Raw genomic sequence first — 72089 nt, forward strand, 5'->3', positions numbered from 1 at the left:
AGACACTTGATAATCGGTATCTAACCTTAAATGAGACTAGAAAGCTTGTTTAATATGTGAATATTAATTTCTGTGAATTTTAACGTTTTCTGTATGACTTTGATTTGTATTATGCAAGGAGTTATAGACTTCAGGTGACTTTCAGTTTGGAAACGATGTATTTGATTCTCTTTTCATCAATTCCTTTAATCATTCTGTTTCCCCTTGCCCTCCTCCTTTCTGCTCTGCTAAAAGGAACATGGTGGAAGCAGAAAGAAATGACTGTAGTATTTCTAAGCCACAGGTGTTTAGTACTGCTGCAAGCCTGTGGGATCACAGCAGTTAATGCTCAAGTTAAACATAATCTTTAACATATTAAACTTTAACGTCTTCAAAGGAGAGAGGTGTAGATCAATTTGGTTGTTACACCAGTATGAATTTGTCTCTAATGAAGACACATGATCCCTGCAGAATTGTTAATATTGCAATATATGGCATTTCTTTGGGGAACTTGCATCCAAGTACTGATAATGATAATACGATTTTAACTCAGAGCATATGATGAGGTCATAGTAGGAGCTAGCATTATTTGCTTGTGTATTTGTGTAATAACGAACTCTGCTTCAGGTTTTTGCACTCGGTAACTAAACTAGCGTCAGTGATCTCCCCACATGAAGAGGAACTTGTTAAAGATGATGCTTACAAAATGACTGTTAATGTTTTTAGATTAAAAAAAAAAGTTAATGGTGATAGCTATTGCTAGCAGGCATAAGCACTGAAATAATCTTAAAACTCAAGTAATTTTATTCGGATAAACACTTTATTCCGGATTAAGAGTTTAATCCAGCGTTCAAAGATTTTACGGAAAAATACCAGTCAAAAACTGCTATATGTGTGTCCCCTGGCCCAGTGTCAGCCTCTCTAGTAATGAGAAAAGTGAATGTGGCCAGTAGGCAATGTAGTTTGCTTTGTAATCAGATGGAACAAAAGAAATCTAGTCCCACATCTATCCATCCTCATGAGCGCATGAGCAAAAGGATGATATTTAAGTCTTTTTGTTCTTTTGCCTTCCTTTCTTTCCCAGTCCAGACAATTTACTAACAGTCCATCAATAGAAGATTCTCCAGAGGGTTTGGGAGACGAGCGTGTATAAAATGAAACAATCATCCTGGCTGTGCTTCCAGATCCAGTATGATAGCGTAGAGCACACATGTTTCCATGCTCTTCTTGGCAAGCTGTGAAGCCTCGTACCTGCCACTATTCCATGCAGTACCATAAACCACTAGCCCACGTCTGGAGTTGTGCAGAGGAAACTCGCTTTATTTAGCCCTCTCTTGCTAACAAATCTGATAATTAGCATGTTCTGAAAGTTTGTGCCTGAGGATCCTGCTCTAAAATGGTTGCATGTTGGAAGGGAGGAGGAGGTGGCAGCAATAAATGACAGACACAGCTGTAGATCAATGTGGTGATTGTATCAATTTCAGATTCTCTAGTAACAATAGGTGTCTGATTGGACACCACTGACTTTATTGGGAAGTAGATGGGATATAATACACCTTCCAGTGCATTAGTTGTTTCTGCTGATTGGATGAAGGATAAATTTCACATGGAGGGCAGTTTGAGTCCCATCATTCTCACAATTACATTGAACACCAGCTAAAGATGTCCTGTTGCTGCTGCACTTTACCGCAGCAAATTAGCAGGATTTTCCTAATGCATTTCCTCACTGTAGCCTGTGCAGCATCATTCTTCAATAAACTGAGATCTAGGTCAAAACATCTCACTGTTCTTAATTTCAATAATTCCATTTAAATGGTAATCACTTTCTCTGGAAAAGGACAATAGAAAGTATAAACAAAACAGTGGGACTAGTGGAAATGGAAAAAATAAGTTGAATGTTAAGATGCTTTCATTACACTAAATCTTGTTTTATTCTAATAGGCAGCAAAGTGAAGCGGATAGTGGAAATAGCCATAAAACAAATCATCACCCTCTTAATCCCCCCCCCAACACACACACTCCCAATAAGAATTTCAACCCTGCCAGACTCAGACCACCTCTCTTTGTTTAATCTATCATCTTAACTCGATGGAGAAAGTAACGCATGAGACTTTCACTATGGTATTGAAGATTCAGTTCTGTAAAAGAAATGGGGGGGGGGGGTCAGCAGGGGGAACTCACAGCTTATTGAAGAACCTGTTATTTGTCTTCCATAGGCTTAAAGCTTTGCAAGTTGGCTGTGCTGGCTCAGGGCCAGACTGCACTGTACCTTTTAGAGTCACACCCAAAGACCCCAGTTCATCAAGGTACTTAAGCATTTGTCTGATGTTCGCTGTATGAGGAATACAAGCCAAATCTGAGTTTAATTATGTGATTAACTCAATTTATTTAACATTCTAAACAGAGCATATAGACAGACCATGTAAATAAAGGGTGGAAGAGTTACTTTCAAGAGTAATTCAATATTTGTTAAATATTTTCTATATGGTTCATGAATTGTGTGGCCTCACGTATTTACCTTTTAATTTTTCAAGACTATTGGGATTCCAAAAACAAACAACTGAGAACTAATCTGATCTAAGCAGCTTTCCAAGGAACATTTTTATCATTTATCAAGCCCCCTTTGCTCTGTTAGACTTCACGGAATGACAAGGCTATTTTCAAGCTGTAAACCCCCTTGCCCCATGCAGTTATGGCATGCAACCAAAGAAGTCTGGAGGAGAAAATGAAGTCATAATTAACAACAGCTGCTCACGCCTAGCATTTCCAAATAACATCCGAAGATCCATTTTATTTATATGCATACACACACATATATTTTTACATATATTATATATATAAATATAACATTTTCAAAATAAGGAATCAACTGAGACTCTAACGATTTATATGTAGGGTTAAAAAAAGAAGGGTCAGGCCAGTCTCTGGGGTTCTCTTTGTTGTCCATGTCATGAGGGAACCTCTAAACAGTCTGTTTGACATGGTCTTCACTGTTGTTTGCTTGTTACATTCAGTGACCAGAATCAAAGTAAAATGACAGTAATTTCCTTTACCCGCATATTGTTATTAGCTTGGTGCAAGGTTTTGTCATCAAAGCACACGGGAGTGTTCTGTCCTTTAGAGGCTAATATTAAAATATAGGATGGAATGATCATGTTTTATTGGCTTAGCCTTTCCCTGCACTGCTTATAAAAACAGACAGTGCTTTAAAATGTCTCACTAATGCTCATTTTCCTGAGGGTGGAGTTGACCTCAAGTAGTTTACAACTTGGCTGTTAGTTAAGACTAATTAACTTTGACTTTGTTGTTAGAATAGTCTAATCTGGAGTTTCATCTTAAATAAGTTGAAGAAATAGGGCATTCAAATAAAACAATGGAAATAGCGAGAGTTTATGTGTTGGCTATATGAGGAGGTCTTTTCCTCTACAGTCTTCATCTCCATCTTCCTAAAAATGCTTGTGGTTTCATGCACTTTTACAATTCTTTTTAAGCCGGTCCAGAACTCTTCACCAGTAAAAATATTTCTTTGTAGTTATTTGAATGCCTTATCTGTTTGTTTTCAGTTCTTCTGAGTAAGCAACACCATTTTAAAATGCCTGATATATATGAAATAACCATTTTTTTTGTAAAATGGTACAGCTTAATGCTTCTAACCAAAAAGCTCTGTGCTAAGGGCTAAATTTGCAATACTTAATTTTTAATTGTATCATTAATCCTTGAAGTACTCTCTCTATAGGGCCTTCCTTGTAACATTATCACTTAGTTTTATACATCTACACACAGAAAGAATAAGCCATACTTTATTTATGGAAAACATTATTTTAATTTAAAGTAGAGGAATGGAGAATTTCATGTTTTAATTATGCTAAAATTATAAAAGTGACCTCATCATGCCACTTTTACAAAGAAATAATTTGCATTAGACAATAACTTTTGAATAACCAAGTGTCTTTAATACAAACTCAACCTACATTATTTTTGCTATAATAGCCGTGAAAGTGGTCCTAATGTAATGTTCAGCTTTAATATATCAATTAGATCAATACATTAAGCATTACTTTAACTTGTGTAAAAGTTAAATAATTCAGTTTTAAAGAAATAATGGCAATAAATTCTAAATTGTTCTCTTTAAAAGTTTGTTTTATTTGTTTTTGCATCTTTACAGTTAACATAATGTGAAAAACAATTTAGGAACTTAGAACCATGACATTAGTATTCTGTTTTTTTCCAGTGGAAACAAACAAGCAAAAAAAGGAACTTCTAGTTTCATCTTCACATTCACATCCCACAAAGACATCTGGGTAAACTGACTACCATAATAAAATACAAACACTGCATTCAGCAATCTTGAGGCTTTCATTCACAGTGATATATTCTATTAAGATAGTACTAAATAGTACCAAAATATTATTAAAACAATTTTATCAAAGTGTTATTATGAAATCTTGGGCTAAATCCACACACTGCATGGACGAGAAGTGAACAGAGCTGTATCAGTGTGCCCTAGCAAACCTTCCTCATTCAATAAAAAAATGTTTGTAAGCTTTATTGTCTGGTAAACACTACCACAGCATCCACAAAGCAACAGAGTAGTCAGCTATAACTTCAGCCTCATAGAGACCTGATCAATGCCCTCAGACCTGTTGATTTCTGTGTGAGCTATATATTAGATATTTTTTATTTGAGGGTTCTTAAACAAAGGAGACAACGTCTTTCCTTGCAATCAAGAGTTTTGATAGCTAATGCAAGCCAATCAGAGATTTAAGAGTTTGATACTGATGGGTACTCCACCGCTTGGTTACACAGAGCAAAGACTCAAAAGCTAGAAGTCCTGCAGAAGTGTGGCACTTTCATACAACAAGCTCTCTCCCTAGATGAACAGTGATGCTCAAAAACCTTCTTTCCTGCCCATTTCCTGAAGTTAATCTCCCTGTGATCTCTGTACCTACTCAGCTGTATGTCTTCATGCATATTCATGAAATAGGGACATACCTCTTCTGACTCCAGAGAGAGATGAGCAAGGGTAGTACAAACAGTGGTGAGAGGGATGTAAAATCAGGCAAATATGCTCAAGTCACGCTGGCTGCTACTCAGCCGTTAACAGGGAGAGGCAGCCAAAGGAGCGCACCTGGAAAGGGAGGGCCTCGCTCTTTGCATCACCCTGGGTGGTTTTGATGCTGCAGTGCTCACTGGCATTACCACAATGAGGCCCACAGTGGCGGTGAGTCGCTGAGTTACCTTTAACTATGGCTACCCTGAGCCTAACTGTGATGGGTTATCTGTTTTCTGTGCCATCTCTTTGAAACAAGCAGACTTAAGTGAGTTTTGTTTTGTTGTGCAGACTCGGATAAGAAAGATCTGGCTTAGCCTCTCCTCTCAGGAGGAAATTCACTCTGATTCACCTGACAAATATCAAATAAATCCTCAGACTTTGATCTGTGGCTTAAATGGGATTTTAGTGTACATGACAAGATGCTTGCTGAAGCTGTTGCATATATCTGAATTATTATTTTTTTCCCACAGAAAGACATCTCATGCAACATTTTTAATCAATGCATGTTATGGCTTAATGTCTTTGCCTACTCGGTGGGTGACATGTAGATGTGTTTAAGTTGATCTAATTTAACACTCTTGTGGTTCAGTTTTTCACTTTGTCTTATTGTCTGCCATTGGTTTTTCTTGACAGAGTGCCTGCAGGAAATATTTTCCTGTTGCATGCATTTTGACATCCCTAGTGATATGTTATACTAACTGTCAGCAGCTGGTACCACTCATGATTTATTTTGGGTTTTTTTTCTTTCCTCTCATCTGTGTTCTTCAGGTAGTCTTTTCTGCTTGTAGCACACTTCTCAGCAAGTATGATCAGGCCTTTAGTAAGAGAAGGTGCACTGTCAGCTCTCCAAGGCCAAAGTCATTTCATTTAAACTACCAAAACCTCTGTAGATCTGTTGAATTCTAAAGAGTTTTTTTTTTTTTTTCCCCCTGAAGTGGAACAAAGCAGAACTTATTCTGTGGCAAATACAATAAGAAGGGTTATTCCACAGGAAGGTAGTTTCTCACTGTGCTCTGTCAGCCTCGTATTTAAATAGTTTGTTATAACTGTGCTTTATAGAAAGCCTCTAACCTACTTATTAGTGAGGACATGCAGGTTTGAACAAGAAGAAATACCGTGGTTGTTCCAGTTGCTTAGGAGTGTTTAGTAGTGGCGTGTATCCCATCCAGATGGATGGAGATAAGCATCCCTTCACAAAATTCAGAGAGAGTGTATGACATCTTGGGCATTTCTAGTTCAGGTATTGCAAGCCTTAAAATAAGTGTTGCAGTGTGATTCAAGGAAATAGATTCAGGAAATGTACCTCTGAGTGTCAGATAAGGGACTTAAGCGTTGCAAAAGGTCAATCCATAAAGCTCATGCAGTGAGAGACCTGACTACAGCTTGCTGACAGGAAATGCTATGGCATTGCACCAGATCACAAGCTTGTGACTCGTTGCACTTGAAATTCCTTCTTCTTCCTTTTGTTTAAAAGAAGAAAGTAGTGCTGTTAGGTAACTTAGGCTCTTAATGGATATTTAGGTGCTCTGACCTAGATTCCCACTGGAGAATGAGATGTGTGAATTGTTTTCTTGTACCTGGGCATTTCAGTCTCCCTCAGTTCAGTTACCAAAATAAGTAGTCTGAATGTCACCTCAGATTTAACCATTGAAGTTGCTTCATCTTTCCAAATACTGTATTTTAAACCATTTTGCTTTTCCAAAGCAGACTCCAAGCTGGAGCTGCATTGCAGAGAAGGAACTTGAACCATTTGTATATGGTTAATCATGTGGAAGGGATATAGAAGAAGAATTACAGAATTCTATTTACTAAATTTACCTTCAGGTTTGCTGAATGGACTTAAGCAATTTCTGCAACCATGCTCACTTTCTGCTGAATATATGAAAAGGGTACCTACTCCTTGGTCCTGAATCAAAGCCAGAGAAATGAAGCTTACTGTCTGCCAAGAGCACAGAATTCTGCTTTTTAGTTTACTACTTTAATGTGGCCAATTGCCAATCAACCACCAAATTTTGCTTGTTGCTTTAACACTAACGTTATTTTAACAAAACATTCAGAAATAAATGAGACACTTGACAAAAGTGAAGAAATCTTTTAATGACCATCTGCCAAAATATCCTTGTACATCAGAGGATAAATCTCTTGCAAAATCTTAACTTTGTACTGAACTCTCGATGCTACAGAGCAAAACTCCTACTGAGTCTTATCCTGGTAGTTTCATAGAATACAGTGACTGGGGAAAACAGTTATGTATTGCCTCTGATATTTGTGGGGAAAAAGAATCAAAGTACTAGTCACTTTTGTTGTTTTGAAAGACACTATGCTGACCGTGGAGTAAGTATTCCATTGTGGCTGTTTTTTTAATTTTTTTTTCTTTTTCTTTTCCAGCTTGGCTCTGGAAAATAACAATTTAAAAATTAAAATCTGCAAATATTTTTCCCTTCATGCATAAAACATATGAAGCAGCTCCCAGTTTGTACATTCTAAATAAAAAATTATTTACCACTGTACTGAAAAGAAAAATTAGAATGTAACCCTTCCCATGAACTTGTAAGTGAAGTTGCCATTAAACTTAAATATCCCCAAATTGCAGTTCGTGTCCTTCATGGAAATAATTGATTATTGTGATTAGAATAAAGAGGAAGTAATATCAACAAATGCCATATCTTAAAGGATACAACTACTTTGAAGATAAATTTTCAAAAGTAGTCTTGCATCTATCTTGTAAAACCTCAGAATGGCCACATAAAACACCTACCTGATAGACAGGAAGACTTGATAGTCTACCTGTTCTCCACTTTTGCAGTTAGTTCTTCTCATCCAAGAATATGACAGACATATGACAGACAGAACACAGGAACATTGGTATTGCTTAGCCATGAAAGAGCCATGACAGATCTTCCAGGGTTTATTGCAAAACCTAAGCCTGTAAGAGGATATATACAAAAATATTGCTAGCTAGTAGTGGGGCAAAGAGATAGGCTCCATCCTTCTCCTCTCAACCTTCCTACCCACTGGAAATCAAAGCTCACACCCATGCATGCAGGTTACAGTCTAGTCAACACCACAGCCAGAAAGACTGGCTGGCTTACACACTTTGAATATGAGTTTAATTCCTTGTTGGTGTAAATTTAACTGAAAGTAGAAAATGGTCCTCAGCCACAGTATGAACATCCTGCATTATATGATTTTTGTTACAGCCAAGTATGCTAGGGTACAACTGCATGGACTGCTGACTCCTGAGGCCTTCTTGTGAATGAGATGTACATTTGTTGAGCCTGCTTTACTGAGCAAACTTTTAAATAAATAAATACTGTATGTGCCAAGCATGCTTTGTGTAGACAAGTTTATTGATTCATTGTTTGGGAAAACACAGTAAGGGTGGGTAAGAGAAACAGCCATGAGATCACTGTGGCAGACCAGGAACAGAAAAGAAAACAGTCTGAGGCCTCTCATCCACTTAAGTGTATTTGATGTTGAACTTTATAATCTCTTTAGAGTTTAGTTAAACTGCTCAGTGAGAACAGGATCAGGCTTTTAACTTAGAAATAAACATTTGTGAGGGGAAATCAGTCTACTCCAGGGCTGTGGAGTTTTCTCTTCAGTGCATTTATAGATGGGCTATCTCTCGTTTTGTGAAAAATCGAAAAGGTAGAAACAGAACCCAAAATGAAGTCTCTAAGGTGGCAAAGGGGAAATCTGGCTGATTATAACACTGAAAGATTAAACGCTGATCACAGTGGAATCAGAGAGGTTTTAAAACTGATTTAATTAAGTTTTAGGATTTTTCCATATGTGCAGAACAGATTCAAGGTTACAGAGAGAGATTATAAGGGCTCTGAGCCAAGCCACTTGTTGCTGCTGTTCTGTGGTGATACATCACCAAGCACAACAGCATTGCAGGACAGCAGTGAAACTACTGAATGTCAAAGTTATTCAGAAAATATCTATAAAACATCTTTGCACAAACTTATTCATTTTTACTGTTTGAATTCTTAAGCAAACTACTGCAGACACTAATTTAATTCACTTCATGTAGAGGACTTGTTACATATCTTTAACATATTTAGATCTTACTGGTACTGACTTGAAGATTTCTGTGTCCAAATTTAGAGAGAACTTCAAATTTAAATGTGTTTCAATATATTTGTATAAAAATATATATTTCTTGTTTATTGTGAAGATTCAAGTAGCTCATGTAATCAAGTCTTTTTTATATATATATATGTATATATATAGTTAAGGAGAGGTATTACAAAACTAGTGCAATAAAAGTTGCTGTAGGATAGTGTGTCTCAAGTAAGCTGAAAGCTATTGTTTGACCTTCCTTTTACAGAAACCGTGAAAAGTAAAAACAGCTATAACTGCCACAGTAGTAGCCTTGCACCACTCTTCTCTGTAAATGAACACTCAGGCGCTCAGCCTCAGGCTCTCACCTATCAAAGGTAGAATTTCAGTTCTTCCAATTATTAGAAAAGGGCCTCTGTACAACAGCCCGCTTATGCTAAGTGTTTATTTCTGTACCTACTGGAGAAATGAATTCTTTTTTGCACTTGAAGAGCTGTGTCAGCGTTATGAATTGGCCAACAGCCTCCTCTAAAACAAATGAACGAAAAATTATCTGGAGTTATTATAAATTTAAAATGAATCTTGATACACAGAATCATGGACAAATGGACAAACATCTTCAGTATGATTAGGAAATGGAGCTGTGTGTGTTAAGATTTAGCTTACATATCCAAACTATATGCATCTAAGCAGTTTTAAAAAACAAACAAATAAAAACTGTGTCTAGAATGCTGCCAAAAGTTCTCTTATCACAGCAGTCTTTGGTAGAAATTAAATCCTGCTTTTTTAATGTATTTCATGTTTATCCCATATCATTTTTCTATTCTGGGTGAGGGAGTATTGGCTTTCTATTGTACAAAATTGTTTTTTCTTTGGAAATGGAGGATTAGGGCTTGAATTTTTTCCTTGCAAGGAGAAGGTACAACCTCCCTAACACTTGTACTTCCTAAATCAGATCGTTTTTCTCTGCTCCTCTACTGCGTATGGAATGTAAAAGCCTCCAGGGAGTCATCTAATCCACATTAGATATCTACCTAGCTCGGTATAAGGAATTAAAAGGTGCTGCTCAATGCCATCATGTGCTCAGAGTCCAGCACAAGATCCTTTCTTCTGGGCGTACATTGGTGATGCAAATAACACGGCTGAGCTCAGAGTGCCCAGTAAGGACGTAAGGAGTTCAGCGACAGGAATCTCCTCTGTGCTCAGAGTACTTCAGCAGGTCAGGAGGCATTCAAAGCAAACCAGTCTCGCTCCCCTCTCCGCTACCCCTCTGCTTTGAAGTAAGGTGCTGCAGTTGCATGTACAAGAGTTGTAGAGCTAGAAGTAAAATAGACAAGAGCATTTGTACTTCAGTGATGGTTCTCTGGGAGCACTAGTGTATTAGATGTAGCTTATATCTCTTCTTAGCCAGATACTTTCCGTGCTTTGTTGCTGCATCAGTATGATCAGATGAAGGCATAGTGTATCGGTGAAGTAGTGTGCTGTCATTGGTGGTACTAACATGGGGAAAGAGAGGCTACAGCTGTCCCTGTCCTGATGATTAATCCGCATTTAATTAAGGTTCTGTTTATATCACTGCTCAAAATCCACCTACCTGTATCAACCTACATTTCCATTTTGTGTAAGTTTTTTCTTTTTTCCCCCTCCCCCCACCCTCTTAACTTCGCTCTTTGGTGCACTGTCCTGTGTTTTTGTTATTGTCAAGCTTTTTAAAAAATAAAATAAAATAACCCGACTTCTGTCCAGCATTGCCTGTGACCCAAAATAACAGATATATGTTACATCCTGAACTAATTCCCATACTGTTTATAGATTTTTTTAACTATATTTTATATTTTGTTGTCCTCTTCACAGTAGTTCTGTAGATGGTAGTATTTGCAGTAGTATGCTATACGGCTTACAGATACAGCCATGACCCATTAAGATCATACTGATCTGTGCAGGAATTTCAAGACAGTGCCTCTCTAGGACTTTTACTATTAACAAATTAGTTAGTATTAGGTATTAGTTACTTTTCCTATTAAAAGAATTATTTAACGGGAGAGGGTTTGAAGTCACGCAGAGGTTAAAATCTTAATATGCTTAAAAGATATATGTCTGTCAGTAAAAAGATATTAATTGGCAGATTAATATAAACCTAGCATGATGACCAAACTACTTTCTTAATACACAAATATGCTAGTGCGCATACATGTAGAAGTTCAGTATAGGAAATTTCTGTTTATGGGTTTACACTTAGAAAATATGTACGTTCTGAAACAAGTAGGGCCCTAACATGTCTCAAAGCAGTCTCCGCAGCTGCTAGCTCTAAAAAGAAACCTTCCAAGGATGAAACTTTCCAAAAGGCTTTTTGCTCTTCTCTAACAGTGGTAAAATGGCAGTTTGAGGACCCTCTTTCAGAAGCAGAAACCTAGGATTATGGAAGCCATATGCTTTTATTTCTTCTCATGATATTATTTGGACTGCTACATTTACTTATCCTGGGGTTTTGTGACGGAAATGTGTTAAGATTACATGAATGCCCTTCATATAAAATAGTTATAAGTATCAAAGCAGTGGCTGTGCTACTTCTGGAATGTTTCCATTTTCTATAATAAGCTCATTTGGTGTAGAGACTTTGGTTTTGATTTTTCTGAATTCTGCTTCTGGATATGCAGTTCTTCAGGAGGGATGCAAGTGTTGTGTTAGGATTAAAAGGCTTTTTTGGTTTTTTTTTGGGTTTTTTTTTTTTTTCTCCAGAATGAAGAACTTGCAAGGTTTTCTCAAGACTACTAAACCTGGGATTTGTGGAAGATATAAGAGAATCCAGAGTATTCAAATTTAACCAATAATAAGCCAGAAAATTGTTAGATAAAATGTTATGGGTGAACAGCTACAGGGGTAAGTAATGGCTTAGGTGCAGAGGGTAGTAGTTAATGGGCTGTACTCTATTTGGAAATTGGTCACAGATGGAGCACTGCAGGGTTCTATCCAGGGACCTGTCCAGATGAACATCTTTACCAGTGACCTGGAGGAGGTGAGGGACTACTCACTCCTTAGGCTTGCCTGTGACACCAAACTGGATGCAGGAGGGACAGGACCACTGGATCTGCTCAAGAGCAGGGCTGCCATCCAAAGGGACCAGGGCAGGCTGGAGGAATGGGCTGTGTGGTTCAGCCCGGACCTATGCCAAGCCACACCCTGGGGAAGGGAGAGCTGCTGGCAGCAGTCCAGGCTGGGCAGGGACTGCCTGGGAGCAGCTCTGTGGAAATGCCCTGGGGGCTCTGGGGCACAGCGAGCTGCACAGGAGCCAGTCAGGGCCCTGGCAGGCTCAAAGGCTTCTCAGGCTGTGTGAGCAGGGGCACAGCCAGAAGAGGGAGGTAAGCGTGTCTTCCCCCTGACTCGGTACTTCTTAGGCCACACTGAGATACTGTGTCCTCTGTTTTGGGGCTTCCCAGTACAGGACAGATTCTGCCAAACTGGAGTGAGTCGAGCAGAGGGCCACCAGGATGCTTAGGGCTGGAGCACCTGCCCTGCGAAGGACCAGGGCTGCTTCAGCCTGGAGGAGGAAAGGTTCGGGGGGTCCTCAGAGCAGCCTTCTCATACCTACAAGGAGACCATGGAGAAGAGGGAGCCTGGCTCTGTGCAATGGTGGATGGCAGCAGGACAAGAGACAATGAGCGTAAGTTGAAACCAGAGAGGTTCAGACAGGATATAAGGGAAGCCTTTTTTTTTCCCAGTGGAGCAGGTTGCCCAGAGAGGCTGTGCAGTCTCAATCATTGGAGGTTAACATCGTAGCTTCCACAGTTCGTTAAGAGCTAACTCAGCTTTCACATCAGCCCTTTTCTGTGAACACAAGTGAAATGTGCACTTTGACGTATAAGCTTCCGGCTACCCTTCCATGTCTAAGCATCATTTCTGTGGAACAATATAATTGGATGATGGGCTGAGGTTTGTTGAATGACCTGGGGAACACTTGGGGGAAAACAAAATAAGAATTCAGTATTTACCTTTAAAGGCTAGTTTATTACTTGAAAATACATTTTTATTTTAAATAGAAAAATTACGGCACATACAAAAAATGTATTTATGTACATTAAACCACAGTGTTCCAGCTAGGGTGTTCTGGAATATCCTATGAAGAGAATGTGACAAGCATTAAAGTAAATGAACAAAATATTTTGTAATATGTTGTTTTGTTCTCTTTCTTTCAAGAATTCACTGTAGATTACTCACAAATCATGCTCTGTTACATTTCACTCAGTATCCTGGATGCCCAGTGCCCTAAAGTTTGTAAAAGATCTATAGATTGTAAAAGTAATGAACAATTCTCCTGAGGTGCTGAGTACCCACAACTCATGCTGAAGCCATAGTTTTGTTCCTTCAAGTCACCCTGCAAGATACAGCTCTGTGTCAAACACTAATATCTTCTTAGGCCTCTTTTTTTGTGTCTGTGTGTGGTGGCTTTTAAGCATTTGAATTCAGTGCTACTTTCTGCAGAGACACTATGTAAAAAGAGATTTTAAAGATGAAAGATTACATCACCGTGAAACTATTTTTGTGTTTCCTTACTTCCCCTCCAGAAAATGACAGCTTATTGCATAGATATAGTGGGTGTCTGAGGTAGGGAAAGAAAAATCAAAAAGCAGCTAATTCAGTGTTTATCATCTTAACACTTTTCTAGTTGAATAACAAAAGCTTTTTTTTCTTCAAAAGACCAATATTTAAAGGGTGTTGATTTATGTAAATCAATAATTTATCAACTTGTTCTTTCTCCACTGCCAACCAGATGCTTCTAGCTTTGCACTGCCAGACGATGTCAGCTGCAAAGCATAATGGCCTTGTGCTTCATGTAGAAATAAGTACATAAATATTTAAAAAATCCTGCTACAGGAAGTGAGGGGGAGTTAGGGTGGGGGTGAGAGATTTTGCTGGTTTACTGTGAGAGCAATGCAGGTCTACATATTTTATGGGCTAGTTTTATCAGAAGAGGAGGCAGGGACATTTCAGTCTGATTTTTATCTCCTAACAAGACTGACAGGCCCAAGTCTTTTCATGGCAATTTGTTGAAGACATCTGGTGAAGCTTTCTAGGGGATGAACACACAGCAGAGTGTTCCTGGTATCAGTTGGCATGGCAACTAGTAAAAGACTATTCAACATCCATAGGTTTCAAAAAGGTAGAAGCCTAGTTGAAAATCCATTTGGGCTCCTATCTGGAAAATTCTCCTTTTGAAAATGCACTAAATCTTTTTTTTTCAGGGAACTAGGCTGAACCAGTAAGTACAATTGTGGTGCCTTCTGTCTCAAATAATTTCCAAAGCACGGTATTAATGATTCCAGGAAGCAGAAGCCCGAGATGATAGACAGTATTACTGGCATTGTACAAAACAGAATATTACCAGAAGGCTGGTAAAGACTGCTGAAGCCTGGGGGTAGTGCAGGGAAAGATGAGATGAGACAGAGGGGGAGGGAAAAATGCTGTTATCAAAGTTTAATACAGTAATTATCATGAGTCACCACAGGCAAATGACTAATTATGCTTCATCATTATATATTATTAAGTAATATAAAGTTTATTCTATACAAGGCAAATCCTATCCTCCCACTCCACTCCCTGCTTGGCAAGGTCATATCACTTGAACACACCTAACTGCTACCTAATAAAGTTTGTTTATTTAAAAAGACCGATGTAGGAAAAAACATCTTGAAAAGCGGAGTTCACGCCTTCTGCATAAAAAACAAGCAAATTGTCTTTGACAGATAACTTTTGTGAATATAAAGAAAGAATTTACCACCCTGGGTGTTGTCCTCCTATAGGACAATATATTATTACTCTAATCTCTGAAATGTAGCAGGGATTCATGTTGCTGTGCAATGCTGATGCAGGATATGCATTTTGGGAACAGGTTTTGGCCATTCGCTCCCTTGATTTGGAGTTTACTTTCCTTTCCACAGCCTGCCCCCTCACAAAAACGGTGGTGTAATGGCTGTACCAACTTTGTACAGCTACCTTCTATTTTTAAAATGTTTTATATAATAGAGCTTAAAGACTGATTAATTGAGACCGCGTTGTAGCTGAAGCTATGCTGAAGCTGTAACCAGAGAATCATGTGGAAGACAAATGTGGATCATCTCGAGGTGCTAGGCTGGTTATGGAAACACGATATTCCTGTATTTCTTCCATGCTGCTATATACAAAATGGGAATGGAGACCAATTAAGCAGTCTCAGTCTGGGATAGAAAAACCTCTGTCTACTCACTTTGCCGCTAATTCAGCAGAATTACAGAGAAGCAGAGGCTTGTGGAATACATACTAGGTATGGATTATGCCTTCTTTGAGCAAGACAAGTACAGTGATGCACCTCTAAAATCCAGGCTAATCACACTGATGAGGGCTGTTGATTTCAGTGTACTTAGGGCCATGCCCTAAATAAGACAGGAATTACTGTAGGAGTCTGTGTGTGTGTGCACATGCATTTATGTTTGCTTTTTCTGCAAGCCTGTGCTTTTGTATGTACAAAACCTCTCTGTTACCAAATTATATAGAATAGTAGGTTATTAGTGTGGTACACTTTCTATTTGAGTATGAACTTAAAAAAATATAAAAAACTGACTACTGGAGTCTGTGTTCAAAATGCTAAGCTTGGCTACATCATTTCCCCTTTACCTGGACCTCCTTAGGAAACCAGATGTAAACCTTAACAAGGGTTATCCGGGTTAAATACAATTGCAATAAACTGTACAGCAATGGGTAACCTGGCTCTAATTAAAGTTAAAACTTTTTCCTCTTCCCCCACCCCCAAAAACATTGCCTGTGATCTTTTCAAATTTATAGCAGGGAATAAAAGAGAATTCCTTCTCAAACTATTCTTCCTCATCCCAAAATTATGAATATATGCTCTTCTTAGCTGTGATAAAGTGGCAAATGTGGATGCACTTACGTATTACCTAAAAACTTACAGTCGAAGCATAAAGTTAATTATTTTTCTCCATTAAGAAACTGGCAATTGCTATCATAATACTGTTATTCCGCGAGTTAATGTGCATTGTTTTAATGTCTGACTGGAGAGGGTTCTCATTGATTTCCGGTGTTTTGCTTCACATTTTAGGATCTATGTAGGTTCAGAAGAGCAAAATTTGGCCTTATTTGTTATTGAATGAGTTCTCTAGCAATGGATTTCCATGAAGGTGACAGAAATGGTTGTTTTGATGATTTCTCACTTGAATTGACTTAGTACAAGATCATACATATATGAATGAAATAGGCAAGGGCTGGTGCCACTCTGATGTCCCATTGACATATATTTTGGAAGCAAAGGCTCATCTGCTGCTGGTACTACTTGGACCTGGCTACAGAACACCTAATTTCTGAATGTTTTGGAGGCTGGTATAGACTTATCCACTGACCATAGAACCTGTAATCCTCTTCGTTCTTCTGGGGAGGGTTTGTTTGTAATTCAGCAAGTAGATGTCTGCTTGCATCTACAGTGTTTAGTTATTTTTAAGGTGAAATACTTAGCAAACTCTCTGTACACATGCTAAGTAAAGTATGGATGAAGCTAACCTGTCATAGATCAAAGAGAAGATAATAACAAGAACTCAACTGTTTAGTCACTGTGTTAGGGGAATGATTGCAGAGCTCTGAGAGGTTTTTTCTACTTTATTTGGGGAAGTAAAATTTCAATTAGGCAGCAACGATTCTGAGTCTTGAATTGGTCCTTTCTGTGCCATAGCAATTCCAGCAAATAGCAAGATGGTGATCTAAAGTGAATCAAGTTAGGAATAGATTTATCTTTTTTGGTCACTTTAGCACATACCAGCATAAATTTCATACCAATGGGGCTTCAAACCATGGGGTTTGAAAGAGCCTCTAGAGATCGTCTGGTCCAAACCATGGCTCAAGCAGGGTCAGCTAAAGCAGGCAGCCCAGCAACATGTCCAGTCAGGTCTGGAATATCTCCAAGGATGGAGACTCCGCAGCCTCTCTGGCAACCTGTTCAATGTTCAAACACCCTCACAGTAAAGAAGTGTTTTCTTATGTTCAAGCAGAAGTTTCTGTTTCAGTTTATACCCATTGCCTCTCCTCCTGTCGCTGGGCACCACAGAGAAAAGCCTGGCTTCATCCTTTTTACTCCCTCCCATGAGGTATCAATATGATCCTCCCTCGATACAGATTGATAAGATCCTCCCTCAGTCTTCTCTTCTTCAGGCTAAACAGTCCCTCTGAGCCTCACCTTATATGAGAAATGCTCCACTAACTTAATCATCTTTGAGGCCCTTCTCTAGACTCACTCTAGTAAATCTTTGTCTGTCTTGTACTAGGGATCCCAGAATTGGACACAGAATTCCAGCTATGACCTCACCTTTCCTGCCATATATCTGCTCTGTTTGTCAGTTGAATCAATTTACACTTCGTGAGATGTTATATTCTGAAGAAACAAGCACCTTACTCCAACTTGAAGCATCAACACTGAACCTAGTCCACAGGCTTATGGCTCCACTGATATGTAGCCAGCTCACCTACCAGTAACCAGATTACAGTTCTTAGAAGTAGATCATCTGTTCAGTTACAATTCACATTTTGATTGCATCATGTCCTCTATGTGCAAATCATATCAGCAAATTGTTATGAGTGCAGGTGTAATGAGTCAGTTATGCCAAATTGAAATCCATGCTAACCCCCAAAATACTGGATCTTTGGGAAGGCCTAAACAAAAATAAAAAGGGCACAGGATCATCTAGTTCCATGTGGGATTTGGAGATTAAACTTCATTCTGCCTTTTTGTTGTTCTACAATGTGAAGTTGTCGAATGCACTTCAGAAAACTGATCCTAGTTTTATTTTTTCTATTTAACAGTGTACATTTAAGTGTTAAGTTAAACTTTGATGCAGGCTTTCTTTCAAGATACTTCTACTGAAATTCGTGAGTTGGATCCACTAAGTGGAAAACCAAACATAGTATTAAAAATCGATACTTGCTGGATAATTCTTATTATTTTCATATGCCTAGCTCTAAGAATCCTTTTTTTTTTTTTTTTTTTTTTTTTTTTTTTTTGGATACATGAATAGATGGGACCTCCCCATTTGAATTAGTCCTAGTATGTGTTGCTAGGAATCTTCACTACCAATACATGCAAACAGATTCCTCAATCATGGAATCTCTTTTTCTAGAAGCCCTGAACACCACAGATAACAAGTCCTTCAAATTGATCAATATTTTATAATTGCACAGCCTTAATAAATTGCCCTAGGGTGTTGCTTATCTGTACCTTAGTTTTCCCAATTGTAAGCAATGCTGTTTTATCTCTAAGGAAATAGCAGAATGGTTATTTTTAAATTATTTAAACATTGCTGATTTGATAAACTCTTTACAGAAACATTAACATTATATATAATCTTTGGACATCTCTATTAATTTTAATTGGCTACTGATTAACTACATAACTAACTAGCCCTCAACATTATGTATACAGATTACTTGAAATAAATTGTATTTGCAGAAGACACATTATCTAATCATGTGTGATTTAGGAAAATGGTTTAGAAGAGCATGCAGACTTAAACAAAAATGACTTGCTAAAAAAAAACCCTTTCACTACAGATGGTGGTTTTCAACCAATGGCAGGATGAAGCTATTATTTTATTTTACAACAAAATGAATACTTTGAAGGTTAAAGAAAAGTGAATGGTATAACTCACTCCAGTGAATTCTTCACAGCTTACTCCCCCAGATGCAACTGCTCTCCATTTGAAACCCAGATTTCATTTTTAATTAATACATATCAAGCTGTCCTTAACCTGTTCTCAAAACAGTACTCCCATTCACACTTTAAACTTCAGTTATCCTTTAATAAAAATAAGCTGTGTTAAGATCTCAGTCAGTCACATACACCTATTGTTTTCTGTTCTGAATCAGAAAAGTGCTCTATACAATAAATCTTTCTTCACTCTGACCCTTTGTAAATTTTTAACTGAAATGCTTAGGACTGATGGATTGAAAGTACTCTGATCACTTAAGCTATATTGCAGCCCTTAGGCTTACAACCAGACCTAGCTTTAGAAATGAACTAAGGTAAAATTTTGCCTGGGAGCCTGATGGCTTGTAGGTGGCTAGATTTTGTGGAAATCAGGGAGAGCTAAAGGCCCTGCTGCCTCTGTGTATTTGGCTCTAAATTTAGGTACAATGAAGGACTTGGGTCTCTAAAGCAAAGCAGAAATATCTAAATTAAAACTCGCAAATTAAAAAATCCTCATTCTGTGTAATCACAGAAGTGGTTAAACTCATTCAATATCTTTCTGATGTTTCTAATTGGTGATTCTGGCTCAGAACTGTCACCAGCAGCTCAATACCTGCATCCTGACTACAGTCTATTAAGTAGGTCTTCCTTAGACTAATTTTCATGTAAATAAGGTACATTTGCACCAACAAAGTTTTCAGTGACCTGAGCTAATCAGCTTATAGTAACGAAAAACACTTACTCAGCACTAGCTCAAGAATTTCTGCATGATACCCTGTTTTGATATACAGGCATGCCCCTCAGGAAGCTGAAAGTCAAACAAGAAGGTATCTGAAATATTTAGAAACCTGGAATTTAAGCAGTAGCTGAAGAGAAGTTCTGCATCAGTTTTGACGTAAAGCTTGCAGCTTTGCTGAAGGCCTACTTAGGCAGACAAATCCTTTATTGGATATCTTTAACAGCTCTTTGATGTGGAAAGGTGATCAAAATCAGAACATTATGAGGATACCTTTATTATTGTCATTGCTATTACTCTCAATAGTAGATTTTGCTTAGTTATGCAAATATACTATGTTTTATACACAGTGCCACTTGATTTGAAGCAGCTGCTTTTAATTCCTACAAATACATGAGAGCTATAATGTATTATTATGAAATATTATAATATTATGTTCTTGAAATTATATATTCTTCCCTAGCTTTCTCATCAGTAGCATTTTACTCTTTTTAACACTCAATACTTAAAAGGTACCCTCAAAGTACTTGAGTTTGGGAAAGCAGCAGAAAAAATAGACAAATTCACACTGAGAGTCAGTGTTAAAAGCTAAAAGTATATTGTGTGTTAATGCTTATCCTACTGTTGACTAAATAAAGGAATTTTTTGTGCTGTAAAAGGCATGAGAGTAGACTACATACTATTGCCAGTTATAATTATAAATATATAATATTTTATGATTAGAAAATATAGTGAAGTTAACTCAGTGTCTGATTTTAGGTGCTTGAGGTTATTATTTAAGCCATGTGTTGTGGTTCTCATTTTGGATTTTGATGCCTACTTTGGCAGTGAAGTTCCAGTGTGATGAGTAACTCCAGATACAGTGCCTAGGGCTGCCAGAGACCAAAGGACATCCATGAGGCTGTGGTTAAGATTAAAGATGGTGTAGGTTGTTCCCTAAATTAAATAAGTATGTGAACTAAGTTTTCAGTGAAGGTAATGATATTTAGCACAGAGGCAGATAAGATTAAGGAAAGTTTGGGAAATAGAAATTGCTTCATCTCAAATCTTTTTGAATTTTACTTTACCTTTGATATTGACAGTCTCTGTGCTAGAAGCCTGAAAGATCTGGCATTGCAGATTCAGCAACTGAAAGTATTCAGTAAGTATATTAATTTCAAAATGATACTTTTTAGCAGAGAACAGTAAACACCATGTTTATGAAAAAAAATGCAATTTAGGTAACAACGAGCTTAAAAGCCTGACCTCAATAATATGCAAAGCCAGGGAGGAGGGCGGGACAGGACAATAAGAATAAATGTAGGGAGATAAATGGAAAATGGGATGAAAGGAAAAACATCTTTGTCAAAGGTAGATCATGTCAGATTAACCCTGCTATCCTGGGTTTTAAATGGCAGTTGACAGAGGAAATGTGTTCTGTGAAGTCAGTCTAGATTTCACTAAAGCATTTGATAGGGTGCCACATGGGAAATTACCAATTGAATTTGATAATGTGGGGCTAGTACAAGAACTTTTAAAGTGTATAAGAATGAGCTAAGTGGGAGGTGATAATGGATTATGCTGCAAAGGGAATTACTAGCTTGGAGAAAAGTAATTCCATGAATAACCTAATGACCCATTTGGATACCAGTCTTATTAAATACTTCCTTCAACATCACGGGCAAAACCGGAGAACTAATGATGTTTTCTGACAGGAATTTTGCAGGCATCATCAATACAGAGCTGAATTGGACTATCCTACAGGAAAGAACACATGATAGAGATGGAATTGATTGTATTGTCTTAAAAAACTTGAGGACTTGGGTGAGATGCCTGCTAACTTCTGAGACTAACCTATTTGAAACAAAATACGAGAGAAAAGATGTGAATGTGCTAGTGAATCATAAGCAGACTGTGGAAGAATGGGAAATTGTACGAGGCAGTGGTGAACCTCACTGGAAATATAACATTTTTTATACATCTACATTTTCAGAAAGGTGTATTGCACTGAAGAAGGTGCAGAAGAAAGTGATTAGGGCTATATATATGTAAAAAAGAGAAGTTCAGTAGGGGTGGAAATGGAGAACGGTAAAGCTGACAGCGAGGACCAGTGGCCACACTGTTTGTGTTCAGTGGAATTCACTTTGGGCTGTCTCTAGTCTGGTTTTACAGACTGAATGCTCGTTGATGTTAGAGGACCTTGGATGTTCTTGAGAGCACACAATCTGGTTTACTTTCAACCTAGAAAGATGCAGTCTGCACATTCTGAAAGAGCCCCATAATGCAAGCCAATGCACAATAAGCAGGCACAATCAGTTTGCTTCAAAAGTGCATTCCTGTTCTAAGAAAATATTAAAAGAATTTGTGTTATTTAGATATATCTATGCCCTTTAAATACACAGGAAAGGAGAGGGATAACAGCTGTTTAGGTTAAAGAAGAATATTCACACAAGAAGAAATAGGTATACAATGGGTGAAAACAACAGTATCAAAGTAGACAGGATTTGCCAATTGTCTGTCTGAAAAAAATAGGTTAAAATAAGTTCAGAAGACAGAGATGTTTCAAAGTCATTTTAGATCAAGTTATGAATCCTACTGTACAGCTTTTTGAAGTTCAGCAGTCATATAACCTCTGGAAAACAGAAACAGAAATTCCGGATTCCCTGTGAATTCATTAGAGTAGGAATACATCAGAGCAAGCCTATCTGTTGAGAACTTTCTTGTTTTTTGTTTTTTGTGGTTTTTTTGACCGTTAATGCTGAAGAATGTGAGAGCTGTTGAAAAGTAAAGCGCAATAACTAAACATTTTTATGCCTTCATTCTTTCACTACTTGAAAACATCCAGGTTTGCATTCAACTTCAATAGGACGAGGTTTTAAATGAGATCATACTGATCGATATTGAACCATTCATTCTCTACGTGAATTATTGCTGTTAAAACAATCACTAGCTGTCACCAAACAGCAGAATCTTTTGGTCTGTTGAAGGCTCTCTCTCAAATCCTAAAAAGCTTTTAGTTGCTTCTTTGCTTATGTTATTTTGATGAATCTGTTTGATGTGCTGAGGAGCAAGACCTATAAGATGACAAAAGACAGACCAGACTCCTTATACCGTTACTGAACAGAGAAAGGATGGTTTGGCTGAGGAGAAGAGTACGACAAAATTGTGTTTTTATAGCATATTTTTCTTGAAACAATTGGCAGAGAACTTATTAAAAAGAGAGTGAACACTGATTTTTATCTGTGCTATCTGAAATGTAAATGAAGTAGCAGAAGTAAATCTACTTCATTTTTTCCCGATATGCTAGATGTATACAATAAAAACATGAATCTACATATTGCGCATAATAACTGTATACATCTACTAAGCATATTCTTGCCAAGCACTCCTTTTGTTGTGGTCAATTTATATTTCATATCTTTTACCTAGGGATTTGTTCTTGGGAGAAAAGGACTACTCAGTCCATTAGCTGATCTGAATTTATGATGATAAATCCCTTGATGTTCAGCCATGACAGGAATTACTCTGCTCTAATGAGTAATAAATGTGGATAAGTCATGTGTCCCTATGGATTACTTGGCCAGAAATTACATTTAGAAGAAGGCTAATTGTCTAAAATTTATCCAAATTCAATACAAATTTTATTGCTGCTAATTGCCTTTCCAGGTTTTGCAGCATTAAAGATATTTAAATATATTTGTCATAGCACTTTTGTGCATATGTAATGCTTGAGAATAGCACCAACTGCCATCATATTTAGGCATTTCAACTATTTCTGTAATTCAGCACTAAATCATTATGACTTGGAACAAAATTTTCCATTTTTAATACCATAATATGTTATGTTTTAAAAATTGTATTAATATTTCTGTCATAAAACGTGTCTTTACTGTACTTGTTTTGTAGTTCTGACATGCTTTATTTACCAAGACAGTGTTATAAGCAGGGGATGCTGTAATCAAATGACAGCTGCTAGTGCCACTGCAGTTAACGTTGTGTCAGTGTTATCATGATAGACCTCATTTTTCAGGTGTTTTCATGTCAACCAGTATAATTCACTCTGAGTTTGAACTGTAGTATGGAGGGTCTCACAGTTTTAAGTTCTGCATGAGTATTATGCAAGGTAGAGAAGAGATTATTATTATACAGCTAACAATACATGCAGGATTGGCAGGAGATGCTGCTGTACTATAGTCTCTGTTCCCAAGACGCAGCTCCCAAGGCCCTTGCAAATACAATATTTCACAAGTGCTATTGTTTAGGACTACTGTTTATTGTTCAAAATGAACACTATGATGTGCTTAAGAAAGGCAATTCTACTAGAACGTAGGATCATAGTCTGAAAAATACATTCACAGTATGCCAGAGATAATATGGAAAACCTATTGTAAGAAGTCTGTTACAATTAGGGTCACAAATGTTCTGAAATACACTGAACTTTTGAAAACATGCTTTCACTCACATTTGTGGCATATTTCTATGCAGTCAAAGGAAATATGAAAACTTTCCAATACATGGGGTTTTATTGCACTCGGAATGACACTGCAATGAATTCAGTTAGGACAGTTATATGTTTAGGTTAACATTTTTATTATTAGTGTTGTTCTGTTAAAATCAGTTTTTTGGTTTTGAGTTGACATCCTTGACCTTGCTTTAAAAATGATTGTTTTGAGGCAGAATTCGTCAGTTGTAGTGACGGAACTGTTTTCTTGCACAGGTCAGGAACTAGCCTAGCTCTTCGGTATTCTGAGCTCCTAAACCAAGACAAATGGTTCAGAACCTCAGGCCTTTGAGAACGGAAATGAGTTACTGGAAGAGACACATCTTCTGAGTTATCAGATTATGTGTCCAGATCACACTTCTCCCAGGGTAAATTATGATCCAAGTCTGAGTGGATAAGTAAAACTAGGGATGGTGAAGAGTGAAATGAGAAACATCTTAAAGTGTGATGAAGAATAACATGTTGCAACCTTTAGGGACACCTCTCTGTGAAGGAGCTGGGTGTAGGCAAAGCCACAGACCCTTCCCTTCCCTCTTCCAGAGAAGTGCATGACTGGCAGCACTCACACCTTGATGAATGGCATCCCAAGATGAATGGCATCCCAAACTTCTCATCTTCTAGCGTATCTAGGAAGTCTGGGAATGGTCTTTTGGGCCATCTTTTACTATACTTTTATGTCCCCATTTTTGGATGTGTACTGTACTGTTTAGCTATTATTGAGAAGTGGTCTTTTTTTCTTTGGCCACAGATAGTATTTCTTCTTCCACTCATTTCTTGTTACCGCTCAGCTGACAAACTCTGAAGAGGCAAGTTGTCTCATCACAAGCTTTGCCAAGCTGATTTCCCTTCCTATTCATGGCAGAGAGCTTGACTAGGCTTTTTTTCAATCAACAAGTTAAATTTAATTCAAAGCATGGGAGAGTCCCTATCTAGTAGTTCCATTGAAGTAGTACAATTGGAGCTGTTTAATCTAGAGAGTGAAAGACCTAAAGGAAGCATGATAACACTCTTCAAGTATGCAAAGACCATTGTGAAAAGAAAGGGAATAATCTGTTTGCCATGTCCATAATGCATAGCACAGAGAATAATAGGTTTACATTGCAGCAAGAAAGAATGTTAGATGTGAAGGGAAACTTTTAAATACAGAGGATAATGAAGCATGGGGATAGATGGGGGAGGTTATGGGGTCTCCATCATCTGAGTACACTGATATAAGATGAACCTATTTTAGGGACAAGGAGATGTCCTAGATTTCAGCCTTCTTTCACCTTTTTTAATCATTCTTTCTCTCTGCAGCATTAAGAAAAACAGTTTAGAAATGTGTATGTAATAAATGATGCTTAAAAGTTCTTGAAATGTAGGCATTTGATTCAAATATACACAAAGCACCATGTTTTCTTGCTACTTACGTTCCAAAATTCTTTCTTCTGTTCTTTCCATTGATGAAAAATAGGGCTGCTCCCATTGGCTGATCAATGACAATGTGCAGTGAGAACTTTTAGTTAAAAATCATTGTCAAAATAACTCAATCTCAGTGATGAAAAAGGCGCAGGTGTGCTGTGTAACTATGGGATGAATAATAACTATCCTATTTATATTCTATTTTTATAGTTGTTTAGAGTTTTTCAGCCAAGGTTCCATATCAGATCACAGCTTTTTCTAACAATAATGAACTTTTTGTAGTATTCTTATTCCTTCAGCCTTCTGCTTGCAATCTGTTCAAAATTCTGCCACTTGTTTAATTTATTACTGTTTCTGCTACTCTCATATTACCCTTTACTCAGGCAACTGCATTGGTTACCTCTAAAGCTGAGAATCAACTTCAAAATTTTATTGTTAACATTAAAGGCTTTTCAAACCTTTTCCCCTTTCTATTTGTGAAATCTGGTTCATGTTTATGGCCCCTCTCATAATTTATGTTTGACTTCTGACCTAACTGTTTCTCCTCCATCCCTACCATTTTCTGTGTCAAAATATCAGGCTTCTCCTCACTTAACACTGCTATTTTGGAAGCCTTTCCCTTTGTAGAATTCTGCAGCTGAATCTCTCAGATTGTTTACCTTACAAGCAACCCTTTTTCTGTTGTTGTCTGTGGGAATATTATTGAGAAATGTGTGTTATGCCTTATTGTGCTGTTTTCCTTTGTTTTGCTGTACTCTGATATTTAGGGGTCAGATGTGAGTTAGTGAACAACAAAATAATTAGTTTTCTGAATATTCAGCTTATAAAGTTGTAGTTTTCATATTCAGCTTATAAAGTTGTAGTTTTCATCATCCATAAGTATAACCGAATCCCCAGCCATCGCAGAAGCACCTACAAAACATAATCTGTAAACATCCTGTCATGAGATAATGTCTACAAAATTGAGAATGCAGGGACCAATGTAATCTGGAGAGGGCACATGAAGGGAACCAAACACTAGAATTACAGAAAAATATAAAGGAGAAGCACTAGCTCTTGAAAAACCTACTACGGATTGACTCCAACTGGAGCTTGTCCCATGACAGCAACCGCAGGCCACTTCTATTTCAGTAGCTTAAAAATGCCCGAGACTCTTCTTCACTGAGGATATTTGGCACAGAGCAGTGGTATTATTAAGATCACTCCAAAGCAGAATGGCTCCAGGCGTAAACAACTTGACAGACTGGTGCCTGGCCTAACTCCTGAACAGTGACTAGAAACTGACTGGGAGAGCGAGAGTTTGCCTGGGCCGAAAAGGCACTGATAGAGGCTGGTCCACAGCGTGCGGTGGGTCACGTCGAGGTTGCCATGTCCTCACTCCCTGTATACTCACGGGTTGCTTCAGGCTTGACCTGTTTTGGTGGTGCGGCCTTGAATGTCAGTTGGGGATGAAAGACCGTTAGGTGTGCTTCTGGAGCTCAGCTTCTGGTTTTGTTTCATCAAAAGGGAATCCGGTTCGCATGCTCTGAGATAGCTCTGCAGTGCAAACCAAAGCACAGTAAATGGAAACCTCCACAACAGTCGCTTCAGGAGTTTTTTCTCCCAATCCACACTACAACACTGATGTAGACAATCCCAAACTGGGGACCATTTTAGCAGGTCAACTGCGTAAGTGATCAAGTTCCAGTGCCTGGAAGTACTTCCTGGCACATTTGATTTACTTGTATGAAAGTACCTCAGTCTTTCTCATTTTTGGTCTGTTTTGTGATGTTCCATACCATGCCTCAAGTGAATAAATGAGGAAACAGACCGCAGGCTAGAAATTTTGTGGCATCCGAATATTTCACAGCCAGCCAAAGCTACTGCTGCATGGCAGATTTGCTGTGTGGTTCATCTAAACATGTTGGAGTTGCACTGGATCTTACTGACAGGGCAGGGTCCTTCTTAAACAAGTCCTGTGTTCAGACCACAGAAGCCATGTACATTACTTTTGTTCATAATGAGCTTTTCTAATATGGACAGTCACTGGAGGACAGATTGAGAATATACGGAGTTTTCTGAAAATGTTCATAAATTATAAAATAGAGCCAAGACAACTAAATTTAATGAATATATGAACAAATGGATTCTTTTTCATTAGTTCTTGAATTATCTCCAACAGGTTATAGTAAAATAAACATTTAACTTTTTTCCAACTTTTTCCCAGTAATTTGATCTCGCTCAAACAGTTTGTGGTGTACTCATTATTCAGAATTTAAATTGTGATTCTTTGAGTATAGAAATGACATGTCTTAATACAATAGTTTAGTTGCTTAATTTTATATATAATTCAGGATTCCAGCTTGGGTTATGTATTACATAGATAAATTATATTTTTTCTGAATCTTCTGATAGATGCATTTAAATTGAGATATTTTGCAAATTATTCTGCTTTCTTGAGATACTTATTATTCCCTTTCCAGGATACCCAGACTGACTTTGTAAAGCACTGTACCAATCTTAAAGAAACAGTAGAAACTAAATACAAGGAAGTCAAGCATATTTATATAATTTTTTTAAAGTTTTTTGTAAAAACAGGATGTTGACTTATCAAAAATCTCCATAATATCAAAATCAACCTTAAGTTTCATGTTGTGATTGACACAGATTGTTCTTATCAGCTTAATTCTGTAAATACATTAAATGAGAACTCTGGTCTAATTTTACATACATTATTGTTCTTTCTGTGAGAGATAGCTCTGTTCCTCCATAGTCCCTGCAGTGTAAGTAATCTATACATTGTAGGCTTTAAAAGAGTTTCTTAAAAAGCATTTAAGTATACTAAAGTAATGTGCGACCTAATCTTGACTTCCACAAGAGGGGATCTGGTATATTGTATTAAAATATCCTCGCCCAGTATATTTTTCACAGCTAGAAATCTGAGATGTTGAGGGGACGGTCAGAACCCTGATAATGTGTTTGAAACATGCCTGTACACTTTAGAGCTCTTTGCTTGTGTGGAGCAGATGCATAGATACAAAAGGCTGAGCAGATACAATAATTTCCTGATTTAGACAATAATTTTTTAGCTTTATAGTGCTGCAGGTGGTGCTGTAAACATGTCTCTGTCACAGAAAATTTGTAAGAAAATGCAATGATTGGCAAAGAAAATATTATTGTTATTACTGAATTTAGCATGAATGGGTAGCTTTGAGTATAAAACAGTCTCCAGTGCAACAGTTAAGTAAAAACAAATATACAGTCAAGTTGCTTGAAACAAATTCTGATTCTCTGTCATTTTCCACTTTAATCAAAAGGTGTACTAAATAAGTACTTCAGTCGAGCCTCAGGCTGCAGATAAGCCCTTGTTTTTCATAAAATCTGGGGCACAATATTGAATTTGAAACCATATTGTTTAGTATATTCAACTGAACCTTGGCCATTGACATCATATGTGCTTATCTGTGTCCCAATTTTCTAATCGGTTCACTGAGCTATTATTTACCTGTTTACAAAATGCTAAGTCTGAATTAATTGAGACATGATTTTGGCCTTTCCTCAGAGGGCTATGAAAACTGGAAAGGGAAAGTAATGTGTTCTCCTAGCATCCACCGCATCACCTCTGAAATGGAAGTACAGAACTGCAAATCCTGAACTCAAAAGGCCCTATCCATATAGAAGGAGGAGCATGCCAAAGCCTGTGGGGACACTTTTCCGATTACCATTTCTCATCCTTCCATGCTCTGGGGCAGTTGTGGAGGGCTGGGTATTTCAGGGCAGGGCCACAGTTTAGTTTTTAATATCTGTCAAAATACTTGGTGATTTTCAGCTAGTTCTCTAGAAGAGAACCATTACATATGCATCAAATACAGTGGGACCCTTCCTTGTGGGCATGCACCTCGGTGCAAAGTTACTGATTGGCCTTGGTATACTTCCGAGTGAGCCCCTGGTTACAAAGTCAGTTTATTCCTGTCCAGTTCGCTGTCCTATTTCAATAATTTGATTCATGATTCCAGGGGAAATTTTGTGTGAGTAGTGAAGCAATGATTCCTGTAAAGGGAAAATAATAAGTAAAATTATGAGCTGTATACTTTACAAGGCAGATTTTTTTCTGGTGGTGCTGAAGGAGTGTTCTGAGCACAAGCCCCACCTGTATCCTTTTGTCCCTTAGAGGATATTCCCTTTACATCATCTTCCCTTCCAATGTCATTATGGCACCCTTCACACTTAATAATGTTCAGCATCTAGATAATTGATTTGCATGACTTAGAATTGTGCATCTAATCTTTTTTTTTCATTTGTACAAACATATTCAATAGGTTAGAAAAGGTTATTTGCATCTGACTAGGAAGACTTGGGTCTTTTCAGAAACACAAAGACATTATTTAAAGAAATATTAATCTGTAGAATACTCTTTTAAATTAGAAAAAATATTCTGATATGCAGTATGATCATTTGTTATCTTTGATCTGAAGCCTCTGAACACTAGCCTAAAAAGACAGTGAAGTAATATTTTGGGTGGCACAGGAGTCCTCATTGCACAGAAAGGTAATAACAAATCTTGTTACCCCCCCCCCCCCCCATCACTGATGGAAAAAGAACTTGACTGGAGAGCTAAAGCATGGCTGACATGTCCCTGAGATGTTTGATTGCAATAATGGCTCCAGGTGATGGTTAGCAGCTGGCATGAGTTAAAGAAACATGTGGGTTGCTGAATCAACTGCTTGCAGCAGAATGGTACAGAAGAGTCTGTGCTTTCAGCTGCTTTAGGTCTTACTGTTGCTAATTAAATCTTTCTCACTTGAGCCGGATAAGAGACTGCTGTCTTCCTGAGTCTGCAGACAGTTTCTTTTAGTTCAGAGGGAACATGGACTGTTTCATTAAAAAACAAAAAAAAAAGGAACTTTTATTCTGACAATTTAAAGGTCAATATTAACTCTTTCAGTATTGATCCTCTTAAAAACATGAAGCTGATGTGTTTATTCTGAAGTTACCACTGACAAATAGCAGAGACTATAAATACCTCTACCCAATTGCCAGAACCTCCATTTTTTCCCCTTTCAGTTGCTGTTGTACGTTCACGTGCTGAGTACAAAAAGTCTGTGATTTAATATACATAAAGTGTATTCGTAAAGCACGTAAAAGCCTGTTTATCGTTGACTCCTGCTGAATCTGGGGTTTGGCACAGCTCAAAGGCAGAAGAGGGGGCAGAAGAGGTGATTCTTCATTCTAGGGTTTGGGTCCCCGGGTAAGGCGGGACAGCTGAACGGCCTTCATGTCCTCCTCCAGGAGCCGTCTGCTCCTCAGGACGGAGAGGCCAAACGGGCTACCTACTGTGCCCCCAGTAAGGCATAGGACATTGCATATCCAAGGGGCCCTTTTGCTCCATTGTACAGGAGCTTTGAATCGTGCAACACAGAAGTAATTGGATGTCCTGTAAAAGCAGTAAAAGAAGACAGGTGCTTCACCCAGGCGTTGCCTTGATTTACTCTAATGAACTTTAGGTCCTAGGACCAGGCATTAGATGTTTGGTTCTTGTTTGCTTTAGTTAAGTGTTGAAACATCAATGTTGAATAGGCAGTCTGAATTAGGTCCATGCTCCATAATAGAACAAGTGATATAATTATTTTTTAATTGATTTCTAAATTCTGAATAGTTTAATGTAATTAGTGAACACCAGAAATGAATTTAGACAGTTCATGCTTGGCTAGTGTCGTTTCATGGTAATGCTTGCAAAAGTTCACAAATGTCACAACTGGATTAGTTAAAAAACACTAAGTCCCACTGAACATTTTTGTTGAGAATTATATGCCATAGACATACAAATAACTTATGATCCACAGTAACTTTTTATGTGGTTAACTTAGCCTGTGGTTCCTAACTAAGCCCTCAGATGACCTTGTATTTGCCACGTATATGTACAGACTTCTGACATATGGTAACTGAACCTTTCATGGCTTTAGTTTGATTTAGTTTACCTCCCTTTGGAGGTGAAGTAACCTAACTGAATTACTACCACCATAGGTGCATGCACACATATCATTTCAGTTCAATCAATTAATTTTAAAATCACTCCTTTTCTTAATTCAAACTAATATTTTCCAAATGTCTCCATACAGACAAGCCTTAAACAACAGGCTGAATCTTACATTACATATAGTCCTCTGATTTTTCTGTGTGTATCTCTTTAAGTTTTGTTTTTGCATTTCCTTTTCCCCAATGTGGATAGTTTCTATGTCACTCTCTAAGGCTGAGCTCCTTACATAAATTACCCAGGTGTCCATATTTCTCATTTATCTTGAACAAGCATGGCATACAGTCTCTACTGGTTTTGAATTAGTGTAAAAACAAAGGTTACATTGTTAATTTGGAATGTTCTTGTAAATGTTCTTGATAAGGCTGTGCCAGACTCAACTTTATGTAATCTGCAATGCATATATTGCTCCATGTAGTTACATGGAAGAAAATTTCTTTCATTTTAAAAAGGAGTGCTCTTTAACACTTGCTGAGTTTCGTTATTTGTGTCCATGATCAGTATATCCATCAACTTCTACATCACTGATCTCTCTCACACTTGCACGCATATATGTATATGCTTATATCTTTTACAATATTTATAATGCATTGTACCTTAGATTTTTTTTTCTATGCCCACATATTTGTTAGATACAGTGTGAGCCTTCACTTTCTCATAATTCTATTATTGACCTCCCTTTAAAAATGTCCCCAAATTTTTCAGTATATCTAATGAGCACAGTTGAGGAAATGTGGGCTACCATTTGAACAAATCTGAAAAAAATGGCTCTGAAGAGAAAGCAAAATAAATTGTGGGTGCTAATTATATTTGCACAGTTCTTCATATCATCTCCCATAGTCTAGGTGCATATATGAGTATCAGTGGACATTTGTTAATGAGATCTCCTTATACATTAACAAACTCTTTCTTGCTGAAAAGATAACATAACTATTCAATATAGAATGATCGCAGTAAGTCTAAGGCTCTAATGAGAGTTGCAAATGCTCTAATTCTGGTATCGGCCAGCATACAGCTACTGGCACGGTGAACGCTGGAGGAGTGGATCTCTCCTGCAGTCCCCCGGGAGGCCGCAGGCACCGAAATCCCCGTGCCGGCGCTGGTGCACTGCTGCGCTCTCAGAGGCACTCCAGCGCTGATGAGTCTCCTAGGGCTCTTCAAGCACGGGTAATTTGCCCAGCCACTTGAGGCACTGATGCAGAACTGTCTCCTTGGCCTGCCTACAGAACAAATGCGCTTCACCCACTGAACAAAACAATAAGAAACATGCTCATTATCCATGCCCTACCCCATATGTATTGCACGAGAGAGGTATAGACGCCAGCTTAAAGATGGGAGTAAAAAAAAAAAAATTATTTTGTCACCTAATTGCAAGAATGGTGTCAAAAGATTCTGGAAATAAACTAGGTGTGAAAGGAAAGTCCCAAATTGCAAGCAGAGAAATGACAAGGGCCTCCATTTTCCTGACAACTTCCTTGGGGAAAGGGAATTGTTCTGAGGATGGGTTAGGCAGCACTGACAGCTTGTCTGTCTGATTTGCGCAAAGCACAGTGCCTCATTCATCTTGATTTTCTCTATAATTTTTTCTTAGTGAAGTAATTAGCAGAAATGCTTATTTCCATATAGTAGTGGTCAGATGACTTGCAAGAAAAGAAAGGAAGAACATCTCATTTTAAAAGTGAGAGATCAAGTAACATTAGCAGAATACGGAGTCAATTGCTCCCTAAATAGCAGTTTTGCAGTTAGTGTTGGCTCAAAAATTAGTTTCAGTTTATTCAGATCCATGCTCTTTTCATATTTGTTTTCTTTGAACAGGCAAATGATTAAGCTTTGCTTGTTAAAATTGAATTCTGAGGCCTCAATATGCACTGAAATCAAATATCTAACTGCAGATCGGACATTGAAATTAAAGGTTTTTTTATTAATAAACAAATTCATCCTGAAGATAATGAAGATAATGTGTGCTATGTGAACGATTTGCGAGTTTGAGACTGTAGACAGTACAATGGCTGCTTATGATGTCCTGACAGCCACAATTTTTTAATGTAACACATGGATATGGATATTGGACCACATTAATTTGAATGCACGAGTATGGAATATTTGTAACACTATATATACAAATAACTCATGAAGGTTAAGCTTTGCTCAAAAAAATGACTATGTTTGAATTCATTTCAGAGCTTGCTGAAAACTAAAATAAATTCTGGGTGGTATTTGCTCAGGGTCCTTGACTTTGGAACTTGATTCTTCCATTGATCCAAGAAGTTAGCTGGCCCTAGGTCACTTTGCAAGACAAATTTATTACCTTCTCCTGTCTGAAGAAATTTCTTAGGAGAGAGGTGGAGTCTGTGCTCCTATTGTGAAGGATTGCTGGGTTCACATCAGATTGAAGTGATTTTTGCAATCTAAAAGTTAAAATACATGAATTTAAGAACACAGTAGCACATTTTACAAATCACTTAATAAAATACAATGCTGATAATGTTTTCTTTATCTAGTATACTCTGAGTTGTTATTAGGACTTTGGTTTGACCTGACAAGCGGCTGGATTTTCTTTCTTTTTTTTTTTTTTTCTGAGTTACTTTCTTGCTAAATTCTTCTAAGTCTGTTCTCATTATCAGCACACAACTGTTTTCCTTTTCAATAGGTGTAATTTAATAGTATTTTGTTTGGTTGTGCTGTAGGCTATGTGTCCTTTGATGAGACCAGATTTGTAAATTCTATGTAGAGCTAATTGGATTTCTTGATTATCTCGCTGAAGCTAGTCAAAATGACCTTCCCACCAAGTGGAAGCCTGAAAGATTTTCTTTCAGAATTAGTACTCTTTTCTTCTTGATAACTGTGGGTTGTTTCAAGTCAGCTAAATATTCTTTTTTGTTATTTTTTCTTTTTGTTTTTTTCCCTGAAATGCAGCTGTCTTCTACTCAGAGGAATATACATCTGAATAGAAGACTCCACATATATTATACTGACTCCACAATCACACTTTTAGAAAACACAGGAAAGGAATATTTTTGTATTATAAATAGCTTAAAATAAGAAGTAATCTAGTGTTGCATACTAAATAAATATTTTAATTGATTTTAGTATAAAAGGCATTAAATAAAAATAGCCTAAACCAGCCCTCACATAACTTTTAAAAGGAAGGCAAGTATTACTAGTTTTAGACATATTATTAGGTAGACACAAGGAGAAGTGGGGAAGAGGCTTTTCAAAATAACTGGTTAGCACTGGCCAGTTTTCACTGAAATTAATTGCTGAACTTGGTATCTGTAGAATTAGATCATTTTGGTAGTCCCATCATAGCAAGATCATAATATAGGTTGAGTCCTTCAAAAAAAAAAATAGTCCAGTTATATTAAGACTGACCCCTGGAAAAATACTAACCAAATATACTTCCATATTCTTCTATGGTACTGGTGACAACTGTTTAATTCATCTTTCATGATAGTTTTCCTGTGTTGTTTTGGGGTTACTTGTGTAGTTCTTTTTTTTGTCTTGAAAGTTCCATGTTGAAAGTGACAAATTCTTTGACAAATGTGCTCCTTCCTAGGCTTCCTGCAGAAATACTCACATGAATATGTGGCTCATAATTGGCTGAGCTGAGATTTGGTAAATATAAGAATGGGACAACTTGCCTGAGAAAGCAGGACTTAATGACCGTGATCCCTTGCTGATCTGGTTTATACAAACCTGTCAGTGTCAATTCTCTTCTTCCTCTTTATAAATTTGTCAATTGTTCATTGAAAATCACATGATTTTGGTGATCAAAAGTATGTTGATTTACTTTCCAGACCATTAAAAACATACAGGCATGGTCAAAAAAAAACCACTGAAATGAGTGTGTAATTTTAAGAACCTGCTCACATGCTCTGACTGTACCATAAGTATTAGCTGACATATAAGTACAGAGATTATCAGTTGAGTAATACTGAAATATCCCAGAAAAGAGGCCATGCCATAGCGTACGGACATGAGTTGTGAGGTTGGAGTTGTTGGTAGTTCCCTGTTTGTGGCACTAGTTTCTTCTGGACATGGGCCCGCCTTGTGCTTCGTGAGGATTAGAAGAGCTGGCTGTGGCCCTACCACAAATGCTGTCTGTCACCTGAAGAAGAGAGGAGTGCAGCACACTCGTGCAATACCTCTGACATGCACTTATTTGGCACAAGGAGCCACAGGACGGTATGTGGTACACAAGCTGTTGTGCTGGCTCTGTGCCTGCTGCGGTTCTTCCACACCAGAAGAATCCCTGGCTGAAGAGATCTGCAGACTTCCTGACGCTTTTCCGCTTGTGAAGAAGCTGAACCTTTGCAGCCATGGGACATCTGCAAATGAGAGAACGGGGCGGGGGGGTCTGTTGCATTGTATCAATTGTCGCGAGAAGGTCCCTAGTTCTGCACAGGAATTCCCAGCCTTGCCTGGGTGTTTGGACATTCTTATTATAAAAATACCAATGGAAAAAAAAAAAAGACAAAGTGTAGTGTTATTTGAAAAATTTAAAAATAATTGCTGTGATGATATTTTTACAGACAAAGCAAATCTCTGTGTACAGAATTTGAAGTTTTAAATTAATAATATTCCTACTTAGGAGATTCTTAATAGTTACATGTTTATTTCTGCAAAGATAATCAAGTAATTCCTTCCCCACTAATCTCATTAATAAAAAATATGTGTTGTAGGATTTAAAAACAGACCTGAATATTCACTATTCTTTCAGTGAAGATGTCAAGGTCACATAATTCAAAGATTTCAAGAGCACATATTTTATGGGAGAGTTGTACAATGAAGAAAAAAAATTGATATAACATTGAAAGGATATTTAGGGTCTTCTGTTCAGCTATTTTCAGTATCTCAATGGATCTAAAATTGAAGCTCTCAACAAAATATTAGCAAGTTCTTAAGCACGCTATATAAATCTATTGCTTGGACTAAACTCTTGCATTCATTAACTCAGGAAGGCTGCTTTGTCTCACTACTGTAATTATGAATGAAATCTAGGGCAGTTTTGCCTATACATAATTTATACACATTTATACAATTTATACACCTGTATAAATGTTTATAAAAATATACTCAGTGATATAAAAGAAATTTTTCATTCAAAATGTTTCTTAATGGTATTTTCACTTTTAAATGTCTAGCATAATTGGACTAATATTGTGGATGTTCAGGAATTGTTCAGGGGTTAGTTGCAAAAAAACAAAAAAAAACACAAAGCAAACAACAGCCTTGAGACAAGACAATTTAAGTCTTTTTAAACTGTTTCTGCTTTAAATACAGCTTTATTTTAAGGTATGGAGGAAAGAATTAATGCTGCTGGAAAGAATTAACCACCTGTATTTGTGCTTTCTTTGCCACAAATATGTTTCTTTGCTAGCAGTTGGTAACAACATTACTGCGTAATTCTTTCAGACCTTTAAAGTAATCCTTTTTTTTCCCCCCCTTCTATCCAATATTGTAATTTAGGGAACCATCACTGATGCAATAAAGATTATGTTGGCATTGCCTTTCTTCGTGGCATCCAAATATGGACTAAGCTGGCACCTTCATATGGAAAAGTGCCCTTCCTCCAAACACACTGGGGTGGAAAAGTATTGAATCAGCCTTTTATTCCTTAGCTGATTATACACATTCTAACATGCTTGTTTACAAATATATTTTTTTGTTTCTTTAGCTGTTTTGCATTCTGAATCTCTCTCTTTCCAGGTTTCCATAGCAACTCTTGTACAGCTTGATCATTAGAAAGAAGTTCTCTTTAATTGATCTCCTAATGTATAGCTTAATAGTAACTGTTAAGCAGTCTTTTGTTTCCAGGTCATATTTAAGGTTCATATATTTGCATAAAAACATCTCATTAGCTCAAACCAATCATTATTAGTAATTTTCTTCCTTTAGTTTTTAATAACTAAACCCTCATTGAGGTTTTCCAAATAGCAAATATTTATAGCTTTTAGAAAGGGCTTTCTCTGTGAGCCTGGGCGCTTTGTTTCTATGAGCAGCAAGAAAATTACAGAGCTTCAAAATTTTGATCACATAATGCAAAAAGAAGGTGTCTTTTTCTCCAATAGAAATTTAAATAGACTGTGCTAACTATAGGCCAGAGGCAATATTTACTAGCTAAGTCATAATGTATTAGAGCTTGTACAAATATAAACAGCAATGTAAAAAATAACCAAGAATAACTGAGAATTTCCTCACTCCAGTAGGAGCACAAAAGCCACAGAAGTACTTGCAATACGTAACAGGGCTTTTAATGAGGTCCTTACCTAAAACAAAGTCGTGTAGATACAGAAAACTAAGTGAAAATAATGTATAGACATAACTATTTACTTAACAGTAAGGCAACCAATTTGAGATCTGTGATTGTTAGATGAGGAGTTTAAATTCATCATGTGCTTCTCAGAGAAGGAATTCTGACTGCAGAGTTATATGACTGTAAAATGAGTTTTACCAAACAAGATCTATAGAAAATGCATATCTCTATGAACATGCAGTTTCCTTTTTTTTTTTTTTTTTTTTTTTTTTTTTTGAATGTGCTGTTAAGCATTGAAATGTAGACTTGTATAAGTAGTAAATGGAAGATTTTCTGGGTTTGGGGAGTGGACTGTCAGCTTTCACCAATGTAAGAACCCCACCATATTTCCATAGATCTTCTATAACAGACTCCAGACCCTACTCTAGAACTAGTTAATATTGAAAGAATAGTTTTAAAATAATATCATCAGGCCATAACACATAAATATAGGTCACACCATCAAGCTTAGCTCCAGAAAATGTAATTAGCACATATAATCTTTTCTTCTTTTCCTCTTTTCTTTTTTTCCCCCCTCTTGCATCCTTGACCTCTGTATGTCTTTATAGAAACTCTAATAGCATTAACATTATGCTACGATTAAAAAGCTAGACAGCACAACAATGCTGCTTGACAAGATATTTTTACAATCCTTTTTGATGTCATTCTGTTGGGATTGAATGTCCTTTGAACTCTTGCAAATTAAGTGGATGTTCAGTGGATGTATTCTCATATGGTATCTCTTTGTGTTATCTGTTAGGTCTCTTCTGCTGCTAGAATGAAGGGTTGGTTTCCATTTATTCTAGCACCTATAATTTTGTTAAACAGTAATTACTCATGCATAACATGGATTTCAGAATTGGGTTTAAAAACTGGATTTATTATCTCTTCACAATATGTTAAATGTATGTTTTAAATAATTTGTGTGAAGTCTGTGCAACCTAAGCTGATAAAAATGCATGAGCCCTTATTTCCTGAACTGTTTTCATCAACTAACATCATAGTGTAACCATAAACATGAAACCACCCCCAACATACTGGTAGTGTAATATCATTGCTGGTTATATCATACTGTATCTCTCTGGTCATGTTATACAGGCATAACAACAGAAAAAGGGTAGAGGCTGAAAAGTTCTGTGTATATTAAAAGCATCGTCTAGAAAAAGCAGCAAGGGTCCTAACGGGGTAAAAACAAAGGCATTATCATAGCATGAATTTTCCCTTGCATGATCAGGTTTGTGCAGATTTATGCAAATTGTTTATTTTAATTTGAAAAGATAATCCAATTAGTTTTCATTAAATCTCTTAATATTTAAGTATATCAGTAAGACTGATGAGAATCATCAAGAGTGCAGCATCCATTTTCTCTGAAAGAACTAAACCAAAAAACTACAAATGTATGAATGTTTATTATTGAGAATTGCAACTGAACAACCTTCACCAGAGGGGAAAGCAAGAAAGGAATAAACATGGAATTCCTCAGGAATTTCACAGAGGGAGATGTAGTGGAGTGGCTTGACACTAACAGGTTCCAACAAGTCAAGAAGCATCAACTGGGATTAAAGTAGATAATAAAGGAACCAAGCAACCCAGTGACATTTAGATTTATGAAGCAAGAGCAGGAGGCCTGTAGTTAAGCAGCAAGCAGATTTTTTTGCTTAGGAAGAAGATGGAGAGATTGAAACAGGAGCTGAGATTGCTGATAGAAAGTGACAAAGCCAAGTTAGGTTCTGGTGACTGTACTGTTTCAATTTGCCATGCCATCACAGACATGACAAGTCCAGATAAAAGGTAGGATAGCTGTGAAAAAGGCTGAAAGAAATTTGGAGAATAAGAGCAATATGACAAACTGAAGGGAAATGGAGAGGGAGATGTTTAATTTATATACCTGCAATAGATATTTTGCTATTGACAAGAATGAGAAACAGCAGTGATTAACTTAGGCATAACAAAAAGGAGCAGTTCTCAGAAAAAAACACTAGTTGTATAAAGATACATTTTTATTATGCACAAAAGATATCTGCTAACAGGATGTTATTAACCATTTGAAACAAGGTTTGTATTGCCTTCCTTTGGTCCAGGTTTGTGCACCTGCATTAGGATACCATTTTTAAGTGGTGGACTCATACTATACTTCCTCCCCCTGCCTCAAACCAATTGTCTATTTTGAACACAGAATGGAGATTTTAATTTCTTCTCGTTGTTCTATATGGTATCTTGTGCTTTTCCAGTCCACAATTCATTCCCTGCTTTGAAGACAGACTTACCAGCTCAGACTTTCTCCAGCAGTCATCAGTTTAAGTGCATCACAAACTTTACTGGCTTAATTTGTCAGGTGAAAGGCTATTATTTCCATTTTACAAATATCAAGCTAAGGTCTAAGGAATTATTTTCTCAGGCAGATTTCTATTTCCACAGAGCTGAATAAAGATTAGATTCAAGACTGTTGACTTGATTTCAAGCTCTAAAAGAGCAATCTGCAGTGGGCACAGATTTTTCTTTCCTGTCCATTTCCTTTTGCATTACACCTTCTGTTTCATCTGTTCCAAACAATCCCTCTTCTATTTTTTTTCTCTGTTTTAGCACTGTCTCTTCACTCCAGTCTCATTTGTGTTATATCATCTGTCTCATTCAGCGTTTCTCGGGTTTTAGATCTCAATTTCCTTCCTAACTTTTTCTCCTAACTTAGTTTCACCTTTCAAGCACCTTGTTCTGCTCCCAAGATTCACCATCATCACTGGATGTCCTTTGCGGGGGCCCTCTTTGGGCCCACAGTGTAGGAGAAATCCATGTGCAGCATACCTAGGAAGTGCGAGGCAAGTGACCTGTGGTTGGGAGATTACAAAACAGCACAAGAGGTTCCCTGTGAAGTGGGGAATCTTGCAGAAGGATGGAGCAAGCTGGATTTATCTGGCAGTTAAGGATCACCATAACCCAAAGCACTTCCAGCAGGATGTGCAAAAAAGAAGTAAGGCAATTAATGTAGCAAGGGTGTAGGAGTTCATAGCAGTCCCAGAGGTGCTGCTAGCTGAAGGGAGACACACATGTGAAGTGGATATGCTGCAAGAAAGACCTCCTATCCTGGCTGGTGCAGCACTTCTGGTACCGTACGACCACTGAAAATAGATAGATGCCTCTGTGCAGGTTTCAATCTGCAGGGAATGCTTCAGCCACTCCTTGCAGGGCAGGTGCTCCAGGTTGTGGCCCTTCGCTGGACTCGCTCCAGGTTGGCAGCATCTGTCCTGTGCTGGGCAGTCCAGAACTAGACACAGTACCTCAGGTATGGTATCACAAGTGCCAAATAGAGAGGAAGAATCACTCACTGACCCGGTAGCTATGGTCTTGCTAATCCTTAATGTGATACAGCAGAGCAGAACTTGCTAAAAAGAGAGAGAGAGAATACTGAGGATTGACTGCTCTGAAGAACATGATACAATAAGATACACCTTCTGGTTTCAAGAAGGACATTTTAAGTATACTATATGGTAGAATAAAATGTGGACTGGAACAAACAAGAACATAGTTTCAATTAGTGAAGTCTGCAACAAATGCATAGGCTAGAAAGAAAGATGTTTTTCCAGAAGTGAGAATGATTTTACATTTCTTCCTGAAAAGAAAATACGATGCTAAGGGAAAGAAACAAAGGTATAAATAAGTTAAAAAAAATGCCAACCAAATGGCTCTAAGATTAATCTCCCTTTAATGATGAAATGCATATAGAACAGCTATGAAATTATGATTTCTCTTTTGAAATATTTGATTAGAATTATGGTTAGATAAGGTGGATATCCACAGATGTTGAGGTTTAAACTGTGTGGACTGTAGAGCATTAAAGGAATGGAAATAGCTATAGAGTTACCAACTACTGGTAATTATTTCCTAACAGCAGTAGATCACTGGAGACAACTGGAGAAAAACATATTGTATTAAGAATCTAAATGCTGTTCTTCAGTAATCTAACTTCAGTTCTGCAATAAGTACTAAGGGAGGCACACATTTTTTGTGTGTATCTGGGAACAATAACATGGATTAGTAAAGATGAGATCTCAGCTTTTTATTGATACAGTTGCAAAGTTAGTGCATAAAAGAAATTAAAAAAACTTTATGAGTAAATCATCAACTACAACTACCATACTTTGTTCCAACATAATTTGTCCGTAAAGCCTGTCTAAACTGCTCCAAGTAAATTGCTGCACAGCAAGAATAATCCAGTAATTATATAGAGCCAGAATAATCCTGTGCATCTTTCTTGCTGGTTTCTTCTCAATTTCATGAGAGAAGAATTGTGTTTTAGTGAAAAGCTGCTACTCCTGGACAACACTGTTCTGTTTACTTAACAAAACACGTTCTGAAGTCCCCAGCTCTGGGGTGGAAATTGTAAGTTGCATAGCCAGATTATATATGCATTAAAAAGTTTTAAAACAGATGGAAGGAGGCAACCTCAGTGCAGGGTGTTTGTAGCTTCTGCTTGTCTTTAGGTATGTCTGCAAAAGCTTCTTATCAGCTCTAATCCTTCATAGGAAAAGTCTTTGGGCACCCTATCCTTGCAACTCCGTTGCGTTGTAACTGCTGTCTCAGACTCTCCTCTTGCCAGAGTTTCTGAGTGCATGTATCCACAGTAACAAACTAAAGGGAGCTAATAGCTGCCATGCGCTTTAGCATGGCTTACACTGGCTATAGGATAGAAAAAAGGTTTATGGTTATGGATGTGAGCTATGCTGCATCAGCCTGGGGCTGAAGAATGGGCCTGCTTTGTTTACTAGAACAGATTTACCTGATGTAGGTGCAAAGTAAGTCTGTTACAAAGTTAACACATCCTGATGCTCCATGTTTTGAGGGAAATGGCACAGACATCAGTGTATGACCCCCAGTCATCTCCCAGCTCCCTCTGCCATATCATTCTGTAGATTCAAAACTTGCAGTATAATAACTTACTGAGCATATTCCTCCAGAGAGGAGAAGTCTGGTCTAGTGACTTCTTCAGCTTCCTATGGTACCTACAACTTCCCATCTCCTGTTTCTCAGAATAATAATTGTATTTTGACATTATTATAGACTGGAATGATGCTGAGGATTCTCCAGCCTCCCTTCTGAAACTCAGAAAAGGGTGCAAAATTGAAAGGCCAGAAAGAGCATATCCTCCCTGTCAGATAGGAGGGGAAAGACAGAGTATTCAAAGGATCACATCCAAACCATCAAACTTTTACCAAGCTTGTTTTACAGTATATCAAAGCTACATTGACTAGTGAAAAGAGGTAGCTTGCCTAATACTCACTTTTATACTCTGTTTACTATCATAATGTATTTTAGGTGCACACAGTTAATTTCAACCATATTATTGCCAAAAACAATGAAAACAGTGTATCAATAAAAGAAACAAAACATCATAATCTGTTACGAAAAGAAACATGTCAATTCCTGATTATCTTGAGTGAGAACAGAATAAGTCTTCAACAAAAAGAAAGAAACTAAATCAATAGAGCCAATGAACATGAAAAAATGAAAATAAATAAAATGAGATATTAGTTTAAAAGCTGAAGAAAATCAAAAGGGAAAATCAAGAAATAAGAGTAGTCAGAAACTTTAATAGTTATCATAATTGTAAATTGTAATTTAGAACATATTATAACATCTCTGAAGGACTGAATGAGAAAGAAAATGAGAATAAAAGGAGTAGGAAGGTGGGAAAGAGTCGGTGATCACATTAAATGCCACAGTCAGAATTTCAAAATGAGAGCACAGATGAATCAGAAGACCGAAGTGAACAGAAGAAAGGCAAGAGATGTCAATAGAAGCAAGGTTAAAATTACATTGCTTGTAAGGTTTTGGACAAATTGATACTGCTTAAGGGGACAGTTTAGAAGACCAGTATATTTAAAAAACAGAAGTAATTATATATAATGCAGTCAATCCATATGTTAAACATCTCAGTGAATATCCTGTATGCTATGCAAGAAAAATACATGAAATACTGTTTTATACACTTAAGCATTTCTTCAGAGAACCAAATATGATTTAATTTGGAAGCAATAAGTATAATCACAGAATTTGAAGTCAGCAAAGAGTTGTATATTATATAGTCATTCCTCTTGTGAAACTTAAGCTGCAAAGTGGCTCATCTTTTCCCCTGTGTTTAGTCTAATAACTCATAAGGTTATCATGTTGTGTGGTAAAATTGAATTTGTAGACTACTGGAACACTGTAATAGGTAATATTTTAAATAATTATTTAGTATTTAATCGAACACATTACTGCCTGGAGAGCCTTAAACAGAGGTATCTGCAAGGTAGACTAGAGATTGTTGTATTGTCTCCTTTATAAAACCTTTGAAGAGGGATAAACTATGCCTTAACTCAGCCTGGCTTATGGACTTCTGCTTTATTAGGAAATATAGTTGTATAGACTTTCCTTGATCTTTGGTTATTACTGGTCATGCAGAGATCAATTAACCCTACTAGGAGCTTCAGAAAGAAGTAAAAAAGCAGACAGACAAAAAGTTTTTTCTGCAAAGTACCATGAAATCTTAAGGAAGTAATGTTTAAGTAATGCAATGATACTAAACTGACTTGAAGGGTTTTATATAACTCTAGGCCATCCAAGATCAATAATACAGAGATGCTTTTAAGTTCTAAGTCAGGATCGAATTGAATGGCATCCAAGACAAAGATGTCTCCCAGTGACTGTATAGTTAAAACCTTGAGAACTGAACTTTAGTCTAAATTGAGGGTCTTATATTTCTAGCTGCCTGAAAGCATTATGAATAGCATCTAAAAGATTGTATACTTTGCAAGAACAGGTATCTGATTTGAGCTAATTATCAGAATCAAGAATAATCAAGAATAATTAATGCAGCAAATCAAAACAACAGGTAAGCAACATTGATTTTTCCCTGAATTAGATACGTAATCAAAAGCTTTATAAATTGTTCACAGAATATAGTAAGGAGAAAAGCTGAATTTATGTAAGTTTAAAAAACATTCTCCAAAGAAAAGCTGTAAGCCAAAGTTGGAAGGTATTTTTGAACTCCTAATATCAAGAAGCAATCAGATTTGTTCAGCATTCAGTTGCTAAAGCTCTATTGCTGTTAAACTGTAAGTGAAACATAAATATATGTTTAATATAAATCTTTAATGTCATTCAAAATATGAACGTAGCATTGAATCTCATCTAGCAAGGTTTTTGATTGACAGCTCAAGCCAGAGTTACCAATCTGAAACAAAAGAAAAAGGAGAAGAAAGAAAATCTAGATTGATGGAGCAATCTTGCTCCTATTCAGGTCAATGAAACACTCTCATTCAAGCATGATCAGGCTCCTTTTGTGTTATATACTAAGTACATAAGACTTCATCCAAGGGGTTTACCTTAGCACAAGGTGAAATTTGAAATTTCTCTGGATCTTCAGATTTCAGTAAATGCTCAGTACAGTTATTATTAATTGTGTTTGTATTATCGGTGCATCAATTAAGTATCTAAAACCTAAAAATCTTAATTTTTTTCCTAGAACTTCTCAAAATTGTTAATCAAATTGCTTTTTCTTATATTTGAAATCTTTTACTACTTATTTTACTGAAGTCTTTATTGCTTACTACTACTTATTCTGAAATGGATATTTTTTTTTAATTTGAATAATTCCTGAAGTCTATGTAATCAAACTCTTCCTAACTGAGTATGATTTTCTGGGTTCAGTAATAGCTTCATATTTCTTTCCCATAGAAAACTAGATGTAAGCATGTGTGGATTCTTACAAAACTTCTTACTTTATAAACAAAAAGATTTAGGCCTTGGCTTAGTGGCCTGTAAATATATATCTGGGGATGGAAAGAAGTAAGAATTTAGGCAGGTTATAATTGCCTCTACCTAAAAGTGGGGTATGGGGAAACTTTCTCCATGTAAATGTTAACAGTAGAGAAAAGTCTGAGCTTGTCTCCCAGTCTTGGAAATTCATTAAAAACCTCTGTAATAAACATAAAATCCTCTTCAGTGTTTCTTAGAACAATTTCAGTTCTGCTTTGGACATTCACAGAACAGTGCCAGGCTGAAACACTGTGCATTTATTTCCTATTTAAACTAATCAGAATTGAAGAATGGAAAGCACTATGTTCTCTCATTAGTCTGGCCTAGTAAGTATGGTCAAAGCACAATTAAGAGAATTTATTTTTAAGATGTTTTTGATGAAGTTACCTCTATTACTTTAACAGAAAGGCTCACCATGGATTTTAGTTTAGGGTTAATCCCCAACTTTACATGCAGTCTCCAAGACTTCCCATTTCTACCTCCTTGGCAGCCATCATAACTTGCCATAAAAAGCTAAAGCTTTTGCATGAGTAAGGTTGGGAGCAGAGGGCTAAATGCAGCAGATAGTTCCAAAGCAGAAAATGATATATTGGGTCAGAGAAAGAGGGGAAAAATCCTCTTGTTCACTCTCCATTTTTAAAGGTTTCAATTTTCAAAATAATGAGATAATCCTACAGGTGAGAACTAGAACTTAGGACTCCCCTCTCAGATGACAGTATTAACAGTTTAACACTGCTATTCTCCTGCTGGTGTTTTGCCACCTGAGTGTTTCACAAGCCTTTTTCAACTACATTACAGCTGCAGTGGGAAGAGGTGATGGGTTGTATTTGTCCCTTCCTACCGTTGCCTATATGTTGGTGAAAGACAATAGCCTTTCTCTTCTATTGACTCACATAACAAGTATAAAAGTCCAGTTCTGATGACTGTACTTTCACTGTCAGGGCTAGACCTTGAGAATTTGGACACTATGCTGTATTTCTCTCTTATTGGATGTAGCACTTACTGCCTCCGTGCACATGGCAGCTTTGCTTTGTACTTACTTTAGAAAAGCTACCTGTCTGCTCAAGGGTACATGCAGATTCTTACAAGAGGTTTAATAATGGCTAAGCTTACAAAAGAGAGAAAAGCTGAACTTTTGCTGCCTAGCACCCAAAATTGCTGTCAGATTCTTCAAAGGGTAGTTGCCGTTGAAAGTCTTATGACTAGACTCACGAATGCTTGGCATAGGAAGTAATCCTTTACTTTCAATACCCACGTGTGATGTGAGGTCCTCTAAAGATTTGGTTCTATGGAGAAATAATGAGAACTTTAAGTTAGACATCAAGCATACACCTGTGATGGGAAAGTGGATCATTATTTGCATGTATTGACGTTGCCAAAAATTTGAATTTCAGTGCTATTATGATACTGAGGTGATGGCAAGATCTTAAAAACAATTGTCATTCCAGCACAAAAAATGAAGCTTTTGTTCAAATCCAATTTGGAAGCAGATATGGAAATTCTGAGTAGCTGAAAAGTCTTCAGATCTCTTTTTAATGATTTCATGAGCTGGAAATTCTTAAAATGCATTTGGTATAAAAATCCAGACAGACATTTTATTTATTTTGGTTCTTTGAACCTGATCCTTATGTGGTGTAAAGTGTTATACTGATTTATCCAAGATACCTGTTTAGACTCTGGCTAATACTTTTTGCTTTAAATGCTTTGAAGCCTAGAGCAAACCTGTGAAGAGCAGAGCACTAGGTAACGTCTGCTTCGCGTGTGAATATAGCAGTGCCAAGAATCTTTGAGAATGGATCCAGGTATTTTTCAAAGCCAGGCAACTTTTGCACTGTATAAAAAGTAGAGTGTAAGAGCATTATGCAGTCTGATACTGCAGCAGTTGATCTTATGATAGACTGAATTTCCCCAAGTTCTTTTTTTTTCTTTTCCCCCAGTAAACTGGCTTGTTTGAAAGGAGATTAATCTAAGTCAAATTCAAGTAACTCTTATCTACAGATTTTACATTTTCAGGCTCCCTTAAATAAAAGGGGCATTTTAACAACTTTTTAAAGTTTATCATTTACTTAAAATCTATTGTAAATTCAAGGAACTTGAATATTTTAAGCATATTTAAATCAATTAGGTTGTCATTAGGATAACATTATAGATTATTGATTATAACCATTGCAACTACAGTCAAAGACAGTTCAGCAGCTCAGGTCACTGTCAAGTAGTCCCAGTGGGACTCCAGGGCAGCTCTGTCACCATCGTCAGCCCCAATAATTTGCATACCCTCATGACTGCTGCCTGGCTGCATGCAAGTGGCGACATGCAGTGAGCAGTCCAGCTTTGCTGCAGCATCTTTGGCCACACACCTTGGGGTGGACTAAGACACAGAGCTGGCTGTAGTTTTTCTTCTGATCAAAACAGAAGAAAAACACCCTTTCCCAACTTCCTTCTGATATTTTCTTTGGCTGGTAAGAAAGTTACATTTAGAGCAGATAGAAAACAATGTTCAGTTCATTGGAACAGCAAATTCCCCTGTTTTTTTTTTTTTTCCTTCTTTTTCCTTTTTTTCCCCCTCTTCCCAGTGGTGATAAGCACCCTGTACTAGACATAAACAGCTCACCCTATTTCTAATCCCAGAGGCTGGAACAGGCTTTTCAGATAGGTTGTTATTTGATTGATTCATATTGCTTACTCTTTCTTAGGAAGTTTTGTCTTTAACAATACCCAATACAAAGAGGATTCATTTCTTTATGTAAAGGAGGTATAGGGTACTTCGGAATCTTTCTTTAAAAAAGTCTGATGAGTGCTTATTTTATGAACTCAATCAGTGTTATTTCAATACCAAAAAAAGAAAGAAAAAAAAAAAAGCTAGAGCACTGATGAATTTCTTCAGGCCTACAGCACCATATAATAAAAAATATTTTAGTTTTTAACTGGATGTATATGGACATTTTACCCTACCAGACTGCGTATGTCCTCGCTTCTAGTTTGTAAACATAGGACTAGAAAAGACTTTCTGGGTCATTGAGTCTAATTGCCTCTTATAACAGACATTGTTCTTTCACAGAACTGTCTTAAATGTTCTTTTCTTTTTTTAAAATCCTTTTAACACTGAAGAGTTCACATATTTTTCTTCAGCTTTCATTTGGCTTGTTTGAAGAAGATACATTTGAAGTAGATCAAAAGAAATGATGAGTTTATCTGAGTAGTAAATTCCAGCATGCTTTTTCTTTTTTTCTCCTTGGTGGTAAGGAGTAAAGAAACTACTTCTTTAATCTCTGATAAGATAGTCTGACTTTTTCCCAATCATCTTAATAGCCCAGCCATCCAGTTAATGATCAAAATTTTAAGGTTCCTTACCTTTTCACTTCTTTTCAACTGATAACATCCATGCATATGGTAGGAGTTTGTTATTAATTACAAAGTTAATGAACTTGCATTAACTTCCCATTTCCAATGCTTGAGTCCCTCAGGGTCACCTGGTTATTCCCAGATGATATCCACATACTGTTTTTTCTTCGATAACTCATTTTGCTCATCAGCAAGTTTTACTCATGCTCCTTTTTAGAATGTTCCTATATTTTTGCAACAAAGTCATTAATGGAAATAAACAGGTTGGTCCCAAGATTTATCCTTGAACTCCCCAAATAACCTCTGTGGAAAACAATGGTTCCTTTTTAGTAAGCTTTTGTTGTCCTTTACAGTTCTTATCCACCTTACAATTCTTGTCTTAATCCCTGCATTCTCTAGCTGAAGTAGTAATTTCCTATGTGGCACCATATCAAATACTTTAGTAAATCTAGTTTAAATTTCCCTTGTCTAGAAAAAATCATTATCAAAGAAGGATATCAGATTAGTCTAGCATGATCTGCCTTTAGCAAACCAGTGTTGCATTTTTTACCGTTTTTATCTCAATGTCTTTTTATTCTATTCTTTAAAAGCTAAAGCCTAGCATACTATTGAGATCAGACTAATCACTGCCCCCTTTTTCTTCCAACCCTGCTCCTTTATACAAAGTCTTGCATTTCCTATTCTGTAATCCTATGGCACTACCATTGACTTGATAGATTTCTTTAAAATACTTACCTCCTTAACATTCAAATCTCAGAGCTCACTGCAGCTGACGACCTCACTAATGAGTTCCCTCAATTTATTAAAGTTTGCCCTTTTGAAATCCAAGCTTTCATTACAAGCCTTCTATCGTTAATTGTCCCTTTTAATTTAAATGGAATCAGTTCACAATCACTCAGTCAAACATTATGTGTACTTTCAGCCCTCTTTATAACATATTTCTTTAGACTTGGTTTGGTGGCATACAGCATCACCTATTGTTGGTTCAGGGATTAATTGATAAAAAATGTAGCAACAATTAAACCCAGAAAAGTCTTGACCCTCTTGCTGTGAGTGAGGAAGCTACCTGCTCAAGCCCACAGAGACTTGGAGAGAGGGACTGAAGATGGCTGGCATGACAATGAGGGATTCCAGCTTAGGGAGAAATAATGTTAGCGTGGAAGGACTGTGATATGGAAGAATTTTGGAACAAGGAGAATACCAGTGAGGGCTTTTTGCTGACTGAGATATATCAGAAAGAGAGAAAATGTGATTGAGTCTGGAAGAGAAACAGAAAGGACAGCAAGCCTCTTTGAGATGATTATTTTTTCCAGATTTTTCTTAGGTATTTTATAACTATGCAGATATTATATTAATTGCTCCTGTCTCCTTGCAGTCTTCTATTTAAAGCTCTCATCAGTCATAGCAATACTCACATTATTTCACTAAACAGACAGATGTTTTTCCAGAATGCTCTTCCAGATTCCAGCTTGGGACTTTCTGATCCGGAGGTAGTGTTTTCAATTTATATAGCCCTTAACAGATTTTGCTTCTCTGGATTTGTCCTGTTCAACCCATGTATGCTGATAACATCCAAAGCCTTCTGTTGCAAGGTGTTTTACAGCTTAGCTATATTATGTGAAGAATAATTTCCTTTCTTTGAACCCACAGTGTGATAGCTGCATTTGATACCTATTAGTTCTTGCCTTGGGTGATACAGTGCACAGTCTATTTCTTATCATCTTCCTGGTGTCACTCATAGTATTTTAGAATAACTTATCTCTCCTTAGTTACCTCTTTTCTAGCATGAGGTGTTCTCATCTCATCTGTTTTCTCTTACAAGAGTTATTCCACATTCTTGTAAATATGTACTGCTTTTAAAGTAACATATGTAATTTTTAAAGGAAGAGAAATAAAAACTATCTACTATTACAACTGTGAAACATCACAGACAATCTTAATTCTTTTCTCAGTGAGCAAAGGGATGTTTGAAGGATCCAGTCATGATTAATGTTTTTTGTTGCTCTGTATGCCCTTTTTACCGTTATCTGGGTCAGTTTAAAAATCTGTAGTTCAAGTAGAAGACATGACAAATCAACTGTGTTTCTGGAAGATGTAAACAGAGATGTCTTGCAGGTGCAGTGCCTCACTAAGAGCAAACAGAATTGCTTTAGCTGTTGAACATGCCCAGTCCATCCTCAGTCTCCACCTAAGGTTAGAGCTGTTCTGGTTCACCAAAGCTGACATAATCAAACCATTCTTTGCTAGGCTTATCTTTTTTTGGCATAAGATACATACTCCCGCAGCAGACAATAATCACCAGTGATGTCAGGGAACTCGATACACTGCCATAATACCCAAAGTGTTTGCCTACCAGCGTTCTTTAGAATTTTTGTAGTATTTTCATCCCACACTACTCTTTTTCCTTTGACAAAAACAATTCCGCAATAGTGAAAGACTCGGCACAGTATTGAGCAAGAGCCTGCAGGTGTAACCTTGTGTAGCATTACAGGAAAAATTCTAAGCACAAGATTTTTACTGAGCTGAAACTGAAGTGAATGAATAGGCAAATGACCCCAAGCATCTTATTTCGCGCAACTTTGAGATCAGTTCCTAAGTATTGTATGCATGCAGAATACTGAATTTAAACTAAAAACATTCACGATACAATTTGCCTACCCGCAACTTTGTGGCTATGGGTAGGAAGTTGGGATACACCATGCATAAAATTTAACATGTGCACTTAAATAACAATATTAACACATGAAAAGGAAATAGAACTATACTTCATTGGCACTGAATAGATGATCTGTACTTGGAAGGTTACTCTGTTCTTTAGTAGTGCCATATATATGATAACAGAAGGTTGTATATGAAGGACTTTACTCACAGTAGCAGGATAATTTCTAGACTGATGGAATGGAGCTAGCTTTGAGTGCTGAATTTAGCAGGAAAGATTTGTTACCTTTCAGTATAAAATATTCATTTTAACTATGAGCAATAATTAGCTCAAAGTACAATTAGTACAATAACTTCCAGTAATTTTGGTCAGCTAAAGCCCACATTTTGCTCATAATATTTAATAAAATATTAAAAAGTGTGACTACTTTTATATCATCATCTTTAAAAACCACACTAAGTTATTTTAATCAATATACTTGTTTTAAGTAAAAGCCATTTAATCTTCTGACTTATACATTAACCTTCCATTAAGTATTAGTGAAGAAGTTAAATGCACCTTAGTCAATAATGCTAATGCAGGAACTGTTGTATTACCTATGGAGAAATGTGTATTCATATTATGTTAAAGTGGCTATCCTTAACGATTAGCTATTATATGTCAGGAAACTGATCATAAATTTGAAATATTCCATAAGAAAATGAATTATAATGTTGAAACTGAGTTCTCTGTACTGTAATAATTCTGAAATGAGGTCATCTACTTCTCCTGGTCAGTGCTTTTTAAGGCAATGATACTGAAGTGATGAAGATACCCTTGATGATACTTTAACCTCACCTCGTGGTTTCATATCTTGGTGGGTAATAAATGAGACTGGAAATTGAACTATACTAAACCGAAATATATGAATCTACCTGAAGGTAGATGGTGAAGTTGTTTTAGCATACATTCTCATAGCTCTGTTTCTACCTAGAAACATCTAAGTGTAACAACTAAAATGAGCAAAACTGCTACAGCTATGCCAAAAGACGTCTTGGGTTTGTTTTTATTTTTCCCCCCTATTTTAGCCTAATTTGTGGAACCAACCTAAACACTTATAGAGTTTGTCTTGTATGACTTTTTCTACTTTTTTCTAGGACAGACTTTCTTCTAAAACAGTTTGTCTCCCAGGATAGTTTTACACTATAGTTGAGCTAATCTAACAAGCGGTTTCCACAATGCGATGTTCCATTTTCCCTTGCTCCTGGCTGCACACTCCTGCTTTTCCCTTACATCAGGTCTAGTACGTGTGTGGATACTGGGCCAGTTAATTCAGCTGGCTGATCCAGCACAAAACTTTTTTATTTATTTATCTCTTTTTTTAAGAGAGAATAGTTTTCTGTTGGATCAGCCATCAAAAGCAGTTTGTCCTTCAATCGCATGACTGCTACGGCCAACATGAGAGGCGGGGAACCTGTGGGTGGGGAAGCAAAATGAGACCATGCCTTTTGTCACTAGTTTGTTGTTAGATTCGCTTAGCTGTAATGTGAAATGGCACCCTACATAATACATAGTGCAGGTAAACGTGAAAGAGACAGTGAAAATGTGCTCAGGTTCTCACTCAAGAGTTCTACAAAAATGTGTTGTTATATATATTGTAACTTTCAAAAGAAACAGAAAAAAAAGCGAGGAAAAGTGTGCACTGCACACTTTGTAGACTTGCAGATACAAAGAAGTTTGCCTACCTCTTGAGGATGGACACTGTAGTAGTTTTCAGGATATCATATTTTTAAAAAGTGTCAATTTTTTTTCCCATTGTGGGCTAGCTTTTCTGATCCTTTTCATATGTTTGATTTGTTGTAAATGATTTTTCCACTTATGTTCAGCTCTGCTTGTCCTTGCTGTATCAGTTGAGACTCTTCTGCTGATTGTACAGAATTGTGTCCCCAAACTTTTAAACATACATCTAGTGAAGTATCTTTGAAAAAAACAAAGTCCTCAAAGGCAGCATTTAATTAGTTGTTATAGAGTTAAATTATAAACCCAGATTGGCATTCATATGGCAATATAATTTCAATGTTGAAAGGTCCTTCTTCTCTTAATTCTATTTAAAAACTCCTATAGTGAAAGAATAAATTTTTACATCTTTCTGAATTTGCTAGACTTTTATTATTATTCCACAGCCTGGTCCCAGTTTTGTCTCAATATATTATCTTCTGTACATTTGAGTAGAAAGAGATTTAAATAATGTTATGGGACATTCATGCAATAGACTGGATAACCCACGTACCTTCAAGCGCTTTCCAAAATACCAAGATTTTCACTCAGCCATCACTGAAGTAAAAAAGCTGGACAACCATTTTCATATCTTACTTACCCAAATATGTAGTATTTCCATTTGTTTGAGAGCTTATGCCATTCAGAAGTCTGGAATGGGCACTATTCAGCCAGGGACATGCCCAAAAATCATGCTTACTATCTATGGCTGCTAGACCACAGCAACTGTATGCTCCTTGATAAAGCCATTACTTTCGTATAAAATATAACACTTGCTTCTGAAAGGTACTGGCCAGACATCTAGTTAGTGAGACAGTTCTATGAAAATACTCCATCAGGATTATTTGGAAATTTGAAAAGTCTTTATAATTTAATTATCTCTCCCATATGTTTATAGTTAGCCACAGACTACTAAAATTATTAAGTTATAACAGCTGAAAAAGAGGATTGGTTTCTCAATACATCAGCAGGTACTTGGAGTGTACTGCTTTGAAATAAGTAGATTGTTTTAAAAGGCAGCTAATGTGAAATAAGAAATCAGCATTACATAATATTAAATTGTGGTTCTGAAAAAGCCGTAATCTCTTTTTTCTGTGTGGCATCTCTGATTTAGCTTGGAGGACTGTTAGATAGAGCACAGTTGTTCTCAAAAAACAAACAGAATATATCCCAAACCCCAAACTTTCACATGCTTCAAAAATAGCATGATCTGATGCTGGACACTGTGATAAAACCTTGACTTTTCTGGAATACTGCAGTTTCTTTACTAACTCTGTATTCATTTTCTGAGCTCTCAGCTTTGACACCAGAGACATAATATTTGAATACCCATGGCAAATACTCTTTTCATCCCATTATCTACTGCTTGCTGTCTCACCTTACCCCAGTTCTTACACTTCCCACTTCTTCAGATCATTCTTTTGGTGCATTTCCTTCAACATGTAGGAACATTCAGGCTCAAGATTAATGACAAACAAAACATTATCTATTCTATTTCTCTTATTGCCCACTTTCTGGCTTTTAACTTAAGGTTCTTTCTCCTGACACCTTTTCCAATGTAGTTTTTAACTTTAAATCTTCTACTAATCCACATTTTAAAAATATCCCTAATGAGGAGGTCTCAGTCTTAGGACACCTATTCCATCTCCTCTTTATTTAATCTCTGTGTTGTTCATCGCCCTTTAGTATATGAACCTTCCCTTCATTTAGATCCTTTGGCTTGGGGTTTTTTTTTATGCATGCATCTCATCTCATAAAAAATCCTCAGGTTTTCTTTTTCAGGATCCTTTTATCTCGTAGATGTTTCTTTGTAGTCCTACATCCTCTTTTTCTCTCTGCTGATATGTGATGATGATTGAAGCATAAGTGAATGATACTATGTGATGGTGATTGATGCATCAATGAATGATCTATTGGATCTGTCTTTTTTCTTCCTTTCGGACCGTTCATTTTCCTCATCATGAGGTCTTCTGGCTTACACCGAATATGGCTTTATTTCATATAGGAATGCAGGACTAAGTCATCAATCTGCTGTAGAGTGGGCAACTTGTTGATAACACTTTTGGTCAGCAGAGTCAGCAGAATGCACATTTGTCCGCACCAGCCATCACCACACACCACAAAGTACTTCCTTGCAACCAATAATAAATGTAAGTCTTATAATAAAAGCTAAAAGCCACCACGTATAATGTTCAACGGGAAAAGATCAGAAGACTCAAGGGCATTGACAATGTCTCACGTGCCTTCAATAGTAGGAAATTTGTTACACGAAATGCCTGTGTGATCCTGGAAATTGCACTATGACCTGTGCTACAGCACAAAGCACAAAACACAGCCAAACGAAAAAAACCCTCATCCTATGAATCTGAACTAGGAAGAATTCATTCCTGACTCCAATCTGGGAATTTGATTTAGCCCTGAAGCTATAACCAAAGCATACCAGATCAGTGCCTGTCAGATTTTTACTACCAGCATCCACTACCCGTTTATTCTTTTCCCTAATGCTCGCAATTTGCCTGGCTTTTGCCAGCATTCATTCTTCTGTTACTCTCCCTAACGCTCAAGATTCTAACTGCCAATTCACATTTACTTTCTTCCTCTTTTTCACCCCACACATCCTTTTAGTCTTCCCATTTATTTCTTCAAATTTTTAAGGTAGAATTGTCCCTACAATCAAGTCTTCTATATGTGCCTTCATTTATTCATATCTTGAAAAAATAAACGTATTTCTCTTTGGCCTTCTCAGGGCAAACTTTTGAAAATAAGCATAGTATATTTATGGCCCATCAGTCTGATTATTTTAGCTCCTACAGTATCCCTCCTCTCTTCCACAACAAATCAAATTCAAGAATTTTTTTTCTCCCATGATTAAGTAATAACTTGAATAGTAATGTGCCTTCCCACTTGAACTTGGTCATATTTTTTGATTTATCAGTGATTCCCACCTCAAGATTTCAGTTGCCTGATTTCCTACTTTTCTTTCCACATCACTTTTTAAGCACCTTATCTATATGGTCTTTATAGTGTTTTTTTCAGTCCAATGGCTCAGTAACATCTGCTTTGGTAACAGGGAGACTACAAGAGGTGAATTTAATATTAATGTGGATATGGCTGTGACAATCCTACCACAAAAAAAAAAAAAAAAAAAAAAAAAAAAAAAGGTAAATAAAGACATGGCCTCTTACTATAACTACATCAGCTAATATAGTTGAGAGTCAAGCCCAAATTTTCAAGAACATGAGGACACGTGTCCCTGAAAGCTCATCTGCTTATTTTTTTCTTTATTTTAAGTTTAAAAAAGATATTTATATTCTTTCAAACAACTCCCACTAAATATTTTAAAAATGTGTATGTGATTGCCACGATCTGTTCTACCTGTGAGTTTACTTACTGCTAAGCAACATACCACAGAAAGTTATTACAGATAGTAACTAAAAGAGACCTTGGCAAAACGTTGCAATAGCAGAATTTTGTAGCTTGGAAAAAAATTTTTTTTTCCTGTATTTTGGAGAAAGAGGGTAGGAAAGGTAGGAGGATGTTTAGTTTAAATTGATGTTTACAGTACATTAGATTTCACTGAAATTTTTATCAGAAAGTATATATGTTGGAAAAATCATGGAAGTTATATTTTTTTTTTATTCCATTTTGCAGAGACACATGTTCTTGCCATTTAGAATTCTGCAACTGTTTGTATTTGAAACCTGTGATAAGTTTATATGGACCTGCCTTGAAATGACTGAACTCAGACTCTGTCTTGGTCTGGAACCAAACACTTCAAATGTGAGAGTTAACCTCACATCTTACAGATGTTAAAACATTTCTAGATGACAGGCAGCAGTCAAGCCTTAACAATTAATTCCTTATTCCATTTCCACAACAACAGACTGAAGACATGTCCTAATGTAAAGTTATGTGGAGTGCAAATACTTTTATTTTTCACTTGCGCCACTCTGCAGTGGCAGGCTAGCTAAAACACTTGCACATAGCTTGCCCCAAGTGCCCAAGCACCTCTCTGAGGGGGGAGTTTCTCGTGGCCACTCGTCAGGCTCTGAATTTGATGGCTACCTACTCTGCAGAGAGACAGGCAGTCTCAGAACAGGCAACTCATCTGAAAAAAGGTTGGAAGCTGGAGACCTTAAAAAGGCTGGGCAAGCTGCAGGGGGCTTTGGCAGAGTAATTGACTTGCAGGAGCTTGACTTCCAGGCCTTCCTGTCAGGATCTTGAATGTTCATCTTGGATTTTAGTGTAATTCCTTTCACTTTTTATATTTTTAACATTACTTCATGACAAGCTTTGCATGAGTTCTGGTGACATGTCATAATATACCAAAATAATTTTTGAAATGTCTTAATGTAACTTACTGTGTACACTTTGGACAGATTTCTTTTCTCCTAACATTAGCTTTCTAAAGGTATCCAGTCTAAACGAGTCAACAGGTTCCCTCGATAGTCAGTGGATTCATCCCACCTGTCTTAGACACCTATTTCTGGATCAGCTTAATCAGCCTCTGGAGGTTCACTATTACAACTGACATGCCAGGAAAAAATGTGAAATAATGGAAAGCAGAGAAAAATACATCATATGAAATCGAAAATAACGTTTTGAAAATATATATTGGAATTCTATAGAAAAGGAGTCCTTTTTCAGAACCGAAATTGTTTCAAAGAATATAGTTCAAATAAAGGTTTAAAATGTTTCAATTTATTCAGATGTGAAATCACAAGAAAATTTGAAATATGAAAATGTATCATCATGATGTTTTTACCTTTTGTCCAATTTAGTGACATGGACAAATGAAAAGATTTTTTCCAAGATAGGACACGCTGCTGTAGAGCTTGGATTGGCTTGTACTTCACAATGCTGTGAAGTTTTTTTTTCTCATTTGATCTTTTCTATCTTTAGTGATGCTTACTTTTATCTTCAGGCGACAGAAGTAAACAGGATGATTGAAATAGCAGAGGAAATTTGTTTATGAGTTCATCTAATGAGATGCAAAATAGATGATGTGAATGGAGATTATTTCTGCATCTTAGAGCATCATTGTAGAATTTCTGGGAAAACAATTAAATTCCTTATATTGAATTAAAATGTAACATAAGCAGTTCCACTTCCTCAATTTCACAATGACTATATAGATATTATTGAAAAATATCTTTTTTTTCTGTGTTCAGAAACATTTTGTTGCCATGACTTTTTTTTCCTAACCTCTGCCTCCTAGATAGACTTTTGTTATTATTATCTCTAAAGCACTGTTTGCTAATATACAGAGTTCCAATAGCTTAAATAACAATGTTTCCATTTCCTTTTGATGTATTTAATAGATGATCTAAAGAAATAATTATCTGTCTGTGTATGCCATGGTGTTAAGGTGCAGACAAAAACACTGTTCGAGTTTCATAAAGTCAGTTGATATGCCAGATGTAAAATCAATTAACTCTGATAGAAATATAGCCTTGTATTTTAACAACTGAAGTACCATAATTGCTTGCTATAGTTCGCCTTCTCAGCAAGATGAGTCTGGGCAGTGTTTCTGTCTCAGGAAAGTGTTAATAATGCAGTCATAAAACTTAAGTGATGAGGGAATCCCCAGAAGTTTGGAGTCCAGACAAAGGTATAAAGGGTCAGATGCTTACTACATTTCTCCAGTTTAAGGAAATCTTGCTTGGATTAATAGTTCACCATTTCCACATAGATTAAATCTCCATAGAGCAGCTCCATTGTTCACCCTTTGTACTACCTTTTGTACCTCAAGATTTTGAGAATGGAAAGTCCCGCACCAACAGCATACTTCTTGAAACTGGAGTATAAAAAGCTTCAGCACTTTGATCAGATACTTCCTGTCACTCTTTCATACCCTTTGAGCAAGCAGCTATTTTTTGCTGCATTTTTAAATTGACTTTTTTCTGTAGTTCAAGTTTATTGCAAGTATTTCTACTGGAAGGAAAATGAAGCTGGATCCAGCATAACAACATTTTCTAAATTACAAATTGTTTCATTTGATCATAATTTTCTTATCTGCAAAATGTCTGGATCTGAAATATTTTGAAAGAATATCAGTAATAACAGTCATCATCTCCTCCTACTTGCATGTTCATACTGTGAGATTACTTAGTATGTCTTATATATAAAATATATAATTTTCAGGCCCTGGTTCAATATGTGCCTAACCTGAAGTCTGTGAATTTTCCCACTGAAGATAATGGAGAGCATTAGTGTCCTTAAAGATGGGCACCTCCATAGACCCTTCCTTGAACTTTGCTCCCATTGAAATCACCCTGCTGATTTCAGGGAGAGCAGAAGCAGGTTTATTAGCCAGCAGTGCCACAGTGAAAATAAATGCACTTGCTTTTTCTAAAATAAGGGGAGAGTGGAAATGTTTGCCATACTATACCTCTTCTTGTATAGAAGACTTTATAAAGTCGCTTGGTGATGATAGAGTTATTGGTTTTGTTTTTCTTTTATCAAAGAAAACAGGCTTCTGGACAGAAAAGGTGATTTATGCCCAGAATTTTCCCCTTCTGTGGTACATGTTGCAAATGCTATTGAACACCAAAAAGGGCTGTCTATATTGCCTATTTTCTCCAGATGAATAAATTAGTGCAAGTATGTTTATCTCAAAGTATGTTTATCGCAAGTGTGTTCATCATAAAATATTTACATTTTTTATTTTTGTTATAATGTTATAATATAATTGTTTGCAAAACCCAACCTTTTTTAAAAAGTGGAAGCATTTGTAATTTGTTCTTTAGAGAACCTTGATCAACAGACTTAGGAAGAAAGTGTTCTTTTTATCCTACAAAACTTGTAGAGATGCAGAAAATGATCCCATTCCTTACTAGGAAACTAAGAATTCTTCCTTTTTTATTTAAAACAATGGAGAAAACATTAGAGAAAAGATATCCACTTATAATGTTGAGCTATCTTGTATCTAGTGTTTTGAGAAAACCCTGATTCAAGTTCCTATTTGATTATTTGCCCTCTCTTGAGTAAGCTAGACCAATGGACAAATTGCTACTAGACAAATTCCTCCTTCTTCCTTGTCTCTTGGTTGTGATTAGAAATTCTTTCTTCAGTCTAAAAAATGTTTCCCAATGATATTTTGTCAAAATATCAAGGTTTTATGCATAGTATTTGTTTATTTCACTTTTTATTTTCTAATGAAAAAACTTTTAACTAACTTTTTCCTCACCTTTTGTTCTCAGCACATACCGCTGTGATATGAGATCATCATGTTGCAGCTAATAAGGACGAGTTAGAATACAAAACAATCTCAGAAAAGTTGGAACATATATCAGATCTGCTTTTTTCTAAAAAAAGATGTAAGCCTTACTGTTGAATTTGTGTCTGTGTGCAGAGAGAAATGTTTACACTAGTTGTGTGGAAGTAAGTAACTCTGCAAAGCAACAGGGAACCAGCTTACAGATTTCCTCAAGCAATTTAAGAATCCTTACATATACTAATGGACTTCTTGTTGACTTCAATGGGACCTCAGCAGACCTGCCAGCTCTTACCATTTTATTATGAAAAGAGAAAGAGAAAACACTAACATAACAAGCAGTCACAGGGAGGCCCTAATCAGGTGAGAATGCAGGAATATGGAACTGGTGACTGGTTTAAAAGGAGTTTGTACGTCTGTTATACTTGGGCATATGAGATAATGGCAAAAGGGAAGCATCAGTGCCTATGAGATAAAGAAATCTTGCATTTGTGGAAGAAGATGATCTCTGAATATTAGAGGTAAGTTTGGTTAAAAATATCACAAAAGTGTGATTTTGGAGAGAGAAATCCATTTATACACTCTTATTTTAACTGTAGCATCCCATGGCTAAGAAGGAGAATTGCAGTTCCTTTGTGTTAGGAAATGTACAGTTTCTATCCAGGAAAACATGAACTCTGAGGCCTTTCCTACTAATGTCTCCAATTCTTTAATGTACAAGAAGTACATGATCAGAAGGCATTCTTGAGTGCGTATACTTACCACATTAGCACATACACTAATAATTATTCTCATCCTTCATACTGGAAAATTCACAAGGAAATATTTTGGAGAGGAAAAGAGCAGAAATTCTTCTGAATATAAGAAAACAATCATTCATTTAAATTTTGGTAAACAATTTCTACATTATTTTAGAAATAAAACTATATGTATATTACTGTGTAAGAATATATATATGTTTTATAATTCTATATTATATATATATATAAGTAATAGCATGTAGAACTGCTTTTAGAATTGTTATGGGGACGGTGTTCAAAGAAACCAAAAACACAATCTAGAATTGTCACAAACATGTAAATTCAGACTCTGATAGTCTTGCTATTCCTATGCTAACTGCATGCACTTTATTTATGTAGCTGCTTCTGTGTTTATTGATTGTATAAGAATTCTACTCTTCCAACTTGAAGAAGTGGCATTTAGAATGTCTTTCTCTTTTATTAAAATGTACCATGATATGTAAAGATTTCAGGATTCATTACTGTATATCATAATTCCACAGTCAACCATGTAAAATGATATGTTTTAGCATACTTAATATTATTGCTATTGGGGAATTATCCAGATAATAAGGAACAATGTCTTTAATGTAATAGTCAATAACAACACCAAAAGTCATATTGATTTTTCTTGAACAATCAGCTGCAGCTTGTACATATTTCACATACTAATAAAACTGTTCTACTGTGTACAAAATGAAAGAAGCAGGGGGTTTTTTTGTTTTTTGTTTTTTGTTTTTTTTTTTTTTTTTTTTTTTGCTGTGTAATATTGATGCATGCTAAAAATAGAACAGGACTGCACCTGTGAAGTCAATCCCTCATTCAGATTAAATCTTGATTAAAGAAGTGTGTGGACATCCGGTTCTGTGTGTTGGTGTCATGCATGTCTATCTGTTAGAAGAGCTTAGACATTTAACTGTTATATATCTATATGTGTTTTCTTGATATTAACTTTTTTCTTTTCTGTTTCTTTTTTCTTTTTTTGTTTGAGGATGGGCAAATCACCATGACACATTATCACTAAAAACTGCTTGGGAGGATGTGGGGGGGGGGCAGGTCACATTTTTTGCAGTGTGACAAGAAATAGGGAAATGACCTGAATGTACGCAATGCTTAAATGTTGTCAGATATTCATCATATTTATATGCTTTGCCTGCCTCTCTGCCCAGGGTGATTTAATACTACATTAAAGTAGAACCTGGGAGGACATCATAAACAGCTCTTGTTTAAAGGGCATTGTGAAGGAGAGCCTTTAATCTGATTGATGAAATAAATGGAAAGTAATCTATCCTCTATTCAACAGCTTGTTGATGATATGAAAGAATTCCTACTCAAGCAAGCAAAGCTTTAAAGAGAAAGACCTCTTTCATCCTGTCAGCCTCTCATTTTTAGAAAAAGTTAAGTTTTTCATCATGGTTCAGGGGAGTTCTTGTAAAACGTTCATTGAAAATTTAAGAGCAATTACAGTGTCAGACAGCTAGAAAAATTGCTTTTACTGAGTGAGAGTTCTCTGACAGATGCATTGTGGGAGAATTGATTCTTTCTAAGGGATAAGTGAATTGTCATTGTTAGTCTCTTCTCATGACATCTAGCTAGATGTCATCTGCTTTGTAACAGAAGATTTGAATCAGACAACTGTACTCAACACTAGACAGTGTCTAGATTAGTTCAGCAAAGAAATAAGCCTGTACTCTGCATGGCATCAACTGAGCTTTTAAAGATTATGGATGAGCAAGGGTTTCAGAAAAAAAGTTTGAAAAATCAAAAACAAAGCTTTATAGCCACTTCAGAAAGCCTGGATGTTTAACCTGTAAGGAAGTCTGTCAAATCCTTGAGGAAACCACATAGAGAAAGATCAATAGAATACCTACTGGCTCCATTAGCTTGATGTAAAAAGGGAAGAGGGATACCAGCTCTTCCACAAGAGAAGCTACATTATTCCAGGGATTAAGCGGGATCAGTCCTCTTACAGAAAAGAAGACGAGAAAAAGAATGAAGATTCTTGGTGGGCCAGAACTGGAGTGAAAGGGCTTGTCAGGTAATCTAACTGATGATAAGAGAGCAGTTTATTGAATAGGAGGTGTCTCTAATTAGGTGTTCATTAGCATAAGGGTAGGTGCCAATTCTAATCTTGAGTTAAGTTCAGAAAATAGGCTGTCATTCACTCTGCAATCCCTGAGCTAACTTCTTGGTAGTATATGCTTGCAGAATCCTGTTCGGATTTTTGTGTGTGTTTTGTGTGTTTGGAATGCAGAGATACATTCGGTGTGTGAGAATGTCATAGCTTTTTTTTCCCTGAATGACACCATCAGATTCATTAAATATTCACAGTACTGAAATGTTATATCATTTGAATATAGCTGTGTAGATATGTGGTATAGAAAAGATGTGTCATTTTAAACATAATGTTTCAATCTGAAAGCTTCATGTTTCTGTTTTTACATCTGATTTGAATCTAACCATAGCTAAACATAAAAATACAGTTACTCCTACCTAGAATAAATTCACTAGTAAGTACCAAATTATCATGAAAAAAATCAGTTAAAATATTCTCCGCAACATGCTCAGACCAGTACATGCTTAACCGGTTAAATATTCAATGGTATTTTTGTAGCCATTGTTTAAGCAATATCAGACGTTTACATTTTGAACTCTTTATTCTGTGCATGTCACGTATTTGAAGGAATGTATACAGAGTACAAGTTAAATACTGAGAATTCCTTTTAGTTGCTCAGGAATTAAGCACTGATTCATTTGTAATTCTTCATCTGTTTAATAACTTAATCCTTTAATGGGAAAATATCAGCATTTAGAGTTAAATAACCTTGTTCATTTTGGATGTGGTTTTTTTTATTATTATATATCTCTTTAAAGGTTCAGTGGGAATGGCCTTTTCATTTTAACTTGAAATAAGCTCAATTTTTCAGCTTTTGAAAGAATAGGCCTGAACTGAGCTGTGCTTCCTTTCCTTAACATGTTTAGAACGTTTTAAGATTTTATGTGTCATTAAAACATGTTTCTGAAGCTGTGGAAACGCAAACTGTCAGGACAACATTTTCAGGAAGGCTCTGTCACTAAAAATCACTGACCTATGCTAGTTTCAATACTGTTCCTAGCATTTTTGCCATTAAGATTCACTAAATCTCTTTATCAATGTCCATGAGGCACTTGAATGAATCAATAATGATGATGAAAAGCAAGCTGTAATTCTACAGAAAAAGTGCTGCTAGAATACAGCACCATACAATATTGGTACAACTTCTTTATAGTTTTCCTTTTAATATTCTAATGGTTTGTGTTTTCACCTGAGTTAATGAAATGCCCTTAGATACCTTGCTAACAATTTGATGTATTTTTCGGTGTTCTCATTTCCTGAAGTATAATCCTGCTAAATGCATAGGAGGATGTATTACTCAGAACAACTAAATCTTTGCCTGACTACAAAACATGTCTTTTTATTCATGCTTATTACAAATCCATTTTTTAAGGCATTTTCTTAACCAAATCTATTTCTGCAACTGTTAGAGCTGTAAATTATATCTGTTGGAACAGATCTTAACAAATACTCGAAAAGGGCACGTATCTGTAACTAATATATAAATCAACTGTCTTTTTTGGTTTCACTTTCCCCTTAAGGAAAATTAGGTAGCAATTTAGTTTCACAATGTGAGGTAAATCATATGCAATATTCTGTTATAAGTAAACCCATTTAGTGACTGAAGTTAAGAATATGATCCAGCGTCCAGTAAGGCTAAACGGAGTCTCTCCACTCATTTCAGTGTGTTTTGGATCAAGCCCAAATCTGCAAGCCATATATGGTGTTATTTCTAAGGACTGCTTTTTCTCCTCACTCCAGAGTTGTTGTACTTTGAAGGAGAGAAGGTTTGTTTTGAGGTTTTTTGTCTGGGATTTTTTTTAAGAATGTTCTGTCCTTGCTGCAAGCTTCTAATTGAAAAGGGGGCTGTGACAGGTACAAGGTGTAAATTCTGTATCCTTAGCACTAAAACTATAAATGTTTGGCAGAATGCATGTCACTTGTATATAAATTCTATGCTATAAAGTATGTTGTTTTTTTTCTACCTAGACAACTTGCTATTTCTTCCAAAGCTATTTCCATTAACAATACAGGGTAACATGGCCTGTGAAAGAGTATCTTTACAAACATAGCGCATAATCTTTGGAGAATTATAGCCGAGGAATAGTTTCTCTTATTTATTGGTATTTCTCATTTACAATTCTCATTACAATTGCAGCTCAAAGTCTGGACTTTGGGAACACTGTTCAGAGGAAACACTTCATATGAAATACTGGTTTTAAAAAAGAGAATTAAAAATGTAATTTTAATCCTCCAGTTTATGAAAAGACATTTTTAAGCAGTTATTTCTAAAGAGGGGGTTTTTTTGGTTTTTTTATTTTGCCTTCTTGCTGTTCGTATTGTTTTGGATCAGATTCTTGGTAATATAAGTCAGAATAATCCCAAGTTTTGTTTTTTTCCCTCTTAGTTTCTCTTCTGGCAGGGATAAAGTAATATTTCTTCACATCAGATGGCAGCATCACTAGTAATACCTATATGTACTTGATATTTCCTTTCAGAGATTATCACAGTCATTGTATTTATTTTCAAGTATCACTGTGTTATATGATTGATGAAATTGTTTACTCTATAGCTATCAAGTAGTCATCAAATACTGCAGCAGAAACAGAACCTTTTGAAAAGAAGTGTGTGTGTGTGAGCGAGAGAGAGAGAGAGAGTGCACAATCACTAAGACACAAAAGGAAGTTTATGAAATAGTTAAAGTTGGAATATATGGTTTCATTCTGGTATTTAGCTGCCAAAGTTGAATGTGATGGAAGGCATCTGCAGTTGTGTTTGTGTAAGGTTGTCTTTAGTGGCAGAGTGTATTATCTAGTGTCACTTTATGAAACTTTCAGTGGTACAGCCCTTTGCTTTTCCAGTATGTGTGTAAGAATTACTTTAATCTTTTTTCTCTATGAGAAAAGATAAATATTATCTGCTGTATATACCTGATGAAACACTTATCTTTTTGATAATTAATGAACCCATTTTAAGTACATGTTATGCTATCCATCTTTTGTGGTACTGAAATGGATGACAGTGTGATTATGTCTTTGAAAGATAAGTAAATGTGTGTGCTCTTAGATCATCAGGCTTTTAAAATACCAGGAAAGTAGAAGTATAGCAAAACTGGGAGTATTTCTTAATCTTGACTTATAATACAGTGGTTTCTGTGCTTTTATTTATAAAAGTACGTTTTATTCCACTACAAAAACGTGTCAGAATTCACAGTCTTCTGCAAATGATTATATTAATATTTTATGTTCCATTTATGTCTTTTCCCTGCATATTGGCAAAATAATAAACATGCACTATATTGAGTATTACATGATTGAACATTGATTTTTATACATATGACATAAAAGTGTTGTTAAGCAAAGAATAAGATTATGTTTTATAAGAGAATTCTCAATACCATTACAAGTCAGGTTAATCTTTGAATTATAATTCAGTTCTCTTGTCAATATAAACTGGCTTACAAAGACATATTTAGAATGATAATTGATGGATTTCTCAAAATACCTTTGTCACTGAAGAAAAGTATATACTTTGAATGAATTTCATTATTGTAAAAGTATATTTTTAAAAAGTCAAACAGATCCTCTTAAGTGTCTTAAATGGTATAATTTTGGCCGTCTGTGTTACAATATGGAATAATGTCCAATTATCTCGTTTATCATGGCTTCTGGAACAGCTTAGACTATAAATTCTGTTTATTAAGGGCAAAATTATACTGTCAGATTCACACATGCTTATCTTTGAAAAGTGACTTGCAGACCACACTTTACCCTTTTAGAGACGGGGGAAAAAAAATTAAATGGGAAAAGGTCAGTGGATCTCTGGTCACTGGTGTCCTGAATCCTGTTTCATTCTCCTGTATATCACCTATAGACATCAGTAGAAAAGCTATTGCAGCTTGGAGGCAGTATATAGCTACATATAGTCAGTAAACTTAAACTAGAGACATTCCAGGTTTCTTTCTTTTGGGGTTATGGCTGCACGTGAATTCTCTGGGTCCACATTTCCCACCTAAATTAAACAAAAAGTTAAACAAAAGTCCATGGCTCAGAAGATTGTTGTGTTTTCAGAATGGCCAAATGAAAACAGTTTAGAGACAAAGTTTAAAAAGAAAAAAAATGAAAAAAATATTTGCAGTACAAAATGATCTGAAGCTCTCTAGTTTGCCAAAATATCTAGAAAGCTAAGGAACAGTCTCTTCCTAAGGCTTCATGGTTGATCTTTAGTTTCTGATTCTTGTTTTTGCACTTGAGAAAGTGCATGAAAATCCTATCCGAAGGTATTTGGGCCCTTCTGCATTCAGATTAATCTCATTTGTCTTGAATTCAGACTGTTCATTAGAAAGATAATGCTTATCTACATATATTTATGATCACAGGTATTACTATGTTAATCATGTAAAGGGGTAATTAGGAAACACATATGGTTAAAATCATGCTTATTTAGATCCCTACTCTGTCATGAAATTTGAATGGTGCCGATCAGTCATTATAGTCTTCTCTGAATGCTTTAAAGAAGGGAGAGATGAAACTAAACCTTTGCTCCCGAACATAAATTAGTTTTAAAGTTGTTGCTGTATTTGTTTACTTTCACCTTAGCCTGCTAAAGAGAACAGGATATTATTTGTGACCGTGCATTATTTAGGTAACCGATATATAAAAACAATTTATTAATTCTTTATCCAAGCAAGGCTCATGAAAAGTGCAGCTTTTACCCCCAACCTAATAAGACTATACTGTATACATTTTAATTGAATGTACATTCAGATGTACTTACAGGATATTAACAAAATTTCTTTTTATGTTGCAACTGTTGCTTTTATCTTGTTCCATTTTTGGTGGAGTAATTATTCAAATTTTCTGTCTCAGGGAGGTTCCGGATATCTGAAACCTTAAGTTGAAATCTTAGGTCAGAATAAGTCAGCCTAATTTACTTAATTCAGTGGTTGCATGCTGATTAATATGTTGGGGACCCTGTGTAAACCCTGTGTAAACTGTGTGTAAACTGAAACTCTGTAAATATACCCATATTTCTGTTGCTGCCAATATTTTCTTAGAAAAAGGATTTTATTCTTGATTCTAACAACTACACCTGTTGTGATTTTTGGTTTGATGGACTGTTACAGTTCAAATATCTTTGGACTCCTTGACTGTAACCCCAGGTTTGCTCTGCAGCCACAACCGTCCTCCCAGGTCCGTGTTCAGAGCATCACAGAGAGAACGGGCTTCATACCAGACATGGCCATCTTTGTTCTCACTTCTGAAATATTCTTTTTGGATCTGCTTCCTTTGTTTTCAAATTCCTTCTCAAACCTACTTCTTCCAAAATGTCTTTTAAGTAGACTTGTATTTTCAGAACTAATATTATTTATTAGTTGCAAAAGTTCATAAAATAGTAACTATATATCAACATTGCATCCTGCGTGCTGGTATGAGTTGGATCAACATTTTGATTTTTGTAGAAATAGATATAAGAGGGAGGGAACTGCATTTTCCTCTTTACTGCAGACAGTACTCTCACTTTTTAGAACTAGGAAAATCTTGTTATAGCAGCTGACCACAGTTCAGGAGATCAAAGTTCGGTTATTGACTGTATCACAGAATAGTTATATGATCTCACGCCAAGTATCAATCGAGTAAAACGTAGGTCACCAGCCATGATCTGAAACAGTAAACATAAAAAAATTCCTTTCCCCAGCTTTTGTAATTATGAATATATATTCAGGATTGCTTGTGTTCTGCTTAAACCTAGTTTTTAGGGCACAGGCTATCTCTTACTACATATGTTTAAAGTATCTAGAATAATGACATGCCTTATGTATTATCATTATGATTAAGCGGAGTTACTCTAATGTTAAACAATATCATACAAGTAGATATTGATATGAAAATCAGATTCAAAGCAGATACATCCACATTTTCAATGCATTCTGAAGTACTGTGCCATGCACAACTTTGTTCACACGTTACAAATCTTTTGCTGGCGAAGTATAAAAGTCTCTACTGTTCAGTCTGTGATAAAATGCATTAGAAACATGAGAGTTATGCATCTACTTCAAAGGAAGAAGAATATCTCACATCAAGTGTATGTATGTGGAGTCAGCACAAGTCTCCATAAGACAAGAATCATACCATTAGCCAGGTGATACAGTAACCAAAACACCTAAATAAAAACAGTAGCAGCATAAACGTTTAAAACAGAGTAGCCCAGTGAGATGCTAAACAACAAAATTATGGTCACTGAGTGAGGAGTTTTGTTAGGCTGTCAGGCCCATTCCTTGGGTGCTTTGGTTACTACTATGAGTCGGGCAAGAAGGAAGCTTTTACTAGTTAATGCAACGCCTGTTGCAGTGCTAGGTACAACTCCAGATTACTACCACCTTTTTCTCCCATTTTTAGTAGCAAAAAAAGTTGAAATAGGTATAAAGCGGACTTTCAAGAAAGCAAATTACAGCATTTTAACCAGGCATAAGGGTATGAGGATAGGATAGAATGGGGATGAAAGAAAAGGATTTTTTCTGTGTGTAAGATTTTGCACAATTTATGCTTGTTTCATTATAATCTTTTGGGATAGTTAAACAAATTGGCCAGATAAAGTTTTCATCACCAAAAGAAAATCAGCACCAGTTAAATCATAATTTAATGATTTTGATCTTATCAGAAACTTAGCATGTCTACTATTGATTACAAATAGTCTCCTGCTCAGAAGGGATCTTTGTGAATATCAGAAAGTTCCTATGTCTCTGTTCCAGTTAAAATGGTAAATTCCTTTTGCAAAGTCTGTATAGAAATACCTTGATTTCCATTTTAGTTCACTTGTCAAAAGCACAGAGAGTGTTGCCATTCTTGTACTCTAAGGATATGAGGTGACACATCTGACAAGCAGAAATAGATTGGAAGTAAGTCCATTAATATATCTGAAATCATTTTGTAAGTGATCATTTTTAATATACACGAGGGAGTTACACCTACACATCCCAGGAGGAATATACGCGCTTTGAATGTGGCTCATGTCCCCCTCCATTGCATATAATTAAGTCCTTTCTGTTTTAAATACTTTCTCCTCCAACCTCTTTCTCCTTGCCTGAGATATTTTAAAGCTCAGTCTAACAAAGACTTTTGACCAATGCTGCTTGCATTTGGAGGAAAACTATGTTTAAAACTGACAAAATCTCTGAAACTGAACTCTGTAGTAGTACATGCTAAGGGGTTGTTCCCTGGCCCAGATTGAAGAATTCTGAACAAAAATCTTCATTTCTCCAGTGAAGTCAGTGAAGAAGATACTGTTCCTAGTTTGCCCCTTACCTGATGTATAACTTTGAGAAAGTCATTTCATCTTTTTTGTGTCCTGTTCAGTTAGACTGTAAGTTTTTGGGGAAAAGGGACTGTCTCTTACAATGAGTTTTCGTCAGGCATACAACCAGGGCTCCAATTACAGTTACGTCTCAGTTCCAACATAAAACCATAATAACGACAATGAATAATAATATTCTAAATAAATAATAGTCTGAGTAAAACCTGAGATCCCAGAGGGAAGAAAATCACCTACCTTTATAGGCCAGTAGCTTTGTGGTGGCAGTTAACCCATATGAACACTTTCCATCTCATGGTAATGGGAGAAATGACAGAAACGGAATTTGTCCCCATTGGTTTAACAATAATGTGAAGAGCAACCTGACCTTGCGCTAAATTGTTGTGCCTTTATATCTATATATGATAGCTCTCTTTGCTATATAAAATACCACAGCTAGGAATCCATTAATATATATTCTACATTTTGAATGGGCTTTGTATTGTTTTTTATTATTGTTGGAAGAAACCCATTTATAACGCAACAAGTTAAAGAAAAAATGCATCGTGAACAGGGCTTCTCTAATGGGAGAAAATATCCTGATCTGTTCTGTGCTGTTCCTAGTAAAAGTGACAACATTGTCTCCCTGGAAGTTCTTGCCTAGGTCCCTTATAAAACAGTTTGTACTAACTTCTCCTGTTGTTGACCTTGGAATTTACTCCATTCATTAATGGGTCTTTGTGCAAAGACATTACACCCAAAGCATTTACTTTCTGACTCTTCTATGTCTTGTGTCTATTGCCCTTTATTTCCTTTCCTCTGTCCAAAAGACTTTGATGTCACCTTGTTAACCTTTCTTTCAATATAAATTCTAGTACACATTAAGTATATGGAAAAAAATTAATGTAACAATGACAACTACTGAAAAGTAAGAAATGCCAGAATTTTCTAGCCATGAAACCTTTGATTAACCTCTTAGTGCATAGGCATTATAATGATGTTCCTAATTTCATTATCACATCCCATTTTTTCCCTAAGAACTGTGAGACAATTTATGGTGCAAGACAGAAGATCCTCAGTAAATGAAAACCTGTTCAGTATTTTGTTGTAGTCCCATTGTTTACATATGATACTTATAGTGTTCAGACTTTTTAACTGTGATCATATTTGGAGTATGAGAGTCTTCGCACAAGCAGTGGATCCATTTATATAACATTTCTTTAACGTTTTTATGAATAGCAACTTTAAATTCTCTTCTAGCTATCAGACAAGGCCTGGACAAGAATTTGAAGTCAGAAGGCAATTTGAATGAAAGTAAATAATAAAGTTCAAAAGTTCAAAAAAAGAAAGAGGTAAAAGCAGCAGAATTAAAAGGCAGAAAAATTAACTCGATCAAATATAGTTAATTGATAGGCA

This window comes from Dromaius novaehollandiae, chromosome W, assembly GCF_036370855.1.
Source record: "Dromaius novaehollandiae isolate bDroNov1 chromosome W, bDroNov1.hap1, whole genome shotgun sequence".
NCBI lineage: Eukaryota > Metazoa > Chordata > Aves > Casuariiformes > Dromaiidae > Dromaius > Dromaius novaehollandiae.